We start from the raw sequence: 72,089 nt of genomic DNA on the forward strand, positions 1-72,089 counted from the left end.
TCAGTCCTGTAGTTCCGGGAAAGCCTTGCATGGTTACCTTTCCTTAACTAATTTTCCAGATTGTGTGGAATACTAGACTGAAGTGGTGAGCTGGGGAAACTGAAAAGATCTCTCAGAGCTTAGAAAACAGATATTTACCAGTATCTTATCCAAAGGCTCAGGAGGACTACACCCAAGGTACTGGGTAAAACAAAGGTTTATTAAGTCTTTCTTAAACTGAAACTCAACCTGACTAAGCTGAATCCCTAAGTACAATGAAGTGATCAGCCTCTTAACTGATCTTCCTGATGGAAAAAGTGTAATGATATTTTATTTGTGCAGAAATGTGGTGGTATTTTATTTGTATGTTAATAAATGAAGTTTGCCTGGAGATAAGTGGAAATAGCAAGCACATTTTAAGTAAACATAAAAGTCAGGCAGTGATAATACAAGCCCTTAATCTGATCACTTGGCAGGCAGGGTCTCTGTGTGTTCTAGGCCATACTAGGGAACAGAGTTAAATGTGGTGACATATGCCTTTAAACCCAGTACCAACCACAGAGACCTGGAGGTCTACAGACAGACAATGACAAGGAAGTGAGGTAGCTGGGCTAAGAGCCAATGAGAGGGCAGAAATGCAAGGCAATAAAGGTGTTGGTAGATAAAAGTACCTCTCTTTGAAAGCTGCAGCATGGTGAGGTAAGGTTAGGTGGCTATTCTTATTTCCTTGATCTCTAAGGCTACCCCTATATTTGGCTCCATGCTTTTTATTTAATAAGATTGCTTAGAAATTCATCTACAAAAAAGGAAGTAGATTGTCTGATAGAACATAACATAACTGGAAGCCTTGACTTCCTGTATATACAATGCATTAAGTGTAAAACTACCATGCAGATTAAATATAATTGGTCAGAATGACTGTTTAATGCCTGGTCATAAAGGAAGCATCTGGGTCACTTCCTCCAAGGATGAGGAAACATCACAGAAGAAGGGGTGGAAAGAATGTAAGAACTGGAAGGAGGGAGAGGAGAAGGATGGCAGGGCTGTTGCATATTTGTATTTACTGCAACTGTGGTTACCTGCATGACATTTGTTTTATTTTTAGCTGATCAAGTATGTGGTACAGAACACTCATTTTCATTTTCATTATCTCGGAACCCTGGTGGCAGGGAGGGAGATGGTGAGTGCTCTCAATTTGCATTCTGTTTTCCACTTCAATACCTGTTAATTTGCTGTCACAGAAGCAGGAAGGGTTCCTGGGGCTCCAGCTTTCCCTGAAGACTTATATGCAGATCATGGCTGAGTGTGGAGGGAGAGATATTTTCTTTAGTGGTGTAGACACTGGTATGGTGCATATATTACTAGAAACAAATTCCCATCCGTGGTCCTGGACACCTTAATTAAACTCTTAGGACCACACGTAAAAAAGATATGAAAGTAGAAGTGGGGTTCAGCTGGGGACAAGAAGTGAGATACGAAAGAGTAACTAGGTGTGAACATGATCAAAATACATCAGGTACATAATGTCATAATAATGTCATAATACGAAATGTCATAATAAAACCCATTAGATGGATAATTAATATTTGCTAATAAAACACCTTAAATATTACTGATAACCAAGAGGAGAAAGAGATAAAGCAAAGGCTTGGGAAGCAGATGAGTGGTAGAGCACATGTCTAGCATACATGAGACCCTGGAATCAATTCACAGCCCTCATCCTCAATGAGAGAGACAGAGAATCAGATGATGATGTAGAAGAATACCTTAACAATCTTGTAATGAGGAAAAAAATTCTAAAAAGATATACAAGCATAAATAATAATCTATAATGGATATCTAAATCAAATTTGGCTTCTGCTTAGTGAATGACAGTACAATGTTGGAAGTGGTGTCACAGCTGACGAATATCACAAAAGGAGGGTAAAAGCCTATGCAACCTCAAGAACAGAAAAGGTTATCTGGTAGGAGAATCAGTTAACAGTATGTATAAATAATTCATAGAAGTAGAAAATAGAATGCAAATAAGCATTGAGAGCATTCACCATCTCCTTCCCTGCCAACAGGGACCAGAGATACGAAAATGAAAACATACTTGATCAGCTAAAAATAAAACAAAACTCCCAACCCCCAGATACTGTAGTACCAAGTGCTGGAGAGGAAAAGAGGAATCTGAATGTACTGAGACTGGGAGTATGCATTTTGCATAATAACTACATATACTACAGCAATTAATTTGCATAATTTTCCATAGAGTAATTCCACTTGGTGACTACTCAGAACACTTATATAGATACAAAGACATGAAAAATCGAGTGAGAGAGTGTTCACAATAGATATTCCCAATAACCAGGAGTTAGTGAAACCTGAATATCAACAACAAAATAAACCATAGAATATGACATGTCCATAGAATACAATACTATTAAAAACATACAGCTAAACCCACATTTGCAACTTGAAAAGATCTGAAGAGTATAATATTGAACAACAGACAAAAGGCCTGAGAAACATAATGACTTATTTATTTATGTAACTTGAAACCAATTTCAGATATGCACATATATATTGCACACACAAATATATAAATGTATAAAAATGAACTAAAAGGCACAAATTATGAAACAGTCAGGGACTATCATGGTTTGCATCTGATTATTCCCTATAGGTTCATCCTAATGGTTTCTTTCCCAGATGGTAGTGTTGTTTTGGGAGGCTCCTGAACTTTAGGAAGTGAGGTCAACCTGGTGGAAATAGGTAGGAGTGAGCCCTTAAAGAGTATACTTGGCCCCTTGTTCCTGCCTCACTCTTTGCTTTGGGTTCACTGTGATGCAAACAATCTCCATCACATGTTCCTGCTTCCATGATCTGAGTTATTTTACCTTTCTTTCTTGCCGTGATGGACTGAAACCCTCTGAAACTCTGCACCAAAATAAATATTTCTTCTCTTACATTGCTTTTGGCAAGAATCATGGTACATGATACAGAAATAATGACTATAAAGATGGCTATAGGGACAGAGAGTGAACAAGCTCTCTGGCTTTAACTCAACCTGTTACCTATTGCATCATGAAATCTACAGGCAAATGGATGGAACTTGAAACTATCATCCTGAGTGAGGTAACCCAGATTCAGAAGGACAAACATGGTATGTCCTCACTCATAAGTGGATATAGATATAAAGCAAAGGATAATCAGGCAACAACCCACAACTCCAGAGACACTACCTAACAGGGAAGACCCAAAGAGGGGGTGCAAGGACCACGCTGGGAAGGGGAAATAGATGAGATCTCCATGAGTAAACTGGGGCTGAGGGGTGGGCAATGGAGAGTAGGGGATAGGGGATGAGAACATAAGGGAACGGAATGGTTGAGCTGGAACAGGGATGGAGTGGGAAAGCAATGAAAGAGACACCATGATAGAGAGAGATATCACAGGGATAGAGAGAAACCCAGTGCTAGGGAAGTTGCCAGGAATCCCCAAGAATGACCCCAGCCTGGACTACTAGTAATAGTGGAGAGGGTGCCTGAACTGAACTGGCTTGCCCCAGAGATCAGACAGGTCATCACACCCTAACTGTCATCACAGAGCTTTTCCTTCAGTGACTGATGGAAGCAGATGCAGAGATACATGGCCAATCACCAAGCAAAGCTCCAGGAGTCCACTCAAAAAGAGAGAAGAGGGACTCTATGAGCAAGTGCATGAGGATCATGATGGGGAAACATGCAGGGACGACCAAACCAAACTAGAGGGAACTCATGAAAGTTGGATCGATGGCTGTGGAGCCTACATGGGACTGGTCTAGGCCCTCTGCATGGCGAGACAGTTGTGTAGTTTGATCTGCTTGGGGGTCCCCCTGGCAGTAGAATCAGAATCCATCTCCGGTACATGAAGGGGCTTTGTGGAGCCCACTACCTATGATGAGGCACCTCGTGCAGCCTTGAAGCAGAGGGAAGGGCTTGGACTTGCCTCTACTGGATGTGCCTCCCTATGGGAGGCCTTGCCTGTGTCCCCTAGTGGGGACATTTCACACTTGAATCATGATATTCTGTTCTGCACCCCCCCCCCACAACTTATGGTCTTCTCATAGTCCAAAATATATTCAGCCCAATTTCAAAGGCCAGTTCCAACACTGTTCAAAAGTCCAAGGTCCCAAGTCTTTTCTGGAACTCAAGGCAGTCTCTTAACTGTGAGCCCTTGTAAAATAATTTTAAAAACCCATCACATTGCATAATTCCAACTTATAATGGCAAAGTAAACATTTCCATTCCAAAAGGAGAATAGAATGGAAACACCAGACAAACACAGTACTGAAACACAACAGAACAAACACTAAATCCTGTAGCTCCATGTCCAGCATCTGGAAATCCTGGTGGCAATACCTGGGCTCCAACAGGCTTGGGTAGCCCCAGCTTTATAGCTCTACTGCCTGTAGTACACGTGACCTCTCTCTTGGGCTGGCTACACTATATGCCTGCAACTTTCCTCAAGTGTGAGTCTCATATTCCTGGCATCTACAAGTGGAGATCTATTGGAATTCATTCATGGTTCCCTTCACAGCTTCATGTACAGCCTAGTCAGGAGCTCCACATAAATCAAACCCTGTTACACACTGGTCTCAGCAATTTTCTTGAATCTTGGTATAAGCTTAATGATCCAATAGCTCTTACATTTTTCATGTTAGCCAGACCTATCACTAAGTGGTGACCACTGTCAAGTTCTACATGTGGTCTAGTTCCCTTTTCATCATAGCTGTAGTGACCTCTGAGTGCCTGTGAGGCCAAACCTGGGTAATCATTTCCTTAGGTGGCCCTAAGGGAGTGGAACATTACTATCATGGCACTTTCTTTTTAAATTCAAGTTTTTCACGGGAGCTCTCACTGTTAAACTATGGCGCTTTCCATGGGTGGAGTCTTGTCTAGTGCAGAGATCCAGGCTTCTCTTTATTTGTGTTCATTTGTTTAACAATTACTGCTGCTTTGTCAGTAACTTTGAATTTGCTTATGCTTCTTTCTTCATCAAATTGCAAATTTTCCACATCTTTTCTGCCATATGTTCTCCTCTTTCACACTATAATTCGGCCTAAGAGCTGAATTATAAACAGTAATAATGCCACCATTCAAATGCTACACCGTTTTGAAAATCCCTTTGCCAAACCAACTAGTTTAACCTTTTACTTTAGCCTTGCTTAGATTTTCAGGACATTGGCAGAATGTAGTTATATTCTTTGTCAGAATATAATATTAATGGCACCTAGCTCAGTTCCTAATAGACTCCTTGTTTCTCTTCTGAAATTTAATGAGTTAGACTTCTCTATCTCTCTAGGTAAACCCAGTGGCAGTGCTGTAACTGGTACCGTTGAGTTAGGAGCGGGGAAGGGGGTAGTACCTGCAAGTTTGTGAAGCACTGGGTTCCCAGGAGGGGCAGGAATTTGTCTCATGTGGGCACCAGATAAAGCGGCAATTAATGAGGAAATTCCACATACTTTATCTGGTAGTTAAAAGAGTTTTATTTTGGGGTAACTTACAACCAGTAAAGGGGTTGGTTACAGGATCCAAGAGAGGTGAGGTGCAGTCCAGCATGATTCTCTAGAGAACTCTGACTTGGTCTGCAATCCACCATCCAGCATTCAGGATCACCAAGAGAGTTAGCATGTACGCATCTCAGCCTTAACGGGTCCCATCTCAGCCATGTCCCAGGGGCAGGTCATAGACACAGTTACCTGCTGCCTCACTAGGGGCAGTGCTTCAAAGCCAAGGCTGGAACAGCTACCCACTATAATTAGCCTCGTAGTCTTTTGATCTTCTACCAGTTTTACTCATTAGGCTTATCACAGCAACAACCCCACTCTTCATACCAATTTATGCTATTATTCTCCTTTCCCATTTCAGTCACAGAATATCACAGCAACAATTTGAGATGGCAGAATCTATTTTGGCTCATAGTTTTAGAAAGTACAGTCCATCATGGAGGGAAAATCATGGCAGGGTTTATGGTAACAAAACACATGACTGTAGTGTCTCATTTTTTTTTTTTTTCCTGATGGATTTATTGGTCTTAGGTTAGAAGCAAAGGATGGCTTATATTTCCTGATGCCTGCCTCTAATGGCCCACTTTATCTAGCTAGTCTGTACTTCCTAAAGATTCCATGACCTCCTAAAACTGAGCACATCTTACATTTGAAATACAATCCAGTCTCAAACAGTACATTTTGAGAGACATTGGCAAGCAGAACGTGTTTATAAAATAAGGGATTATGAAAAGACATGTAGGAGATCTGTACATGTATTGGATAGTTAAACAGAGATACAATAGAATTTTAAAGGAGAAGAAAGCCGTAGGAGTTATCTGGTTAGCTCTCTCACAAGTGCATTTTAAGAAGGGAAGACATGAAATTTGAGATGCTCATAATTATTCATGATATTGAGTCACATAGCAATGACAATTATTGTCAAATATTTGAAACTTTTCATGTGGAAGAGGAATTAGATTATTATTAATAACTAGGAAAGAATAAGCAAACTCTAGGAAACGTTATTATAACATGCGGAACACAAGAAACTGTTGTTGGGAGGAAGCCCTAGGAAAGGGTGGATAATGTTTGGATAGGAGCCTTAGCGTTCATAGCTTTGCTGTTGCTCTAAGGTTAAGTTCTAAGCACCACCTCAGCTAACACCCTCAAGAAATGAGCTTCTATAGGAAATGTAAACAAATTTAAACAATTGATGAGTGACCACCAGAGTAATTGCTAATCCTGCGGTGTCTACGTCTTCAGTGTTCATGCTAATGTTATCTGAAGATCATCAGAATTTTTGGTTCTATACATTTAAAGAAATACCATGAATTAGGAGTTCTTAAGGACAATTTTCTTATTCCATTGTCCTGGAACAACAGTGATTATCTTAAGAATTTGAATAAGACTTTTCTTAAGAATTTAGAGTACCTGGCAAAGAGAAAGAAAATAAATACCATATTTGTAAAGGACGAGTAAACCTATTAGGCAGTACCAGTTTCAGGGAAGGAACATTAACTGATGCCTTCCTTACTCTTCCTAAGTTTGGAATTTACTTTGAATTAGAAGAATCACATAGGTAGAAAAAAGTTTCAACTCCATTATTATTAAATATGTTTGTCAAATAAGACTTTAGGTGAAGGCATATGTGGTTGGCACTCAGCACCATGCCTAGCATTTGGAAACTTCTAGGTCAGTGGTTATCAACTTATTGGTCATGACCCCTTTGGTCAAACAACCCTTCCTCAGGGGTGGCTTATCAGATATCCTGCATACCAGCTATTTATTTTATTATGATTCATAACAGTAGCAAAATTACAGTTATGAAGTAGCAACAAAAATAATTTTGTGGTTGCGGTCACCACAACACGAGGAACTATATTAAAGGGTTGCAACATTAGGAAGGTTGAGAACTACTGCTCTGGGTAAACGTTGACAATCTTTATCATTATAATGAAGAAGACAAGGTGGGGAAAGGGACTCTAGGAGAGGAAGGAATAGTTCATAAAGGCACAACCTTGAGACTCCCAGCCTGAGTATAATCTGTCCTTGTAAGCTGTAGTAAGTAGACAAAAATTTATGCAGGTGGCTCTAAGACAGCCAGCACACAAGGACTGAGTGGAGCCTGCTCAGTTGTCTTTGCAAACACATAAGGGTTCTTACCCTGAATTGGAGTAAGTGAGGGGTGCAGTGGGAAAGAAACCAAAGAAGTCAATACAGATGAAATGACTCTACCTCATAAAAGATGCCTACACAGAGTCAGGGCTAGGCTCTAAAGATGCTAAGACTTCCACTGCTTATTTAAGTGATTGAGATGATCTGTCCTTGTGTGTGTGTGTGTGTGTGTGTGTGTGTGTGTGTACACACACGCGTGCCTTCCTTGATTTCTGACCACTTTATTTACCGAGGCCAGGCCTCTCACTAAACCTATAACTTACCACCAGTTCAGCTCATACAGCTAGTTGGCTTGCCCTGAGGATCCTGTCGGTCTCCCCAGTGTTGGGATTACAGGGAGGCTACCATGCCTACCCAGCTTTTTCATGTGAGTGTTGGCGGACAGAACTCTGATTCTCATGCTTGTGCAGCAAGTGTGCTTTATCCACTAAGCCAATTCTCTTGAACAGATAGTTCTTAAGATATTCTCAAGCCAGATACGGTGGTACATGCCTATAATCTAATACTCAGGAGCCTGTTCAAGGATAGCCTGGACTGCTGGACTACATTGTCTCTCCTGCTCGCCCTCCTTCCCCCCCCTCTCCCACACACACACACATTCATAGTTTCTGTTTTAGTCTACCCTTCTCCATTGACTTTGACACTTTGCAAATACCTTTCTTTTTTATTTTCTGAGACAAAAAGAGTCTCACTGTTTAATCCTGGCTGTCTTGGAACTTGCTAATTAGACCAAGTTGGTCTTGAACTCACAGAGATCTGCCTGCCTCTTCCTCCAGAGTGCTAGGATTAAAGGGGTGAGCTTTTACATCCAACTATTAAGACCTTCTTGATACCCCCCCACCCCAATTGGTGTAAACTTCTTCTAGACTAAAAGTAACTCCAAGACCAGCTTATTCCTGAGTTTTTCTCTCCCAAGGTTGGCAGTAAAGTGTTGTTCTGCTACTATGCCAGCCAGCAGGTAAGCCTAGAAGCCTTTGGGGCACATTAAGTCAAATTCTCAAGCAGGTTGCCAATAGGTTTTATGCAGAGATGGAAGAGCACACCAAGAAACACCAGAATTTTAAAATCACATCGCCTCTCTCCTGACCTCTCTGGGAGGCTGTTGCAGGATCCTCTTACCCCGAGTCACACACACATTGGCAAATTTTCTAGAAGGAGAAATGTGTTAAGTATAAATAAAAATGGAATAATTAAAGAAATGCTGGGAATAGGAACAATGAAAAGTGTTTTTAAATATTCAAAGAATTTAAAGATGGAAGAAGGATTGGTTTTATTTTATTCCACTCCAAGCAGAAGAATGGGGTAGATGCAGGTTAGCAGGTTGCGGATGTGATTATATACAGCAGCAGCTTTCCACCCATGTTTCCTGGCTTATTTCTCCCATTGCCCTCAGTGTTTCCAAAGTGACTAGGATACTGTCAGGGTGTTGTAGCCCCAGAAGCAGGCCTAGTTCTACGACCTTCTGCCCTATACTCATCAGTTCCTCTCTCTCTGTGGAGAGCAGTCTGCATGCTCTGCCCTGACAGCAGTTTTCCCTGAGCTAAGGCAGAATGACTAGGGAGCAGCTGACCACCGTCCCGAGATACTGAGCTGACCACAAAGAACAACTACCACCTTCAGGGACTAATAAGCGACTTATCCATTCTAGTAAAAAAACAAAACACACAACCAAACACTCCCGTAAACATTACATGTTATAATACTGAATTCTCTGCCCAGAGACATTTATATTTACCATTAAAAAACATTTTGATCTCTGACCACACACTGAATATGCTCAGAAGTACGCCCACCTCTACATGTGACAATGAGTCTTTCCTATATGAAACACATATAAGTTCCCCAACTTTCTTTGTTCCAGAAGACCGTTGATTTGGGAACATCTCTATTGTTCTTCTTATTTGTTAAACCTGTCTCCATTCTTTTTAAAAATGATCTGTTTATTTTGCAAACATTGGTGTTTTGCCTATATATATGTCTGTGTGATGGTGTTCAACCCTCTGGAACTGGAGTTACAGATAGTTGTTGACTGCCATATGGGTGTTGGAAATTGAACCTGGGTCCTCTGGACGAGCAGCCAGTGAGTGCTCTTAACTGCTGAGCCATCTATCCAGCTCTATCTGTACTTTTTTTTTTTTTTTTTTAATCTTCTACTTGTGCTCATTAGCTTTGCCCTCACCATTAGCTGAGCCCATCGAATTAGGTACACATCAGCCATGAATTCAGGAGTGTGAATGTCTCCTCTCCTCAAGAAGCAATGGTGTTGGAGCTGTTGTGAAGAAGACTGAGGAATTTGGCTGGGCATAGACTGACACTGACTGCCCCAATGATCACTTCAAACCCTGACTATGTGCACTTGTGTAAAGCAAAATGTTTGGTTTATGAGCCTCAAAGGTATTTGAAGCAAAAATAAGCAAATAAAGGTAAGAAATTTGAAAATGTGCTGCTATTCATTTGACCCAACAATCTCTACTGATTTTTAAGTCTCCTGTTTCATTTCCTCATCTTCTAAATCATGTCACGCAATCCCAATCTCTTTATGATCTGTGACCACAACAGTGTCCTTTGGCAGTTTCCATTACAGGTGACTATTTTATCTTCTTTAGAGTTTTCCTTATTTTCTGTGATTCCAACTGATTTTATAATGAAGGGAATATAACAGAGTGGTTCTATTTCTTATTCTATAAGTCGCAGGATCTCATCTTTGGTATTTCATTAATTTTCTCTGCATTTCTGTAGTCAGACCAAACTTGCCACATAAAATAATCTTACCCTCTTGACTTCTGAAGTCTCAGTTGGGCATACCTCCTATCTGCTTAGCTAGGATCCCATATTTCCTCTAGTATTAAAGTGACTGCACATTGTAGCTATGGTCTTTGTGTGAACATTATCAATATCCGCGTTTATTTTACTATGGGTCCCAGTAGACAACATGTTGAACTCCTTGCAATGACCCAATTAACATATTTCATAACAAGGTTTTTATCAAGCAACTGCATAAACAACAGTAGCCCCATAGGATTACAAAAAGCCTGAAAAATTCCTATCACACCCATAAATAGTAGCACAGTACATTACTTACACATTTACAGTGATCTTGGTGCAATCAAACTTACCACGTTGTCAGTCCTACAGGACATATACACATGAAGCACACAATAGTTGATGAGTTTGATGCTAACTAATGTATTTATTATATGCTATAATTTTTGTTCATTGTTCTAATGTTTTTGTCTTACACTTGTTAAGCAGTTTCGCTATCAATAGTCCAGCAGCATGTAGAGCACAGCAACAGACACTCGTCTATCCTGGGTTTAGAGTGCATAGCTTTTCTCTTGTGTGTGATCTAATCTATAATTTTGTTGAGTATGGACTGAGGAACAATAAGCTAATACATATATATTATACATACATAGACCATAGACATGTAGTCAACTATACCATTTAGGCTTGTGGAAGCATATTTTAAGATGGTTGAACAATAGTGAAATGAACTAATTATGCATTTCTAAGAAATTATCCTCATTGTTAAGTGCCATATGACTGTTTTACTTTCTGGGGCTCAAATTCAGAGCCTCACACCATAGGTGCGGCCCTACCTTTGAACAGTATCTTCACTCATAGAGCTACTGACACCTAGTGGACAGAGCACAAGGATGCTGTTAACAGAGCAGAACAATCCATTGGGACAAGCTCTAACCAGTAGGAGGAACTCAGAAACTCTGGGTTAGTGAGTGAATTATTGAATACAACTAGGATTCTTCAGTGAATAACTTACTGCAGCTAACCATGCTTAAACCTGTCACTAACCCATACTAGGCCTTCTCATCTGCTATGGAGGGGGCAGCTCCTTCTAGCTTGTGTTTTGAGCCAAGGTGAACCTAGTTACACTGTGGGCAAGTACATGAATGAGTCCACATCCTTTAGATGCAGAGGAGAAACAATGTTGGAGCCATTGAGGTGGGTTAGATGGTTTTTGTCACACTACCCTCTTGTGGACAATGTGTAAAACTTGTTTTGAGCATTGGTTTTTCTTTCTTTTTTCCCTTTTCTTTTCTTTCTTTCTTCTTCTTTTTTAAGGTATCTGGATACTTTTAGTACTTTGAGAACCCTGGTAAGAGTGAAAGTGTGTATGACAGCTATTCTTGGTGTCAACTTGACTAGAGATGGAGGGCACACTTGTGAGGAAATTTTTGCTTAATTTAAGTAGGAACATCTAATCTGGATTTTTGAGTCAGGAACACACACACACACACACACACACACACACACACACACACACACACACCTTTAATTCACATCTTTCAAGCTAGGGAAAGACATGCCGTTAATCCAGATCTTGAGGAAGGAAGACACACCTTTAATCTTGGCCGTACCTTCTAGAAACCATGAAGGACGTGGAAGCTCTTGCTCTTTGTCTGCTTGCTTTCACCTTGCCAGCAAGTTCTTTCCTTCACTGGCATTAGACTCAACTTCTTTGGAATTCCAGCATCTACTCCTGAGACATCTGACCTTGTGGACTGAGAAACTACTGGATTCTTAGACTTCCTGTTCACACCCATCCATTGTTGGGTTAGCTGGACCACAGCCTGTAAGTCATTCTAATAAATCATACTGAAAACCCATGATGTGAAATATATTACAAACTTAAGGAGATAAATGCACTTGATAGCCTGATTTCACCAATTGTGAGTGGCAATGAATTTGGTGACCCTGTATTCCAAGCTTTTGACAGTTTGTGGGAAAATAAGGGAAGTGATGTCTCTGGTTGGTTGTTCTTAGCATCTCTGGATAAGGTGACAAAAAATAGGGATGAGTTCTGTGATGAAATTAATCAGCTTCTAGCATCTCAGAATATGGTGAAAGACAAAAATAGTGGTAAAAATTGACCAGCTCTAGATGCATATAAACAATCTAAAGCAGTGTTTCTTAACCTTCCTAATGATGAGACCCTTTAATACATTTCCTCATACTGTGGTGACCCTCTAACTATAAAATTATTTTCATTGCTACTTCCTAACTGCAATTTTGCTATTGTTGTGAATTGTAATGTAAATACCTGTGTTTTACAATGGTCTTTGGGGGGCTTGGCCCACAGACTGAGAACCTTTCTAAATATGCCCTGGAAGAGAATATTCTATCCAGCAGTCACAGAGCTCAAGTTGCAGAAAATCAAACCTTAGCTCTCATGATAAGACTGGCTGAATGACAGTGAAAATTCAAGTCCCAGCCTGGGAGTGTATCATCGGGTAAAGCAAGGGCACTAATTGCTACAGAATGAGATCCTGTAACACGGGATGGGGATGTGTGGGAGGGTCCTATTGAGACTGAGAACTTGGCACCTTTAGATTCTCAAGGGTTTATCTCACCTAAGGAGGTAGTACCATCACTCCCATCCCTTGAAATATTGCCCTTCTCACTTCTGACTGAGGAAATGAACCCTTCATTATCTACTAAGCCAGTGGTGGCTTTCTCTGAAGGAAAGTCCAGGAAGACAATACTGATGTCCTTCAAGGCTCAACAATAGTTGCCTTTAGACCTTCAACCAGACTTAAGGCACAGCAGGCTCCTAAAAGGGAGGTAGAAAGTAGACTCATGAGGAGGTGCAGTATGCTACTAAAGAGCTTAATAGGTTTACTAATTCATTCAAGCAGAAGTCTGAGGAACTGAGTGGGAATGGATTTTAAGGGTGTAGGGTAATTGTGGAAAGAACATAAAACTAGATCAGGCTGAGTTTATTGATATGGGACCTCTGAGTAGAGTTTCTAGGTTTAATATGGGAGCTCCCACAGTTAAAAAAATAAATGCCAAACAGCCAAACAATGTGTTTGAATGATTGACTGAAGTATTTGTCAAAAGATGGCCTACTGAAAAGGAGTTGGAGATGCCTGCTTCCCTTGGTTTAGTATTGATGAAGGGATTTTAAGGCTCTGGAAAATTGCAATGCTAGAGTGGATATGCTGTATAAAACCTAATCCTACACAATGGGAAGGTCCAGAAGACATGGCCTTCACTAATCCTTTAAGATACAAAAGCAGCACAGTTGAACAGTTTTGTTGTGGCTCTTTCTCTTGTGCCAGCCCTTAGGAGATGCTGTTGCTCAGTTGCATGAGTTAAATGCAATGGGGTTCACTGGACCCTGAGGTAGCAGGGGCCAGATGGCAGCACTGAATTGACAAGGACAGGGTGATTGTAGTCATCACCATAGGTAGCATAGACAAAGCCATGTTCATAATGGCCTAACCAGTAATGGTCAGCATAGGCAAAGTGAACTTTATGGTGGCATGACTTAACTGGACCTTTGGTACCCACTAATCGATCACAGTGCTTCCAAGCATCAAATAGTTAAGAAGCCTACTGATTTTTGTTTAATCTGCATAAGTGGAAAAATTCTCAAACAAATGAAAGAAAGGCTACATTGGATCATGGCAAAAGAGAATCTTGCCCCATGAATCAATTTCCAGACTTGAGCCAGTTTGCAGATTCAGAACCTTTTGAATGTGAGACAGATAGGTTCTCCTGAGGAAGGACCTTGGTAAACACCTAAAAGTTTTACAGTTACCTTTTCTTCAGTCCTTCCCCAGAGGCTATTTACAAGGGTAACTGTACAATGGGGGAAAGGAAACAATCAGACTTTATGAGGTCTGTTGGATACTGGTTCTAAATTGATACTGATTCCAGGAGATCCCAAGAAACACTGTGGCCCTTCAGTTAAAGTAGGGCTTATCAAGGTCAGGTGATTAATTGGCTTTTGGATGAAGTCTGATTTATGGTAGGTCCAGTATGTCCCAGACTCATCCTGTGGTTATTTCCCCAGTACCAGAATGTATAATTTGGATAGATATACTTAGAAGTTGGCAGAATTCCCTAGTCTCTTTCCTGACCTGTGGAGTGAGGGCTATTATGGTTGGAAAAGGCTAAATGGAAGCCTTTAAAGTTATTTCTTCCAAGAAAAATAGTGAACCCAAACCAGGATGGCATCCCCGGGGAGAACTGCAGAAACGAGTGCCATCATCAAGGACTTGAAGGATGAAAGTGGGTGGTGGCTGCCACCACATCTCCCTTTAACTCTCCTATCTGGCCAGTGCAAAAGACAGTTGACTGTCGAAAACTCAATCAGGTAGTGACTCTGAGCAGCTGCTGTAGCAGATGGGGTGTCCTTACTTGAGCAAATTAACACATCTCCTGGAACATGGTATGCAGCTACTGATCTAGCAAACGCCTTTTTTTCTCAGTACCTGTCCATAAGGTCCACCAGAAACAATTTGTTTTCAGTTGGCAAGGCCAGCATTATACCTTTATTGTTTTGACTCAGAGATATATTAATTCTCCATCCTTGTGTCATAACTTAGGGATCTCAATCATCTGTCTCTTCCATAAAATATCACATTGGTGCACTGTACTGATAACAATATGCAGATTAGACCAAGTGAGCAGGAGGTAACTAGCACTTTGACCTCATCAGTAACCAATTTGTGAATCAGAAGATGGGAAACAAATCCAACCAAAATTCAAGGGTCTTCTACCTCAGTGAAATTATTTGAAGTCCAGTGGCGTGGGGTATGAAAGAATATTCCTTTTGAGGTAAAGGATAAGTTATTGCACCTGGACCCATCCACTACCAAGAAAGAAGCACAATGTTTAGTATCCTAATTGGATTCTGGAGAAAGCACATTCCTCACTAGGGTGTGTTTCTCTAGCCCATATACCAAATGACTCAGTAAGCTGCTAGCTTTGTGTGGGCCTGGGACAGGAGAAGGCTCTTCAACAGATCCAGGCTGTGGTGCAGGCTGCTCCATCATTTGGACCATATAATCCAGCAGACACAATGTTATTTGAGGTGTCAGTGGCAGATAGGGATGCTGTTTGAAGCCTTTGGCAGGCCCCTATAGGTCAATTACAGAAGAAACCTTAGGATTTTGGAGCAAGGTTCTACCATCATCTGTAGACAATCCTTCTTCCTTTGAAAGACAGGTCTTGGTCTATTAATAGGCCTTAGAGGAAACTGAATATTTGATAATGGGACACGAAGATACCCTGCAACCAGAGCTGTCCATCATCATCTGGGTGTTATGTGACCCACTATAATAGCTATTCTTGGCTGTCAACTTGACTATATCTGCAATAAATTACAATCCAGGAATGGACAGCACACTTGTGAGAAATTTTCTGCTTTGTTTGGAGTGGGTGAATCCACTTCTAGTCCAGATCTTTGAGGAAGGAAGACATGCACCTTTAATCCAAATTGTGAGTCAGGAAGATAAACCTTTAATATGGGACATTCCTTCTGCTGGTAGTCTATATAAGGACATAGAAAGAAGCTTTTGTTCTTTGCCTGCTTGTCCTCACCTTGCTAGCACATCCATTCCTTCACTAACATTGGAGCCTACTTCTTCAGGATTCCTACATATACAGAAGACCAGCTGAGACATCAAGCCTTGTGGAGCTGACAGCTACTAGATTCTTGGACTGTCTGTTCATAGCTAGCCATTATTGATTAGCTGGACTGCAGCCTGTAAGTCATTCCAGTACCCCCCATATATAATATATAGTAAATCTATATATCTATATCTATCTATCTATCTACACACACACACACACACACACACACACATATATATGTATATATATGAATCTTTCTATATCTGTCTATCTATCTATCTACCTATCTATCATCTATCTCATCCATATATACATCTATAGCCTCACAGGGTGTTCTCTATGATCACTTGACTGAGGAGGAGAAGACTAGAGCCTAGTTTACTAATGGTTCTGTGTGTTGTGCAGGCACCACCCAGAAGTGGACAGCTGCAGCATTACAAACTCTTTCTGGAACAACTCTGAGAGACACTGGTGAAGGAAAATCGTTACAGTGGGCAGCACTTTGGGCAGTAAAAACAGTCCTACATTTTATTTTGAAAAATAAATGGCCAGATGTGAAACTGCTCAATGATTTATGGGCTATAGCTAATGGATTGGCTGCATGGCTAGGGACCTAGAAAGAGCATAATTAGAAAATTGGTGAGAAAGACATTTGGGAAGAAGCATGCGGATCTCTCCAAATGTTTGAAAGTTGTGATGATACATGTATCCCATGTAAATGCTCATAAAAAAGTGACTCCAGTTGAGGAGAAGTTCAACAATCAAGTAGGTAGGATGATCCTTTCTGTGGGGAGTCAGTCTCTTTCCCCAGCCACTCCAATGGGCCCATGAACCAGGGGCCATGGTAACAGAGATGAGGTTATGCCTGGACTCAACAACATGGACTTCCATTCACCAAGACTGACCTGGCTACAGCTGATGCTGAGTTCTAAACTACCAACAGCAGAGACCAACACTCAGACTCAGATATGGTACCATTACCTGGTGTGACCAGCCAGTGACCTGGTTGTTGCAGGCTGATAACATTGGACCACTCACTTCATGGAAAAAAAATAACACTTTGTCCTTACTGGAGTAGATACTTATTCTGGTTATGTATTTGCCTTTTCTGAACATAATAGTTCTGCCAAAACCATCATCTGTGGACTTACAGAATTCCTTATCCACCATCATGGTATTCCACATTGTATTGCTTCTGACCAGGCAACTCACTTCACAGCCAGAGAAGTGTGACAGTGGGCCAATGATCATAGACTCTACTGGCCTTACCATATTCTCCACCATCCTCAAGCAGCTGGCCTGATAGAAGCATGGAATGGCCTTTTAAAGACACAGTTATGATGTCAGTTAGGTGGCAGAAACATGGAGGGTTGGGGCAGGGTTCTCCAGAAGGAGGTATACTGCTTTGTATCAGTGTCCAATATAGTTTCTCCCAAAGCCAGGATCCACAGGTCCAGAGATCACAGGGTGGAAAAGGGAACAGTTCCACTATCAATCCTAGTGAGCTACTAGGAAAATTTTTGCTTTCTGTTCCTGTGACCTTAAGTTCTGCTGGCCTAGAAGTTGTTGTTCTAGAGGGAGGAACACTTCTGCCAGGAGCCACAACAAACATTCCACTGAACTGGAAGCTCAGGCTGGGCACTTAGGGCTTCTAATGTCCTTAAACCAATAGGCTAAGAAAGGAATAACAATATTAGGAGGGGTGATTGATCCAGATTTCCATGGGTAAAACTGGATTGCTTCTCCACACTGGAGGTAAGAAAGATTATGTGTGGAGTGCAGGAGACCCTTTAGGGTGTCTCTTGGTGCTACTGTGTCCTGTGATCAAAGTCAGTTTTAAATTACAACAGCCTAATTCAGGCAGGATGTCAAAGAACACAGACCCATCAGAAATGAAGGATGGGTCACTCTTCCAGGAAAAGTCAAAGCCTGCTGAGGCTCTTGCTAAGGGTGGAGGAAATACAGAATGGGTAGTGGAGGAAGGTAGCTATAAATACCAGCTAAGGCCTGACCAGTTGGGGAAATGAGGCTTATAGTTGACATGAGTGTTTCTGTTGTATTTTGTTACAGATATTTGTGTTTTATTTCCTCAATTTCTTTATCATGCGATGTAACATAATTTAAGAGAATATTAATAGTTATCATATTTAAGTTTGAGATACTAAAAGAATGTCCATCAAGGGACATTGCCGCCTGCTCTAGATTTATAATTTATCTGTAGTTGTATGAAGAATAATTATATCATGTTAGTCATAATTATGACCTGGTTAATATATAGTGTATTTGGGATTGTGCATGTTATATCATGTTTAGGCACTTTAATGACCTGGTTATTGTTTTAATTTGAAAATTAGTCAGAAAAAGTAGATATAATTGTGTGTCAAATTAACAAGGGGTGGACTTGTGATGTCTGTTCTTGGTTTTCAAGAATATTCTTAGACCTTTCTATTCACAGCCAGCCATTGTCAGATTAGCTGGACCACAGCCTGTAAGTCATTTTAACAAACCCCCCTTCTATATGTATAGAGAGATTCAGTCTATAAATTCGGTTACTCTAGAGAACCCTGACTAATACAGTGTGTTTAGTTTATTACAAGCTAAGGAAAGGTCTAGGGGTCAGTGGTTCTCAACTGGATATTTTGCCCATTTGGCAAAATCTAGTAATATCTGGGGTCACTGATTTTTTTTCATTGCTGGGGTTCAGATTCCGGGCCTGAGACCATAGGCAGTGCCCTACTTTGAATAATATCTTCACTTGTAGAGAAGGGGGGAATAGAGGAGATGCTACTGGCAGTTAGTGGGTAAAGCACAAGGATGCTGTTAAATGAGCAGCACAGTCCATAGTGACAAAAATTTGCCCAGCCCCAAATGTCAGTCGAGAAATCTGGCTCCAGATTTCTCTACAAGGGGAATTTAGGATGGGAGTGTGTGTGTGTGGGGGGGGGGGGAATTCACAGAAGGGGATTACTGTGGCAGTGACAAAATCAAGCGCTCTTTAGACAGAGTTCTGTCCTCTCTAAGGAGGTGGATCCTGGGTTTTAGCAGAGGGAGGGGCCCTGGGCTCACTCTTGGGGAAGAAAAAGCCTCACAACTCATGCTACCAAAGCAGCCACTTTAGGTGTTCACCGACAAAGCTACGGAGACACGGGCTGTGAAACATGTCCAGACACACTGCCATACTAAGACAGGTAATACTAAAGTGAGCATCTCTTGGTGGATTAACTATATTTTATTAATCTTCCAAAAGTAGAACTAGAAACACACACCTGTAATCCTAGCAATGGGAAGGCAGAATCAGGGGACTGGGATTTCAAATCTGACATGGGATGCATAGAAAGATTTTTTTTTTTAAAGTGGGAGAACCATAAATTTTAGGGGGGGTTATGAGCACCAGTGTCTCCCCAGCCAACCTGTAACCATCACACGCAGGCTGTGCCACTCCAAAAGAAGCTGAGGACTCCACCCAGGCATCTGAGCACTAGCCTCTTCAAACCGAGAATGGGTCTGTTCCTTCTGGCTTCTGCAGAATTCAGATGTGCTTGGTCAAAAGGAAACAACCTTGGAAGAGAAACACGGGGAATTCTGTCACTGTAGCCTCTGCTTTACTACTGTCTGCCTGAGGGAAAGGTGAGCTTGACTCACTCAGGGCCATTCTGGGAAGATTGAAGCACACAAGTATAGTACTGGAAAGGGTTCTCTTCCTTTTCCCCTGCAAGCCAGGTGTGGGATTTCTGGGGGTGGGGGAGGAGGCCAAGCACTGTTGGATGGGTGGCCAAAAAGAATGCCTCTAAGACATAGCCTCCATCCTCAGCGAGGTCTGGAGTCTAGGGGTTCAGGAAAGTTTGGGAATGGAATCTCCTTCTCAGTGTCTGCATCTCCATCAGGTAAAACTCAGCCACAGGAAAAACCCAACTGTTAGGAGCTGATCTTCTAGAGCCATCTGAATTGCAGTAAATGAACGAGAGCTCATAATTATAGACTTTATGCACCCCCATTCTGAGTAGCTCCATGGTTTTTCAGAACAGACAGCTAGTCTTCCAGATATAATATGGTTGATGCACACATTGGCTCACAAGCAGCTGTGGTTGTCTGCATAAGACCTGCATAAGATCAAACCAGTCAAAATTCCACCATGGAGAGAGGGATCTCCCAAAGCTCCACCCTTAGCTGATGAGTTATTGACAGTTGATGGCTACTGAAGGAGCAACTACTCTTCCTTAGAGCATGTGTCTGCTGATAGGTTGCCCAGGCCTCAGTGGATGACTCCACACCCATTCTCACATGGTAAGCACTAACTGGATTCAGTAATAAAAAAGGGGACATTGAGTCAGAAGGAAAATGGGTTCCTAGGGGAATTGTAGAAAGGCAGTTGAGATGGATACAATCAAAATATGTTGTACAAATATGACATTTTCAACAAATTAATGAAATTCTTTGGTCTAAGATTATACAAGGGGCATATAGTGAATATGAAGGGCATATTTTTTGGTCTGCCTGGCATCTAATCCTCCCTTCTGTTTGGGGAACTTTCTAATTCATAAAAGGTAGAGTTTTCCAGCCACTACAAAAGTAGAAGCTTCCAGATAGCAAATTTTGTAAGATGAGGACATGTGAGCTAGGGTTGGCCACTCTGGAGTTTCAAACTTGGAATTAGAAGCTAGAGATGAAAAGATGAAGGAGGGAGCAGTCATTTTGGTGGTGGACAATGCAGCAAGAACAACCACTATTATCATGTCGTTAGTGCAGCAGAAGCAAAAGGCAGTGAGTGGTCTATGCCCAATGTTGTAGACAATGGTTATAAAATAGTGGCACCCAGTGTAGCTTTGTAATCCCTAGTAGAGTAGCTTTGCAATTTTACCTATGGCCCTAACCACAGCCTATTCTTCCTTTACCCTCTTTACTTTCAAAGGAGTGTGATAGCTATTCTGGTTGTTAACTTGACTAAATTTGGATTGAACTACAATCCAGACATGGAGGGCACACCTATCAGAGATTATTTTTGCTTGAGTGAATCCACTTCTGGTCTGGACCTTTGAGGTAAGAAGAGAGACACCTCTGATGCAGATCTGAAGTGGGAAGACACATGCCTTTGATCCAGATCTTGAGGTGGGAAGACATGGCAGAAGGACACTTTTGCTCTTTGCCTGCTTACCCTCTCCTTGCTAGCGTATCCATTCTTCCACTGGCATTAGAGCCTACTTCTTCAGGATTCCAACATCTACTGAGGACCAGCTGACACATCTAACCTTGTGGGCTGAGCAACTGCTGGATTCTTGGACTTTCTGTTCACAGGCAACTACTGTTTTATTATCTGGACAGCAATCATTCTAATAAATCATATATATATATATATATATATGTATGTATATATATACATATATATTCATTTTATAAGTTCTGTTACTCTAGAGAACCCTAACTAATAAAGAAGGTTTTTCAGAAAATCCTAGTAGTTATTTGAACCAACTGACACATTTTTAATAGGTTTTTTTCTTACATAAAAAATCCAAAGTTAGCTTTTGTTGATTATAATTAGAAACACTTTTATAGAAGTTGGTACCACCAAATAGGATACATGGAGCAACATGACTTACACTGTAAATTTTCTAAATACAGAAAGGTACAGGGCAATGGGACATCAGAGTTTTGAGCTGGGCAGTTGGTGTTCTTTGTTATGCAATGATACAATAGGTTTTCTTTCTTTTTTTTTTTTTAAAACACATGTGCAGGTATATGTAGTGTGTATGTGTATGTGTGTGTATGTGTGTGTGTGTGTGTGTGTGTGTGTGTGTGTGTGTGTGTGTGTGTTGCATGCATGTGAGTGTATAGGTGGGTGTGCTTGAAAACATCACAGGAGGATGTTAGTGTCTTCCTCTGTCACTCTCAGGGGACTTGACCTTTATGACAGGTTGGGCCCCCTAACCAGTGAGGTCTTAGGACCTGTCTGCCTCTGTGTTACAGGCACATTCAGTCATGCCTGTCATTTTACATGGATGCTAGGAGTTTGAACCCAGATCCTGCTGATGTCAAAGCAAGTACTGCTATCCACTGAGACCCCTCCCTAGCTCCACAATAGATATTTCTTAAAGTATTTGCCAAAGTTGTGCAAGAAGGACAATAAGTTGAAAGATGGCCTCTCTGAGGGCAGATAACATGAAGAAAATAGGATTTTATATAGAAAGACCTTTTCTGCCTACAACTTGTTATCTAAGTGATTGTACATACAATCATTTGAAACTGTTCAATCAAAATAATTTAATTTTCTATTTGAAGATAAATTTAGTATGGAGAGGTATACAGTGAATAGGAAGTACCTGGTAGACCTACAGTTCCACAAGAGGCCTGGGTTGTAAAATGGGCTTAGAACAAATAGAGGGAGAATCTTGAGGATCCAGGGTTTTTTTTCTCAAGGGAGTAAACAGAGAACTTAGGTTCAAAAGTCCTTTGAAGAAGTGAAAACCCTCCGTGGGACAAGTTCCTCTGAATATCCCAGGTTACTTTATCACAGCATTACCAAACATTTGCTACTTTGATGCAAACAGAAGGCTGTCTGCCGAGAACTACACTCAGAAGAACTACACTCTGAAGAACCTCGGATGGTTTCCATCCTGTTGTTCAAAGCTTTCGACTCCAAAGTCGTCTTTAGTCTATTGACTTACTAGCTTGAGTTTTGCAAATAAGATACTGGTTCTTTTATAAAATGACCCCAGGCAACAAAGAATTCATTCTTCTTCCCACTTGGTTTCACTCCCTCTTCATCCAAAGGTGAGAGAGAAACCGAGTCACAGAGGCTTGATCAGGTCTTGAGGTAATCAAGATCAGCTTCTAGAGTAAAGTACAGAGAGCCAAAAATGAAAACATCTCCAGACTTTGTGCCTTGTGCTTAGCCATCTGAGACAGATGTTTCATGTCCTGGCTTTTTGTCTTTGGGTTTTGTTATCCAACCCAGCATAGAGTGAGATGTCTGAACTCGCATGATCTATTTATCTGCTACAGCAAAGATAGAACGCTGTTATCAAGGGATCTCTGTTCCATGTTGGTGTCAGCTGCAGAGCAGGCTGACTACTTGGGAAGCCTCACTTCCTTGTCTACTTCACAGGTGCGCCTGTGCAGATCTATCACCAGGGAATTGTTTGGAGAAGGGTACAGATGTGCGGTGTCTGTCACGGAGAACTTGGAACTGAGGGCCAAGTTCAGTGTGTACTTTGATCCTTTCTTCTTCCTTCAACAAGTCCTTTCACTGGGTCTCTGGGGGTCAGCTCTCTGGTAGTGTCACACTGGCATAAACTGTGGTGGGGTTTGGTTCCTGTGGGCAAAGAAGAAGTTCATGAGTGAAGGAATGGATAGGAGAGGTTCACAGGCAATGAACGAAGCAGCATTCCCTGAGAAAAGGAAAGGCGTAGGGTTCACAGCTTTGGGCTTAGAGTCTATCACAGTCTGGCATTGCTAAAGCCAGCACTCAGCTCTCCAAGTGCCTGCCTGCAAATGGGGCTATATCTCTCTTCCAAGCATACATGTGCTGTCAGGGAAATGAGAGATTTGTCCCCAGTTACCTGAAGACTGGCCTTGACCTGCCCTCCCTTCTCTTCCCTCTTCTTCTCCTTTGGAAGAAACTCCATTAAATCAGGACATCCGCCATATCATTCTCTGCCACATTTTCCCCACAGGATAGACCAAATCTTCTGAAACTGGAAGCCGAAAATAATTTCCCTTCAAGTTGTTCACTCAGGTATTTTGGTCACAGGAATATAACAGACCTCTCTTAGGGCAAGGAGAATCAGAGGGGAAAAAAAGACAAGAGAGCTCACATCATGGCAGATAGGAAACAGTAGAGAAGGATACCAAAAGAGACCAGAGAAACATATATCTTCTTTCAAGGACACAATGGGTAAACTCCTCTCTCCAGCTAGGCCTTACTGCTTCCTCACAGTATGATTGTATTATGAGTACATCATGGATCAAGAACCTGTTAATCAGGTAAGAACCCTTACCATCTATTGACCCTGGAAATGTCCTCACAGACACACCCAAAGGTGTGCTTTACCAATTTCTTAGGTACCTCTTAATCTAATCAAGCTGACAATCAAATAACTTAAATGTTCTAATTCAATAGGGAAAATTTACAAAGAAGATTGTACTAAAAATCACCTGTACTAAAACATCACTAAAAAATACCCATTATTGAATATTCTTCAGCAGTTCTTTTCTCTCTCTCCATCTTCCTCTTCTTCTACTTGCTGTCATTCGTGGGGTACAGTTTGGGGAAGCCAAAAGAGGTCTAAATTATTGAGTTCTTATAGGGGCTAGTGAGATCCAAATGTGGATGAGAGAAGTGGTACCTGTTCATTGTTTTTTAACAAGCATGCCAGATGTTTTAGATATAGTCCTTTGATGACTCTCAGAGAAACACTAGTCAGTGGATAGTGGCTCACAGCCTGTGAGCCTGAATGAAGAATTTTTGTACAAGTCCAAACTAACCATGACTCCAAGCCATTCCTTGCTGCTTGTGTGGTCTAGACTACATTCCTAGTCCACAGCTCACCAATATGATTCACTTCAACTCTACCCTAAAATAAATAAACAACAACAAAAACCTTCATCCCCTTCTTCTCTGCCTCTCACCAGACATTCAGTGAAGAGGAGCAGAGATGCTCACCTGGACAGACTCTGGGGCAGGCTCTGTGGCAGCCACATAAATGGTTGTACAGGGGTCCTGATCTGTCAGGGCATCATCAAGTTTCTTCTCTGGAGGCTACAAGAGAAGCAAAGGAAACAGATTAGTTGAGCAGAAATATGGGTCCCATCCAACTTTCCCCATCCAGCTGGGAAAGCAGTTCAAGTTCAGAAGCTCCTTAGCTGACTGTTGTGACTTCCTCCCTGAAAGTTGGGATTCTCCCAAACTTCCCCAGAGTTCACTTTGCTAGCCACTCCCAGAATGACATCTTGGGGCTTACAATCTTCCAAGGCAACTTCATCCCTTGTTAGCATCTCAGAAAAGAGATGTTCATCTCAATCGCTGTACATTTTCAGATACCACAGTTTGTAGAAAAATGTAATTTAATGAAAGAATTTGGATTGGGGGATGAGACAGGTGAAGAGCAGATGGAAACAGTTTATTAATCAACTTTTATTCACAGATGCACCCTTTGCTTCTCCTCTTGGTTGGGAGAATTTTAGGGTGACCAGACATAAATGTAGGGATGAAAGGTGGGGTAAATAACCTAAATGTTCTAATTCAATTAGGAAATTTTACAAAGAAGATTGTACTAAAAATCACCTGTACTAAAACATCACAAAAAAATGCTGTTGAATTTCCCTTTACAATTTTTATCTAGGTATAAGGAATTACTTTAAACACAATTTTAACATTGTAGCACATTTTTGTTTCTCATGTCTTCAGTTAGAGGCACTGATTTTCACATTTTCAGGGATAGCATATTGGAGCTACATTAGGTATATAACTTATTTTTGCTACTCTTTGTGAATGGAAACCATTGAAATAACAGTGTAAGGTAGGAGCCATGGTAAGTCCTGAAGTGGTTCCTGCCAGATAACCAACAGTTTAATTTTCTGTGTTATTATGTTCTGTTTTTGCTTTTTGAGACATGGTCTCACTGTGTAGCCTTGGCTGGACTGGAACTCTCAATGTAGATAAAGTTGGCCTCAAACTCATAGAGATCCACCTGCCTCTGCCTCTGAATGCTGGAATTAAAAATGAAGGAAATTGTAAGGATGTGGGTAAGTCTGTACATATTGATATGTAAAGCAATAATGTCTTATATATTTAAAAGACATACAAATTTTAAAAAACAATAAAATAGAACATAAATCAAGATGAAAAATTATAGTGTAGTTAAAGTCTTGTACTGGAGTCTAAAGAATAAAAGGAGCAAATGTATGTTAGTAAGTCAGGGATGTGCTGGACAGTGGTGGTGTATACCTCTTTGGGAGACAGAGGCAAGTGGATTCCTTTAAGTTTGAGGCCAGTCTAATCTACATAGCTAGTTCTAGGACAGACAAGGCTAGAAACCCTGTCTCAAAAAACAAAACAACATCAATAAAAAAACCACAAAACCACAAAACCAAAAAACAAAAACTAGAAAGGAAGAAGTCAAGTATGTATTTTATAATATCTAGGATAGCCACTAAAAATAGAGAAAATAGTTATTTAAATACTAGTACAATACAGAATAAAGTTGAATGATAAAAATATAATTAAAAAATCCTCCATCAAAGATACTCCAATCTCAGAGATTTTCACCAAAAAGCTCTGCCAAATATATAAGGGGAGAAATATGATCAATCCCACCCAAACATTTCCAGAGAATCACAGAAAGAAAACACATCCGTTGGTGAGCTGAACTGCAGCCACCAAAAGATACATGCCACCAGAGTCAGGGTGTGCCACTGTTTGGCCTTCAGGCCTAGGCAGAGGTGTAGATAAGATATATAAGGTCAGAATGTCAAGGTGAGGTGACTGAGTCAGAGTGGGCCCACATTCAGAGTAGGAAGGCTGTCCGTCCTAAGTGATGGAAAGGAGAAGGCAGAGGCCCAGACAGGAAAGTTGCGTGAAGATGGAGGCAGAAATTGTGGTGCAACCACAAACCAACAGCTGCTCAAGTTTGGAGTCGCCAGATCACACTGAGGTAAAGGCTTATCCCAAGAGATCTCAGAGGGTTTGGGGGCCTGCCAGTATGTCACCTTCATTTTGGATTTGTGATCTTCAGGACTGAAGTAAACTAAATTCTTGTTGTTTAAACCACCTCGTTTGTAATGATTTGCTATGGAAGTCTAACCTAAAGAGCTCAGCCTCATCTGTTGGTAAGGTTAGCATAATCATGGCATCAAAACCTCATGGAGTCATTATGAGGAAGAAGGATGACAGGCCAGTTTCACTCAGAAACTAAGTGAGTGAGTGTGTGTGTGTGTATAAGGCACACTTTGAACAAAATGTTAGGGAGACAAAATCCAGCAATATTTTAAAGGACTAACTAAATTTGTTCTACTCCAGGAGTGAAAATAGGTTTGACTCCTACAGAGGCAGATAAATGAGGGAAAACTAATCAGAAGGTTGTCTCAACATCTCTACAGGTGCAAGGAGTGTGTTGATAATACAGGACATCAGCTTGTGATAAACTGACCAAGAATAGAAGACAATTGTGCCTCACCCGTCTCTTCCAGCACTGGAACTGCCAGCAAGCACTTTAGCACTGAGTTATACCTCTAGCCCCAGACAATACAATATTCTCTCTCTCTCTCTCTCTCTCTCTCTCTCTCTCTCTCTCTCTCTCTCTCTCTGTCCCTCCCTCCCTCCCTCTCTCTCCATTTAATTTTTGAGGCAGGTAGGTAGCCCATGTTGATTTGAAACTTTTTACATAGACCAGGCTAGCCTTGAATTTGCTATCCTCTTGCGACTGCCTCCTAACTGCTAAGATTATAGGCATGGACTTCCATGCCTAGCCTGATAATATTATTTTCAATTTATCTTATTTTTAATTATATGTGTGTGGCAAGGAATGCTGACTTGTGTGGAGGTTCACATACATGAGAGCAAGTGCCTGCAGAGGCCAAAAGAGGGCATCACATCCCTGGAGCTGGTGTGGCAGGTGGATGTAAGCTACCAGACTGGGGCCTGAACCCAAGTGCTCTACAAAAACAGTATATACTTCTAGCTCTTGAGTAACCTCTAGGCCCTGACAATATGTCCAAAGCAGTAAAAAAGCTCACTAAGAAAACTTCAGCAACTATATGCTTAATGATGGCGTAGTAAAGTCTTTCCTTTCAAATCTGGAGTTTTACAGGAATGTCTGTGTCATTACTTCTGTTTACCATCATGTGTGAAAGCCCAGCCAGGGCAAAGGAAATCGGGTAGGGCTATGTGGTTTATAAACAAAAAAAAAAAAAAAGAAAAAAAGAAAAACCAACTCTTTAGAGATGATACAGTGGTATAGGAAAAAAACAAAGTCATCTGCAAAAAATGCAAGAACTCATGAATCAATTCAACAGTGTTTCAAATACAAAGTCAATATTTTTTAAAAAAGTATGTCAATAGTAAATAACTAGAAACTAAAATTTTTGAAAAAGGTAATGTTGACAATATACCAAGGTATAAAACTCCAATCAATAAATTAGAATGATACAGTCTTATTTGGAAAACTATAAAACATCATTTAGAGAAATAAGACTTATAGAAAGGATAGAGAAAGATTCAAAATAACAAAGATATTTCCTCTCCTTAATGGTCTATTTGGTGCTAATTTCCATTCTAGCAAGATTTGGTGAGAGGAGGTTTAACAAACTGATTTTGAACTATATATCAAAGCACTAGAATTGGTCAAGAGCTCTGGAAGAAAAAGAACAATTGGGAAGACTCGTTTTTATCAGTTATCACAATTTATATCTTTAATCAAGACAGTTGAGCCAGTGGACAATGGAGCAGAACACAGAACATCAAATAGAACTGTGCATACATGTACCCTCAAATTAAAATGAATAGGACATACAGTCAGGGAATATTCTGTGCAACTATATCCATGAGGAAAAAAAATGAAACTTGGCTCTTCTTACATCAAACTCAAAATATTTCCCAAGTATAAAATAAATATAATAAATAAATGTGAAAGAGGATGCCAGAAGAATATTTTTATTACCTAGGACTGAGAAAAAATTCTCAAACAGGTTATAAGAAGTCATAACTGTAAAGGAAGAGGTTAACAAATTGCTCTAGCATGACATTAAGAAATGTTCTTTAGCAGTAGGTCTTGCTGAGAAATTACAAAGGAAATCCACACATGATATGGATCTAACCTCTAAAGGGCTTACCTCTAAAATGGCTTTTTGGTTTATACTAATTTGTTAAAAAGGTCTAAAACTAAAAGGTAAATGAGTATGAGATTTGAAAGTTGGGTGATTTTAATATAACATATGAAAAATTGTTACCAGAAAAACAAAGCCATAATAAGACCCTCTATTAGTATGGATAAAAGGTCTGGCCAGGCGGTGGTGGCGCACACCTTTAATCCCAGCACTTGGGAGGCAGAGCAAGGCAGATCTCTGTGAGTTTGAGGCCAGCCTGGGCTACCAAGTGAGTTCCAGGAAAGGCGCAAAGCTACACAGAGAAACCTTGTCTCCAAAATAATAATAATAATAATAATAATAATAATAATAATAATAATAAATAAAAGGGGGGGGGCTGATAGTAAAAAATTTTGGCTAGCATGTACAACTATTAAAACTCATTTATGGGCTGGAGAGATGGCTCAGCCGTTAAAGGCTAGGCTCACAACCAAAACTCATTTACTAGGAAAGTAAATTGACACCCACTTTGAAGAACAATTTGGTCTTAAACAGTCAGTTGGAGAATCCATATACTTCTCAGTATGTGCCCAATAAAAACATGTAGACATATTCACCAGAAGACATTCATATGAATTTCAGTACTGTAATTTTCACAATGACCTTAAACTGGAAATAGCCAGATGCTTATTAATAATCAACTGGAATAAATATATTACAAAACAGCATATTTACACATTTGATAAGCCAATGAGAATGTACGCATCCTGAGTTCAAAGACATGCATGAATTTATGACCAGATGCCAGAAAAAATACTGACAGACTCTATTTTTATGAGACTCAAGAAAAGAAATATATCATTTGTATTTCTAGAAGCCAGGATAGTGGTTATCTCTGGGGAGGAGACAGGGAGTTGTGGTACAGAGGTTTTCTGGAGGAACTGGCCATATTTTGTTGCTTCATGTAGGTGGCATTTTATGGTGGAAGACTCAAATTGAAAGACGCAATTCCTTCTCAAGTAGGTCGATAGGTTTGATGCAATCCTAACTTTTTTCATTTTGTAATTCTTGAGAAGCAAATTCTAAAAGACACACTCCGTCTCAGCTAAGCAAACATTTAGGTGAGAGGGTGCCATTGGGGGTTCTCACGTCTTTAAATGGAGGTATGTTCTTAATAGGAGTCTATGATGATTGTGGTGATTTGAAAGAAAATAGCCCCCATATGGAGCGGCACTATTCGGAGGTGTGGCCTTGCTGGAGAAAGTGTGTCATTGCGGAGGCAGGCTTTGAGGTCTCATATATGCTCAAGCCATGCCCAGTGAGACAGACCACTCCTGTTGCCTGCATATCAAGATGTAGATCTTTTCCTGCTTCATGTCACCTGCATGCCGCCATGTACCACTATGATGATAATGGACTAAACCTCTGAACTATAAGCTAGACTCAATGAAATGTTTTCTTTTATAAGAGTTGCTGAGGTCATGGTGTCTCTTCACAGTAAGAAAACCCTAAGTAAGACAATGATGTAATAAACCCATCAGACCATCACAGTCAGCAAAAAGAGATCTGCCCAGGACTGCCTTCTGGTCCTCAGAAATGAATTTATGAATGAATTATTATGCAATTATCTTTACTCAAGGTTATGTTTCCCCCACCATCCCAAATAGCCCAATTATGAGCTTAAAACCCCTTAAAATTAACTATATCTAGAAGATAGCAGTACTGAATGAGGATCCTATAGACTCCCAATCTCTTACTGCTAACACATCTGTTCCCTGACTCCGTCATGTCTCATGTTCTCCCATCACTCCCTTCTTAGTTCAGTGGTCATGCTACTTCAGTTTTGTTTCTCTCTCTGCTCCATTCACTACGTCACCTTTTGTTTGAACCACACACTGAGTGGAATCCTCAAGAGCCTTCCTTCTCCTTCTGATTGTACTATGCAGATACCTTCATTTGGATCAGGCCAGCATGCCACACAATAGCCTTTTCACATCTCCCCCTCTTTTCCCAAGTCTGCACCCTTCAGGAAGGGAGTCTGAGGATATACAGTACAGACTCCTAGAATGCCAGAGCTGCAAAGAGTCCACGGTCATGTTTTTACAAACTTCATCTCATTATTAGGAAGAAGCACATGACCCAGATTGCCCAGTGTTTTCCATTATTTCAAGCAATATAGAGTTCTAGTGATACAGGTTCAATAACTTTTCGGGGAGCTCTTATTCTTGACTTCTGCTTCCCTAATTCCATCTACTCTAGAACCCCTGCAGAACCATGGATGTGTTCAAGGTGGCCCATCAAGACACACCTCAAGAAGAGTGTAGAACTTACCCCTGATTTCTGTACTTGGGCATAAATAGTTAGGCTCTTTTCTTCTGCTGGAGGCTGGCAGTGGTTTTTTTTACCTGTAAAGAAGCACAGTGGTTACCTTCCACTAGTCCTCAGTGTGAGCCCCCAGCTCAGTCCTGTCTGGCCTTTACTCTCCCCTTTCTACTTACTTCCCCCAGCACTGCCACAAGAAGGATGCACTAGCTCCCAGCCTCTATGCACTTGTGTATAGCATTGGATTGGTTACTTCATCTGACTAAAACTGTGTCCCTACCATCAAAAGGCATTAGAAATGCCTTTCTCATAAGACTATTGTAGACATTAAATGAGATAATATCTGCAAAGCGTTTATACCAGTTACACTAGCAGAGAACAAATGTCCAGGATGTGCTGCAACTCCCGGCTTTGGATGCTATTTAATTGCGGTATAATTCAGTTACTTTAATCTCTATTTTTGTGTGTTTCTGCTCCCCTAACAGGGTTCTAGGTTTTCTGAGGCCACCGCTAGCTTTTTATAGTGCTTCTCTTATTCTCCATCTGGTAACATGTTGCTTCACTCACAGCTCTCTCATCTCCCTATTTCTGGAGGGCTTGCTAGTGTGTGTGGGATGGTGCTGTAGGGGGGTTGATCCACTTGGAAATGTCTGGAAAACAGTTGAGTGGTACCATTCTTCTGCTCACAGTCTAGAAAACCAGCCTAGAGCCTGGGTTCTCTGCAAATTGATGAGTTGTGAAGCAGTTTAGTTCTTAGCTGACATTTCAGTTTTCCTTTTTAAATGATAAAGAAACTCCTCATCATAAAAAGTCAGGTTGGATAGAAATACATTAGGCTATAACATATAACTTCTTCTCCCTCATTTACCAACTCCATTTCATTCCCAGAAGTAACCAATTAAAAAAGTTTTCCATATGTCCATCTCTGGGCAATCGAGTACTTTCTGTGAAGACATAAATGTTCCCTCTGCATAGACTAATAGCCACAAGTGGCGAGCTCTTGAACTGTGTGACAAGTGAAATCGAGAAATGGCTACTTAATAGTAGTTCAATTAAATATTGGATGGCGCAGTTTTAGATACAGGATTTAAGTTATAGGTTTTCCTCTTTTTTACTCAAATGGTGCCATTCTACTCACATGTCGCTATAACTTGACCTTGTAACTTCAAATGTATTCAGAAGGCTCTCCATGATGCCACAGTGGCCCTCTCCACCTTTGCTAACACTGAAACACTTTCCTTGCATGCATCACACCCAGGTGAGGATAGGGAAAAGAAGGGACTGACCTGCACAGGACTTTCAAGGGACTGTTGCAAGATCTAGGCCGAGACCATGGAAGCTCAGCCCAGAAGAAACCATAGACTTTAGGACAAACTTGCTTAACTTCATTTCTCCTTTTCAAAAGCTGGGAAGCACACCACTGAGAGAATAACTCTAAGAAGTACACTTCGGTTTGGAGGAGAAATACCTAGTCTTGTAATGTGAGTGTGGTGGAGGTGCCAGTTGAGGGTGTGGTTCTTGGTGAGGAAATGATGGACCGTTCCTGGGGAAGTTCAAGGAATTATAATGAAATCAGTGTGATTTTCCTCGGTGGGTATGGCATGCCTGATGGTTCTAATCTCACTAGTGTGTGTGTGTGTGTGTGTGTGTGTGTGTGTGTGTGAGAGAGAGAGAGAGAGAGAGAGAGAGAGAGAGAGAGAGAGAGAGAGAGAGAGAGAGACAGACAGAGACAGAGAGAAAGAGAAAAAGAAAAAGAAAAATTGGAGGGTAGGGCTCTCAGGTTCTCAGAAGCAGCTGGGGTAGTAGAAGGGTGCGAAGTATTTCTATGAGATACTGTTCTTTGATTTCAGATCCACCTAGTGTTCAAAGTGAGACCTGCTTACCCAGCCCCCTCCTAGGTGCAACCTGGGATACAAATTGAGACTAGACTCCCAGATCAGGCCAGATCAGGGTGGAGTTTAGAATGGGTAGGACTGTCCCAATAATAAAAAAGACCACTGAATCAAGATAGTTTAGATTCCTTCTCTCTCTCTCTCTCCCTCCCTCTCTCCCCCTCTCTTTCTCTTTCTCTCCCTGCTTCCCCCCTCCCTCTCTTTCTCCTCTTTTTCAGTACAGAAACAGATTTTGAGGAGCCAGCTCAACTTGACTCTAAGTCAGCCAAGTCTTTGGATATAATGAAAAAGATCTGAGCCCTATATCTTAGCCTTAGAAATAGCATTAGCATTTGCTGTGTTGCATTGAGCAGGTTAAATCATCTCAGTGGGGTTCTTTACATACTGTAGTTGTAAAACCAGAGCATAAACCATTTCTTTTCTTTCTTTTCTTTTTTTTTTTTTTTTTTTTCGAGGCAGGGTTTCTCTGTAGCTTTGGAGCCTGACCTGGACTATCTCTGTAGACCAGGCTGGCCTCGAACTCACAGAGATCCACCTGTCTCTGCCTCCCGAGTGCTGGGATTACAGGTGTGCACCATCACTGCCCGGCCCATTTTTTTTTTTTTTTTTTTTTTAGCTCTCACATGAAGCAACAAATTGTCTAACATGACATTAACTTCAAGTACTTTAAACCTGCTGTAAGTACTGTTTCTAGAATCTCCTGGGGTAGTCCTCTGTGGGGCTTAAGACTTAAACATTGACCCACTGACATCAAGAGATTTATTTGTCTAAAGACGTATGTGTGTACATATGTGTCATCCAGGAAAACCGCTGTGTGTTTTCTGCAATACCACCAAAGGCATAATATCCTCACTTTGCAGTTGGTGGAAAGTTTGCTTGGTTACACAAATCATTGGTGGCAAAAATCTGCATTTGGATGTTGTCTAAGTCCCACGTGTTCATTTGTTTATTTTGGGATGGGGTCTTACTATGTTGCTCAGGGGTTGTGTAGAATCCACAGGCTGGAGTGATCATCCTGCCTCAGACTTGCAAACAGCTGTTGGTATAGTATAGACTTGTCTCATTGCACACTGCCCAATGTCCACACTTGTGACTAGTGTATTCTCCGGGAGATGAACTTGCCAGAACCACCTGAAAGCTCTTCAGAGTCAGGCAGCATTCTGGAGAAGACACCACCACACGTTGCCAACAGAATCTCATGAGCAATGTTTTGTGGTGGGCGCAGCAACTAAATGTAGATTTTGGCATAGGTTTGCATGGCACTGGGTTACAAGGTGTAAATGGTGCCTGGAAACGTTGGGGATGTGTTTTGAGGGTGGGGGAAGTGGGCTTTGGTGGGGAGGGAAGTACTGCTCCCTCAGAGCTCAGCCATGCGCTGAGCAGAATGCAGTGCGGAATGTGTGTGGCATGATAGCATACCTTCGCTCGCTAGGCTAACGTGGGAAACTTCATCTGTTTTCTCAGCCTCATTTCTCACTGTTTTCTCATAAAGAAAACTAAGTGGACCCACTCTCAGACCCTAAGCTCTCAGCAGAAGTTTTATCTGAATAACACACCCCTCCCCCGCTGTCTCGGTGAACTCTTCGATGGAGGAAATGAGATAGAGGTTGGCTTCTGTGCTGTGCTCCACATCTTATATAAGCAAAACCAACCTCACTGTGCTGAGGTAAGGGCTTTTCTGAGAAGACTGTGTGGATCACACTGATCTGCTTGAGAATGGCATGAGCTGTCTGTCAGCTTGGTGATGAGACAAGCGGAGTGTTCTGTGCCCCCCCCCCCCCCCCCAAGGGAAGGCCAACCAGGGTGTTTGAGTCAGGATGCTCTCTCTGATCCAGATGGGTGAGTGGGAGTCAGTATGGCTGAGGGTGCGCATGGCCCCAAAATAGTGAATCATAGGACAATTTGGAAGAAAGATCAAGCATTTAAACTTGGAACCACAGCCTTACCGCTTTTAGTCCACCCTGGGACATGTTTCATGGATCCAAGAGTTCTCTGAATCCTCTTCTCTAGTAAGTATCAGTAGAGTGTGCCTCCTGTTTCGATTCCATTAGACTTCTGTATAAGTCAAACCTCAGTGCTGAATTTAAATTATCTGCATAATGTCTTATACATTAGACACTTGTGGCTCTTTCCTCTACTGATTCCCTTAACCTGGTATAGGGGCTCAACAGACTGGAACTGGGTAGAATTGAGCGAGGATGTGTTGAGTCAGTAGTTTTAACAGGGGCCCAGGCAGAAAGCTATAGTGACGTTGAGTCTGGGCTTAGAGTGAGAGCGACCTGTGCTTGTCTGTTCTGCTCACCACTGGGAGCCCAGTAAGAACCCCTTTTTGCCAAACCTACCTTGTTTTTTCAGCATTATTACTGCCGTGGAAATCAGGATGATGATCATAATGACCACTAACAGGATAGCAGTGTGTAGCATCCATGAGCTTGATTCTGAGAGAAAAGTCAAAGGACAATCTCAGATGCACTGTGGGTTTAAAAATACCCCACCCAGAAGTGAGAAGACTGGGCCTCGTGCTCTGTTTCCGTATCTGCCTCCCCAGGGAGACATTTGTTTACATGGCTCTAGAGACTGGCTTTAGACCATTAAGATTACCCTCACCTCACTTACCCTGACTTTCACATTTCTAATTTCATAAAGATGTTTCTAAATAAAATGCTTTATTTTTCTCCTTAACAACCACTTGTCTAAAATTAACTTGCCTTCTCTCTCCTAAATCAACCTTTTGCCCTGCTTCTCCATTTTTAAACTTCTGAAGTCTTATGTATCCATTTTTGGTAAAAAAAAAAAGGATGTGGTGGTCCCGTGTGCTTGTCCCCATGCCCCCAAACTATTCCCATGGGACAACTGGGAGGAAGAGACCTGCTTTTCTTCTTAAAAAATAAATACAACAGTGCTATTATTGCCTTCGAATGCAAATGACTGTGTCGAACCCACCAGACCTGGACTAAAAGCAAAGCATATGGCCTTTCCTGTCTGTTGTTGTCATCTTTTAAACTGGCGAAGCTAACTGAGGCTTGAAACCACAGAGCCAAATTCTGTAGCTTTCTCTCCTCTGGCCACTATGCCCAGTCCTTTTAAATCAAGAACACAACTTTGGAAAAGAGTGAATAAGGCCTTTGTCTCAATCACCAAGATATATGGCTCATGCACATAGTAGGGGCCAGTTGCCAAGTTCTTACAGTCAGATGCTTTAGATAGTGAATTCTGTACAGTAATGTATTTAATCAGAACAATGCGAAGGGATGGGCACTTTTATTATTTCCATTTTATAAGCAAGGAAACGGCATGAAGAATATGAGGAACTAGAGCCAGGAATAGGAGAGGAAGCATGGCTGACTACTGAAGATAAGCTGCCTGGGAGTCAGAGAGACTCCTGGTCTTGGAGCGAGCAGTGAGGTCCCATTTGAAGCACCAGGTTTCTAAGTAGTGACACCAAGTTCTAGTGTCACCAAAGAAACAAATGCAATAACAGGTCTCAACACAAATACGTAGGGACACTTTATAAAAGTGAGTGTGAAAGAAAAGCAGGTTTGAAAATACCCTCCCCAGAAGTGTAAATACATACAAATAAACAAACGTCCTGGTTGTTGAAACTTTGAGGGATACGTCAGAAGTTGAAAGGAAGGACTAAGTGGGTTGGGAAGGAACAGAGTGATTGCAGACACAATGTTTATAGAACTGTCAAGAATACAGACAGAAATCCCCCAGAACTGATAAAAGGCTCCAGCCCGGCAGCTACTTAGTAGTTTCTTTCTGGTCTTGAAAGAATTCTTTTCTTCCTAGACTCTCCATACTAATCACAAGGAATCTCATAGCAATGACAGATTCTCTTCGTCAAGTAAACTCTGTTTTAACCCTGCCAAATACCAACTTCAACAGCCTTGAGCCAAAAAGGAGAGAACCTAGGTGTGGTGGTCCATGCCTCTTGTCCCACCACTTAGAAGGCTGAAATAGCAGGACTGGAAGTTCAAGGGCAGGCCGGGCTGTGGAGTGAGACCCTGCCTTGAAAATGAATAAATGAGTGAATGAGGAAACATGGGTAAGCAGAGAGTTGGCTTTGGATAACATGTGGAGTGTGAAGGCAGCTATGAGCCGCTCACTCTGCATGACACCCTGGATGGTACATGATGGCTGAGAACCCTCTTGTGTATGCATGTGCATGTATGTATGTATGTATGTATGTATGTGTGTGTGTGCGCATGTGTGTCTGACTGGAAGTCTGATTGGCTCAGATGCTTTGCTGTCAGTACTAGGGACACACAGAGAAAACTCCCCAGTCCAAGGAGAAAAGCAGGGGCAGCAGCCTGAGCTGCTTTCAAAAACCATGGTGCTGGTCCAGCAAATCGTGATAGTAGCACTTCCTATTTTGAGAGAGTTCCTCTTTCTTCTTCTAACATATGTATCTTGAGGAAGTCTATAACAAAAGCTGACTTAAGACCAAACACCTCAACCATTTATATCATTTCCAAAGATAATGTTTCTTCTAAATTTCCTATGAGATTTACAGAAAGACCAAAAACCAAGGTGATGCCTCTGAAACTGGAGAATAACAGATGACAGACTTTCCTGGGGACTTGCTTGCCAAATCCACCTTTCTTACCTCCCCAGGCCTTCTGCTGGCAGCCTTGCTGCCCACCTACTCACATAAGCCAACAACTGCAGGCACATGACTGAGGCCCCCAGTGTGCTAACACCAGGCCTGTGTCTTCCCAGGATCTCAGGAGGATGAAATCAACCTGCTGCCTGTATCTTGTGATGTAAATGACCAGCTTCTGTCAGATATGAGAGGCAATCTGGCCATCATCCTGAAAGATATTTTTAACAATTCTAATTTTTCCCTTTGCCTTTTAAAATATGTATGAGTATATTGGTGAATTTAAAAAAATAAGACTATTGGCTTAAAAAGAAACTTAAAGGAACTGTACAGAATGCTTAGTTTGCCCAACCCACTCATTTCACACTGAGGAAACAAGTATACAAAGCGTTCCAGAAGATGTCAGTGGCACAGCTTGGAAGGTGAGAACTGTAGATTTTGAGGTTTGTGACAGCCCTGGAGTTGGGAGTCCCACGAGGCAAGTAGCTACAGACTCTGATGCCTGGGAGAGCTAAGGCCAGCCTGTCTCTGCACCATCTTCTGATGCCTGGGAGAGCTAAGGCCAGCCTGTCTCTGCGCCATCTTCCTTCTACACTCTACTCCCCTTCCTGACGAGGCTTCAGCGGTCCACCACACCTGCTCAGGACCTATGCTCAGGCCACTCTTCCTTCCTCAATGTCACCTTTCCTGAACATTCCAGCCTCATTCTGTCCTCTCCTCAAGACTTCAGCATCACGTGTAGTTTATGTAGAGCCTGTGTTTTTCCACCATTATCTTTGCAGTGCAAACCATTTTAACTGATGGTATTAGAAACCAGACAGATGGGTTCAACTCCATGTGTACTAATTAATAACTGTGTGTCTCAGAGAGTCCTTCATACCCCCCAGGCCTGTTTCATCATCAATAACATGAGCATAAAAGTATTTAGTTCACAGGGCTGTTCTGATGAACGAGCACAATAATGTAAATAAAGTGTTCAGAGCAATGTCTAGAATCCATCACATGATCCATCAGTAAGTTCTTAAGGAAAAATGAATTTGCTCTCAAGTGCAAAAGCATTCTCCTCATTGAAGCCCAGAGGTGCTGAGTCCCATCCTATCATTTGGTTATGGCTTGGTCTTTCCACCTGAGTAGCAGGCCCCAAGGTGCTTATACTTCATGTTCACCTGCTTGGTGGTATTTGCTAATCATGATATTTATATAGAAACTATCAAGGACTTGAAGCCCTGAGGAGTTCAGACAAATATGGACACAATGCTGCTTATCTAGCTCATGGGGGTCAGGTTGTCCACAGTTTGCAGTTTCTGCAAATGTTTTCCTTGTGGTCCTCTGAGGCCTTGTTTCTATTGCTCTACTTGTCTTTCTCTGTGCTGTTCTCATGGGAGGACTGATCCCTCCCTCAGTTTCTACATCAAGCAAAGGCAAGAACTACCCCAAGAACTCTACGTGTTCCAGTCTTCTGTGGAGGATCTGAAGGGACTGAAGGAGCAGCCTCTCCTGTGAAATGGGGAGCTTCTACCATCACCTGATAAGCTCAGACCTTTCTCCTTTCCTCTTTTTTATTTGGTTTGTTTGTTTTGTTTTGTTGAGAGGCTAGGCTGGCCTAGAACATGCGGTGTACCCTTGTGGTCCTCCGGTCTCAGCTTCCCCAGTGTTAGGATTAGAGGCCTGCGCCGGCTCCCTCAGCTGCTCTGTTTCTGCATGAGCAATATCTTCCCCTTCTTCAGAGCATCCCAGCTACACCAGTGTTCCTTGGGGGAGGGGCTCATTGTCTGTCTTCTAGCATTGCTATTAAAGCATGTTTTAAGCACTGTGTATCCTCCAAAGAGAAATTTTAGTAGTAGTCTCTTTAAAATGGTGTTTTGTTTTTCGTCTAGTAAATTACAGAAGTCCTGCTTAGGTTGACAATTTCTAATGGTAGTCCTCTTGCCTATTCTTTTTCTAACATCCCCCCTTCCCCCACATCCCATCAGATATAGGGCATGAAGTCACTCCATATACATTTGAGGAACTTAAATTATTGAATATGAATGGATCTTAGAGAGCTGGCATGTATACTTTTGTTAAAAATTATCAGAGTGCTAAATATACGAAGGCCTCAGAAAGCATGCTGGGTCACTTTCTGAACACCCTGAGACAGGAGTCAAAAGAAGTACCAATGACCTACTTGATATAGCTTTGTGATGAAGCTGGAAAGAGTGTGTTTGCCCAAAACACGCCACCTGTGCTCCTATCTCCAAACCGAAAGATCCCACTCTCTCTCCTTTTGTTCATTCATGTAGTGAGGCCTCTCAGGATGGTGGTTCTCAGAAACCAGATAAAACTTGTCCTTGGCTACACAAGCAACATTACCTCAACTTTTTTTCCTCTTTCTTGTTTCCCTTCTCTTTTCTTTTCTTTTCTTTTCTTTTCTTTTCTTTTCTTTTCTTCTTCTTCTTCTTCTTCTTCTTCTTCTTCTTCTTTTCTCTCTCTCTCTCTCTCTCTCTCTCTCTCTCTCTCTCTCTCTCTCCCCCTCCCTCTCACTTTCTTTCTTTGAACCAGAGTTATGATGCTTTTCCCCCTGCAGAAACCCCTTAGAAGCAGCTAAATGGGCTGACTGAAAACACCTGTACCATATAGAGGAGCCAGTGCTTGGCATGAGTCTCCACCCTGTAGCCCTCCACTATTAGCTGTGAGTTAACTGTACAGAAACTATTAGCGGTAAGAAACCCTGCACAGAACCACAACTCCAAGGAAAATACTGGCCGTCTTCTTTCCCTTTTTGTCTCTGAAAAATCTGTCGTCACAGCAACGCAAAAGCTTCTCTCCCTTCAAGTCCTCAAATCATGTTATTTAAAGAAGATAAAAAGAAAACAAAACAGAACCCAAGAAATAACTGTAGCTCATCCAGGAGCCTCTGAGATGCTCACATAACGGTCTGAGGGTACCGGATCTCTTTCCTGCCTTTCATGTGGTTTTGTCAGCAAGGTTACTGGCATGGAGCAGGGCTCCTTGAAGAAGTCGGCAATCTTCAAGAGATGCCTTTTTAGTAGTAGTTTCCAATGAGAATTGAGGCTGGGGAGAGGATACTAACTTAACATCTGGGAGCCTCCAAGAAAAAGTTTTTATGGAACCCACACCTTCTGGAAACACCCCTCACACCAGCCTGTTCCACCCAGATAGTGTTGCAGAGGGAACTAGCCATCTACCCTCCCATTCTTTCTTGGCTCTACAAGCTGGCTCTGGACACACAGCTGCCCACCTGATAACTGTATTTCCTAGCTTTCCTTGTAACATGTTTGGCCAATGAGAAGTATCCAACCTCTATTCTTTCACTCCGGCTGTCAGGTTTTCGAGATGGGGATGACAGTGGAGAGGACCATAGACATGGAACATCTAGGTGACTATGAAAATGAGGCTTTGCTAGACCATGGTGGGAGACACTCTGGATCTCAAGTGTCAGCCCTTTGTTCCACTGAGCCAGCATTTTACTAATTTCTTGAGAAAGTTTTTCCTCTTAGTGTGGGCTTCCAGGGGCATTCCCTTCTAGCTGAATTTTTAAGATTTTGAATCAATCATCCTCGCACAGACATAATACTTTCAAAACATAGTGATTAAGGACAGCAGCAAGTCCCACACAGGAACTACTGTCAAACCAGATTAATGTGCTTCACATGACCCAGATAAAGGATGTTGTAAGGCCCAAAAATTTAGGCCTTTCCATAAGAAACTTCATTATGATGGACAATGAAGGTGTATGAAATTCTTAAATGGCAATTGGAACATGGATGATTATATGACTGGGAGCCTAGACAAATGTCACTGAAACTTCTTTTCAAGGAACAAATGTGTTCACGCACGTATTTTCATTAATCAAAGTGGAAAAAATGTCTTCAAAGAAACTCTTCTGACTTACTGATGGCAACATCTGATGAACCCTCGGCCTACCATACAGTTTCATTCCAGGGCTGAGGTTTCCCTTGGTGCACATATGTAAGAAGTCTTTGTTACACTAACAGTGGCTGCCTTGACCTAGGCCTCAGCACACTGGATGGATTACTGCCATCGTGTCCTCCTATACCTGGTTTCTTTCTCTTCTGCCCCTTGCTGACCCTGGTCTATTCTCTACACCACTGCACTTCCTCTTTGAAATGCAAAGACAACGGAGTCCTTTCCCATCTAAAACTGTCAGTTCCCATCATCCTATTACCTGCAAGATGGGGTTGAATGTGGCACATTCTTGCTTTTCCCTCTTCTTAGGGTGTCTGTTGTCAGTGAGTTTGAGTAACTTCTGCTCTTTCCTCAAATCCGCATGTTTGACGAGCCAATGCTCTTTATTCCTTCTCTTTACTATCTTGCACATATTTTGGTTTTATAACCTCACACACATACCACACAGTCTAGGATAATTGTCTATTTACAGAGTTATCTTCTTAAGGACAAAGATTACATCTCTCTCTTTCCATCTTTGTATGCTCAGTACCTTGCATGATGCTGGAACATGGTAAAAACCTCAATAGATATTTTGTCAAAGCAAACACAGCAAATTAAAAATTAGCAATTTCCATTTGCAAACACAAAGTGATAGACCACAGGTTCTCAAGCTGTGACCCCCATTCACAGGGGTCACCTAAAACCATTGGAAAACACAGATATTTACAGTATAATTCATAACAGTAGCAAAACTACAGTTATGAAGTAGCAACAAAGATAATTTTATGGTTGGGGGTCACCACAACATGAGGAACTGTATTAAAGGGTCACAGCATTAGGAAAGTTGAGAACCGCTGTGATAGACCAATGAAAGTGGGTTTTCAGTAATTTAGGTAGTTTCCTCTACAGCCCTGTGTAGAAGAAAAGTCATGCTGCAAAGTGCCTATGTGTCTGGCTTGGATTTGATGATAACCTCCTCCATCTTTGGAGGTGGAGGAACTTTTATTTGAACCATGAGTTAAATTGTGTTCTTTTAAAATCTATATTTGGAAGTCCTTAGGATGTAGCTTTAATTAGATATGGGAGCCTTACAAAGAGAATCAAGTTAAAAGAAGGGTGCTATGGCTTAATTACTACACCCACCAACTCATACATTGAAGCTCTAAGCCTCATTGGATGATATGTGAGAACAAGTTGTTATGAAGGTATTTAAGTTCAAATGAGGTCACAAGTATGGTCCTCATCTAACTTGACTGGTGTCCGTACCAAAAGAGGGATGGGAGAGAGGCACCAGGGATGCACAGACAGAGGAGAAAAGCCATCTGCAAGTCAAGGAGAGGTCCAGGAGGAATCAAAACTGACAACACCTCATTCTTGAACTTCTAGACTTCAGAACATTCAGACAATAATTTCCAGTAGCTTAAAGCATCCAGTTTATGCCATCAATACCTCCAGCAAACCAAGACTCCCTAGCAGCTCTTGTTGACACACTCATGAACTGAATCATAAATGTCATCTCTGGAAGGAGCAGCAGTAATTTACCCTTTGTTTTGCAGATGGTGAACAGAGGCCCAAGGGAAGAAAGTGTCTGCCTCATGTCTAATAGCTGTACTGATTGAATGAGGTCTTGGTAGTAGCAGTCATGGCGGGCTACTCAGGGCACCATGTTTTGCCACTTTCTGTCCCTCCATATCTCACAGAAGCCTGCTTCATACTCAGCCACAGTGGTCATACTTCATCCTTGTAGGTGTAAGTTTTATGTCTTACCAAGATTTTATTATGCAGTAGTTAGATGCTTGCCAAGCTATCTTGAAGCGTGAAAGGAGTTCCCATCCCCACACCCCATTTCTGAGCTAGGTCAAGGTAAAAATTGGCTGCCCTGTCCCTAAACAGGTTTTTACAACCAAAGAGAGCTGGGCTGGCACAATGAGTATTTCTCCCTCTTCTCCAAGGAAAAACAGCCAGTTTTTCACTGTGATTTCTAAGGCATTTTCAGCGGATTTGCTCTTCCATGAATACCTATGAGGATTTCAGCACCAGACAGCTCAGTTCTCTCACTGGCTCTGTGTTTGATCTTAAATATTTCATAGGGTTTTTTCCTCACTTCATCCATAATGTGAAGATGTTAACACTATCTACATCATTTGATTGCTGTGAGGGCAATGATGGGCCATGTAGCCAGTACATAGTGAACAATCAAAGCTGTCAGTTATAGATGAAGAGCAAAGTCTCAGAGAAAGCTGAGCTTTTTACTCCACTAATTAGAAAGAGCCCCCCGGGGCCCCATTCTGGGAGCTTCCTACTATACAGCACTGTTTTCTTGTTTTGTTTTGTAGTTGTTTTTTTTCCAGGATGCCCTGAATGACTATGGGCAGGGAGAGACAGAGAACAGCCTACACATGGTTTGTGGGCCACATTTAGAAAGTAGAGATGGTTGACTCTTTCTATGACATGACTACATTAGGTTCATAAAAAAGAACTCAAAGGAATATGCTGGGGTACAGCAGAGGTATTTCCTATCTGAGAATCCTCTGGGGGTGGAGAATCTCTGTTACAGGAAGTGCTATGCGGAAGGTATAACGTATATACAGTCCCCTTTCCTTTGTTCCTGCCCATCCGGTGTGTCAACAGACACCAAGTCTGTGTGAGTGGGAGTCTCCTTGGAATGACTCTTGATCCCCAGCTAGGAGAATGTCAGGGAGAAAGCAGTGCCTTTCACGGCTCTCCCCAAACCTTCCTGTGACAGAGACACAGTCTGGCACAAGAGGGCAGTGATCTATTGTTTCTTGATTAGAGGGACTTACTTAATCAGCACCCTCTTCCAACAGAACAAGCATGCCTTCTATCTAGGAAAAGAGAAGACCTACTCAAAACATCTAGGTTTAGGCATTAACTTCACTATTTGAAGTTGAAGAAACTTGAGGAAGATACTTAAATTCTGTGAACTTCAAGTTCCTCCTATGTACAATGAAGCTGGTAATAGCACCCATGTGGAAAATGTATGGTGAACCAAAGAGACGATACAGTGAAACGTGCCTTGCTGATAGTGTGCTCCCACTTCATTACCGTTCCCCGGCTTCATACTCCAGGGCTTAGCTTACCTCTCACTCTGATCCCTCTGGTCCTCTAATTGGCTAGAAGATTCACAATCCATTCACAACACAAGCCCCTCCCTTACAGCCTGTATAACACAAGTGAATGTCTCATGTCTTATATTTACAACGCATTGCTGAGGTGCAGAGATCACACATCATATCTTCTCCCTTCTCTTGCAGCCTAAGTACTTACTGATGGCATAGAACCATCTTACCATAATGGAGCATGGATCTGGAGCTTAGGACCTGTAACCTGCATTCCCTTTCCCAGACATCATTGTAGGATGGCTCTAGGGCAGACAGCATGGAGAAGGGTTTTCCCTTGAAGACCTGAGTTCTGATTCTGCTTTGGTTTTTTTCCCTTTCTTATTTGTTCTTCAACTGCAAACCAAATGTACTATAACGCCACTGGGGCCAACATGAAAGCACCTTTGTTGAATGTGCCTGGAGGCTTTGACAAGATAAAGAAAACAAGTATCATTGACAAGGGCTGGCTATGGAAGCAGAGTTTTGGGGCCAGTGGGTATTGGATTTGTCGTCGATGAGGCGCCCTAGCTGCCACCAGAGTACTCACCTGAGGACGCTAGCCTGCACTCCTGCCGCACGTCGAAGGTCTGAGAGCGACTGCTGACAGGGTTGCTGGCGGTGCAGCTGTAGATGCTGTTCTGATGCTGGTTGCTGAGAGTGATGCTCAGGAGGTGGGAGTGGTTGGCTTGGCTCAGCAGATGGGCGCCTGCCTCGTCACTCCAGTTGTAGGCCACATGGTCCCCTTTCTTCACCGTGCAGGCTAATATCAAGCTGCAGGTCCCATTCTCGTTCTCCTGGGTTTTGTTTAGCACTTTAATCTCTGGGGTGGAGACCTGCTCTGTCAGGAGGAGGAGCAAGGGAGCCATCACTGAAACAAAACTCCCAGAACTATTAACTGGTTTATTCATCAAAACAAAGTCTAGACAAATGACATTTCCCCTCACTGAGAAGTCTTAAGTATGGGTTGTCTCTTGGGGAAAACTGTCGTTCACATCATCTCTCACCCCTCTCTGCTCTTTCCAGGACCCTCTTGAGATAGAACAGACAGAGAGGCATTTGGTTTTTAGTTCCTTTCTGCTGATACCGTTAGGGTCCTATGAGTCTCTCCTGATGTTTACCATCTAGACTGTTCTGCCATATCCTATCAGGAATAAGATAGGTTTTGATTGGCTTAAAGTACAATCTCCTAGAGATAGAAGCATGAGTTTTCAGTGGTAGGATTTCATCGTGCCTCTGTGTGAGTGTGAGTGAGTGAGTGTGTGTGTGTGTATGTGTGTGTGTGTGTGTGTGTGTGTGTGTGTGTGTGTAGCAAGGGCTTTGTGGGTCTAAGGCAGTAGCAGGTTTTCAATCATAGCCACAGGCCCTATCAATCCATACAATTCTAAAGTCATGAAATAGGCAAGGTTAAAAAAAGGAGGTCATGCTTATTATAGCTACTATAGGACCAGCACATTGCTGGCATTTCATATCCATCTTCTTTAATTCTGTCAATAATTATAACTAAAAATAATCATTCCCATTTTGTGGATGAGAAAACTTCTAAGTGGCCAAGCTGAGTTAAGTACCTTAGTCAGATTCTAAAATCAGCCTGCCTCTTTTTCTCAGCAAAGAAAGTCATGGTTGCAGAGACCATACTTCCCAAAGTACCCAACTGAGTATATAAGGTGTGACAAAGTCAATAAACTTATAAGAACAAAGAGACAATTATATGACATACATATGTTATTAAACACACACACACACACACACACACACACACATACACACTCACAATGTGTGGCTTCAATGCACACTCAGCAGAGGGCTATGGGAATTCTGCATTCTCTGTTTGCAGGAGGGAAACTCTGGGGCAGGAGAGAGTCGAGATGTTTCTGTTTCTCTCCGAGGTAACTGAAGGTTTCAATGAAATGCTGACTGGGAAGCCAGCACAGCTGTCAGGAAGTCTTGGAAAGCAGGAGAGCCTCTGGGCCTAAGGGGTAGGAATCCTAGGTGTCTCAAGGACAGAAGCAGAGGTTAAAGGGCCCAGGAAAGTGCTGGGCTCAGGTAGATGTAGCTTCTACTGTCCCACAACTAAGCAGCCACATCACCAGATCCTAGTTCAAATGAGAAAAAAAAAAGGCATTTCTTTCAGCACGGAGGTGGAAGCCTCCCCCAGCGCTGTGGGTGGAAGGTCAGCTCTTTCACTCAGAGCCTCTACTTCAGCAAACATCCTACACAAGTATGGGCAAGCATGTGCAAAACCACTTGCCTCTGGAGTCAGGGTCCCTGGTGATGAAAGAGAAGTTAGGTTTGCTCAGTTTGTATTCAAACTTTGTACTTTTGGGCTTGATAGGGAAAAAAAAATGCTGTTTAAAAAATTGATATGCAAACTAAGTCTGTTAGAGGTGAAAGCCTGCTCTTCAGCCCCCACATAGTGGGCTCTCTTCCTTTCAAAACAGGAATCAAATCAGCCTCCACCAATGTGCAGTTTGGAAGATAAATATAAATAAACAAATAAACAAACAAATAGTATCAGCCTGTCAAAATGCTTCCCTTAAGCTTAAATACTCATTGGACCAGATCTTTCAAGTTGCTTCCAATTCCAGACACCCTACTTCTGAGAAAGGCCTAAGTCTTCTAGGCCCCCCTGTGTGAAGTGTGAAAACTCCCATTTTTACCATAAAGCTTCAGCTGCATGCAGAATTGCTGAACTGCCACATTCTCCTCCAAATTCACAAAATACCATCCTTCACTCTCAGTTCGGTTTCCCAGGATCCTCAGGCTCAGGTTTTCTGGTTGAAACTGGTAGCCATCCTCCAGATGATCTGGATAGCCTCCTTTAGCGAGATCAAAAGACACTATTTTCTTATTGGTTTTGCTTCCTAAAGACGTTCCCTTCGTGACAAGGATGCGGATGCTTTTGTTCACGCTTTTATGTATCTGTTCATTTGTCAGGGACATCCAAGTGTGGTTTCCTAGCTGCCTGTTAATCACCTGGCAGTTCATCACGTCTCCACCTGTGGGAGGGAAGGGACGATAATTCCTTATGATGAAAGACCTGGAGAATACATTGTGTAGAGGACAGAGACTGACAGGCTTGAGTCTCGTCTCTCTTGTTGAACTATCTCAAATTACCAGGTGGTGGTCTACAAGGACCACCACCAGGATCCTAACCTTGACTTCAGTATTTCAAAGCATCCAGTGGAAATCCCAGAATTACTTACACCAGGGTTCTGTCAGCTCAGACTTAACAGTGAAGGCGCAGAAGTAAGGTAAATGACTTCTTTAAAGTCGCATTAGTAAGTGGCGGAGCCAGGACTAGAACCTCAATCTATAATTTCTCTACCAAGGTTCTTGCTAGCACTCAGTATGCACAGTGCAGAGTGGATAACAGTGAAGAGGAGCCCAGGGGACCATGGTTCCAGAAGCATCAAGTCAGGTGATAAGAAACAGAGACAGGGCTGAGGACCATGAAAATGAGGAAGGTGGCTTGCTTCGTCTCCAAACTGGAATCCTAGTTCTCACCAAATATCTGAGATAACTAGTAACGGTGAGGGCAAGAGATGATTTTATTTCCCTTAAAAAAAAAAAAAAAAAGCTGAACCAACAGGAACAAAGGAGGGGGTTGAATAAAAAAACCACGAAAACCCAAAAGCCTTTCAAACCACTGTAAGGGATTCTAGTGCTGACTATTTAATACCTCGGCTTTGCTCAAACCCACAGCCCGCCTTTCTGTCCCTCTCTGGGGGAGGGGGGGGCGACCTTTTTGTTTCACTGAAAAAAACATAGAAGAAATTTTTAGCAAATTTCAATCTATGGAAATCCCAATGGATCCATCTACCTGGAGGAACAGCCCGTGTTTCTTATCCCAGGCTAGCCTCTCCCCTCAAGGAACAATGCCATGCTTTCAGGTTTTGCCTCTGTAATCCAACCCCCTGCATTATCAGCTGCTTTCTGGATTTCTTTCACCAACACATACATACAAACACTTAACTGCCCTCATTTTAAAAAAAAAAAAATCTCTCCTCTGATCTCAGGTCAATCCTCCTCCATTTGGCCATTTTCATTTTCTTTTCAGAAGCTTCTTGCATGTCTGTTTATGTTTGCTGCTTTTACTTCTTGACACAATTTCCCCTGTGCCCACTCCAAATATTCTTCCCAAATTCTTATTGGATCACACCTGCTAAGATCAGTCTGTTATACAAAGCCAAGTCAATTACTTCTCCATCATTGCCTTGAGTGTTTCTCAGGAACATCTCTCCTTTAGACACTGTCTGTATTGGGTCCCCGAGATCCTGCACTTCCATGAATTGCTATTTTTTTTCTTTTTTATCGTTCTTAGTTTCCTGGGAGGAAACTTCTGTTTTTTTCAGATATCTCAATATCAGACTATGCCTAGGCTCAGGCTTCCTTCTCTTCCTTATTTACACCTATTCAATTTCTCATTCAGCTGAACAGTTTGACACATCTCTGCAGTAGTTACAGTTACATATTACGGCCAGTCTTCTCCTGCCTCCATAGACGAGCACTTGGAGGTTTACATGGCTTCTGACTTTAGCAATGAACTTTCTGTTCAGACATGACCATTTGTCCAGTTTCTCAGGCCACAACATGGGAGCATCCTTGAGTCTGTCCTTTCTCACACTCCACATTTGGTTGACAGGAAATCCTGCTGGCTCTAATTTCCATGTGGGTCTGACACAGAATCACTTCCTATGCCATCCCTTCCTTCCACCCCCACCACTGCTACCGCTGTCTCCCAACTAATCTCCCGGCGTTTGCACCATGGACAGAGAGATCCTTTAAAACCACGTCTAATTTATTGTTGTTTTTTCTATCACTTGTAGTCTTCCAGAGCTTTCTAGCTCTCACAAAGTTCACAGTCCTTGACTCTGCTCACTGAAAACCTGGCTTTGCTCCAAATCCATTCCCTGCCCACTCTTGGACTTTCACAGAACTATGGTCAGATGGCTTCCTGTTCCTTAACCTCATCAAGAACTCTCCTACCTCTGGGCTTTTGCATGTGCTGCTCCTCTCTGGAAATCTCTTCCCTTACATCCTTTTTTTTTGTTTGTTTGTTTGTTTTTTTTTGTTTTGGGGTTTTTTTTTTTGTTTTTTGTTTTTTGTTTTTTTGTTTTTTGAGACAGGGTTTCTGTGTAGCTTTGCGCCTTTCTTGGATCTCGCTCTGTAGACCAGGCTGGCCTCGAACACATGGAGATCCACCTGGCTCTGCCTCCCGAGTGCTGGGATTAAAGGCGTTCGCCACCACAGCCCAGCTTCTTCCCTTATATCCTTAACAGCCCAGTTCCTCACTTTATTTTAGGCGCCTGCTCAGAGAACTCTTTCCTCTGAGAGGCCTCCTCTGACAGAGTATCTAGGACAACCCCTCTGCCCATTGCTCTTGCTGTCACTGCCTGGTGGCGTAGTGCACATTTATTCATTTTATTGCTGTCTGCCCCACTTGAAGACTGTCTTTTCCAGAGAAAGAACCTTACACCTCTATTTTATGTCTGACAGCCTGAAACAGTGTTTGGCACAGAGAGACTCTGAAATAAATACCTGTTCAGTTGACCAGTGCTGAAAGCCATATGACCTTGATAAACCTTTTATTTAGCTTAGCCTAACTTGTCCATAACTGAATTTAACCCTAAGTTAATGTTCATGGTAGGAGCACATGACTCAGTGAGCATAGATGGTTCTATCTGATAAGAGATTCAAAAGAGTAAAATGAGAACACCTGCTTCTGTGATGGGCCTGTCTAGAAGAGACCCCTTCTCCATTGTGGTAAAGCTGAGCCACTGGGAAACTGGGTAAACTGCCCAAAATAGTCTTGACATCAGTGTGCCCCCAAATCCCTACACTATCTACTAAATGACCCAGGCCAAATTAATTAAAGACTAACAATGTTGGGGGAAAAAAGAAAATGCAGTCTCCATGGGCTAAAGTCAGGATGAGTGTGTTTGAGACATGGTTGTTACAGGAAAGTGGGGTAGGTGACAAGGAAGTTGGTCTTTTGGGCATTGCTAATATTGTTTCCTCTTAAAACAGAGTGCTCACCCTGTTGCTCAGTTGGAAGAAGACTCTTAATTTTACTGTGGTAGTTTAGTACTATTTTTTACATGGGTACATTGGGAAGCACATTGGACTTTCTTCCAGACACACTCATGAATGCCTGACAATTCCAGATGACACAGTTCCTCTGATGGCTTCACACCTCATTTGTAAAAATGTACCCAAGATAGTGACCTCTTGAATTCTAAATATACGGAAATGAAGGAAGGAAGACTGAGAGCCGTACATGGACCTTTGAATGTATGTACATTTTGGGGAACACCTCTCTAAATGCCATTTCTGAAAGAGATATGAGATTTTCGAAACCGAATTGCTACTGTTGACATTTTAAACTAATTTTGATATGGAGAAGGGGAAAATGGGGAAATTTACCCACTCCAAGACTGTTAACGCCTCACTCTCCAAAGGCCTCCCATACAACCTTTCCTACCACATGACCTGGTAGGCTGTTTTGTACTTTCAGAGTACAGAATTGGTAGAAGGAAGAGCAGAGCAGGGTAAGGCCATCGTAGGAAGTAGCCAAATAAACAAATCAATCAATGATAGCTGGTAAGAGGAGAAGGGTGAACAGATAGAAATGGGGCAGACGAAGACAGACTTCACTGTTTGCATGCACAAGGAATGGACCAGAACTTCACCAGGAGGAGACCCTAACACCCAAACACACAAAGGATGATGATGTAATTGCTCCCATGACTGCTGAGTCTGGAGGGGTGCTTGAGGTCATCTCCACCCAAGCACAGATGGAAACACAAGTGGGGCTGAGCCCTTCAAGTAGACTCTCTGTTCCTGAAACATCCTACTGCCCGATGAGGGTTTCCAGCGAGCCTGTGATTCAGTCAGCCCTGTTTACTAGAAGAGGCTGGGAGGAAACATTTATGCTCTTCACACCGACTCACTTTCCTTCACGGGTAACTCTACTTTGAAGGTGGAGTGATTCATATAGGCAAGTGAACAAATTTGCAGGATTTAGTTAACCTTTTCACAAGGTGGGATTCTACCCCAGAACTTTATTTTTGGCTTTATTCTGTAGATGCTTTTAGCATATTGCTTCATCTCTTCTTTCTTTCTTTCTTTCTTTCTTTCTTTCTTTCTTTCTTTCTTTCTTTCTTTCTTTCTTTCTTTCTTTCTTTCTTTCCTTCTCTCTCTCTCTCTCTCTCTCTCTCTCTCTCTCTCTCTCTCTCTCCCTCCCTTCCTTCCTTTTTTTCTTTTTTGGTAGAAAAGAGACAGGTTTCACAGGATTCAAAGTTCTAGTTGTAAACATAGACTCAGGAAGGAAAAATAGCTTGTCTAAGGTTTATTTTTTTTTAACCTAAATATCAGTTAAATCCCTATTCCACAGTGCTGAGAGTGCTGGGTCTTTGCTGCTCAGTCCGTTTGCACCCAGCATTCCTCAGCCTGAAAGCCTGGACTACCCTTTGTTTGGCCAATTCCTTCCCCACCCTTCAGGTCTTCCTCACCTTGACTTGTTTTTATGCGGGAAGACTTCCTGGACTCCAGTTGGCTCCAGTTGGCTTTCCGGCTGCATGCTTCCATCTTATTTTGCATCACTCCATTACACCACTCATCACAGTTTCAACTAGTTTAGTACTTGTTGTTCTCACACAGTTATAAGCTTTCAAGAAGAGGGATTGTATCTTTTACTCACTGTAGTATTCTAACAGGTCCCTGGGACACAATGGGAGCCCAGGAAATCCTTGTCGTCAAAGCAAATGAGTGAAATGAAATGGGCTGAATGAATGAATGAGTGAATGAATGATGAGATAAGTCTGGGTTCTTCTCTTTCCACAATCGAAATGAATTTCATTGTATGTCTGTAGCATTCCTACGTGGGATTCGAGACAGTATTTGTCCCCACTTTTCAGGTGAGTATTTAGAAGTTCTTCAGTCACAAACCCTTGGTTTTTGGCTACAAGTGACCTTTGCCATTCCACTCAAGCACTTACATCTCTTTAGGTCTATATTTGTATCTCCATCTAAAATACTCTTTCCCAGCCCTAGCAGAATCCAACCTATGTTTTTGAAAGACACACAACAGGCAGCAATGTTGTCTACAACAAGGGTTATAGAAAGAAGCTTAATGTTCTTTGTTCTGTTGAAGTTTCAGAGGCACACATGCAACTGCACCTCTTCTCTACTAAACAAAAAGGTTGAAACAAAACCTGTACACTAAATAAAGTTTCTATCTACTTTCTAAATTTCATTCTTTGTGTACTTTCTACATTCTCCTATAATTTATCAATTCCTCTCACCTTTTGAAATAGTCTATACTTCAATTAGTTCCAATTCAACTCAACATACACATTTTAATTATAGATATTGTATTCTAGTTTTCCTCATGGGACCTAGATACCCTGTATCAGTCTTTCCATTTCTCAAACAGAAGCTTATCCAGTTTCATTCACTGACATGTCTAGAGTGTAGGGAGACTGTTAATCTATTCTACTTATCTTTCCTCATTTATAAAGTTGTAATAGTACTAATGATGGTGACAATAATGTCATAGGGTTTGTGTGATAATTAAATGATAAAACACTTAACATAATGTCTTGTATAAAGCAAATATATAGTTTTCTACTATTATTTATTCAAAAATAATTTTTAAATGGCTTTCACTCACCAGACATTATGTCAGGTGCTTTTCAAAGGCTATGATTTCTCATTTTGCTCCCCACCCCTACATCTTGCCTGGCCATGTCAGATACACTCAGTAAATCAGTACTGAATAGAATCTTTGAACGGCAGTGTATAAATAATCAGATCCCTGATGCTTTGAACTCTATTCTAATGCTGCAGATAAAGAAAGGTGAGGTTTTAGATCATGAGGTTAAATTTTTTTTTTTTGAAGAAGTATCTGGATCAATATATTGGCATAGAATGGGCCAATCGCTGCATTAGGTTGGCTCAAGCCTAGAACCCAGGCTTTGTCTCTTATCTCTTACTCAACATGTATGGAGGAGGTGGAAAGGACCTACATGGAAGAATAAAGCACCTCATTTTTGGAGAGTCATCCATCATAACACATATATCCTTGTAGCACCAATATTAATAATGAGGCTATGCAAATGTAGGGTCAGGAGATGTGATCAATCTCTATTCACATATGGCCCCCAAATTGTTCTACGAATAAAGTCTAATTTAAAAGATTATTGACACATTGAATGATCTGAACCAATTGATTTCTAGATGTAATGTAACAATATATTTGGTCTTTGGTGTGTATTCTTCAGAACGTGAACTTGGCATTTTACATCTAACTCAAGCACTCATGGAAACATCAGGAACTTGTTATGAAAATATTTGTGAATTGGAGTTAATGGTCTATGCAGATGAGGATCATAATGTTCTGGCAGAAATGATGAGGGGAAGAGCAGTATCAGAGACCAACAAAATGACATTGTTGCACAAATTAATATACACAATAACCACAGCAGAAACAGCAGCCTAGGTTGTATCCATTGTAAAGAATATGAAGCTTCCTGAGAGTCTAATAAATATTAACATTGGGACATAAGCACAATATGTCTGCCTTCTTTAAGGGCAAGAAATTAAAGATGACTCCCAGTAAAACAGAGGAGAAAAAGGCATAAAGTTTACCTTGCAGTTATTTACCCAAAGATAGTAACTCTTCACTATGGCTCTTGAGTTTAAGCCAAGATGTTATATAGAAGTTGAATAAAACAAGCATGTAATGTTCAAGGTAAATAAATAAATCAACTGTCATTTAGGAGAATTTGTTTTAGTTGGGAAGGGACATGTGGACCTTTTTTTTTTTTTTTTTTTTTTTGCTTTTCACAGTTCTGACTGGGAACTGAAAATTGAGCTGAAATGGGAAGGTGCTGATTTTTACAAGAATCAAGCTTCTTTGTTGAGTCGCTCTGACACGACTGATCTGTCTCATTTGCAAAGCACTTCTATTTGGGTTTTATTGGGGTTTCACAAAAGAGTACACAATTAAAAATAGAACACTGACAAAAATTGAACCAATATTAGAAGATGGAATGCAAGGAAAGAATAATTGACATGTAAGTGTTCTGGGGCTGGGCTGTCTTTAACTAACAAACGACCTCTCACCCTTAAGCAGAACATTTGCTAGCTACACCTGAGCTGCTACAGGCAAGGCTAGCCAGGAAGAGAATCAGAAATTCATCTCATAGTTATTAGTCACCAAGAAGCCCAGCAATGGTGGGGTTCAGACAGGATTCAGTGAGGAAGGCCAAGCTCTACCTACGAAGATGCTTGATTTGGTGATCTAAGCTCTAAAAGTGGGGCAAAGCAAGGGCCTCCTCATCTGAGACTTGAGCAAGAGATTCCATTCACAGCATCCTCACATCCCTGGCACATTCCAGGACTTTTCTTAGAAGAGTCCATAATGGATTTGCAGTTATGGAAACTCCAAGACTAAAATGCTCTAGCCCTTACAATTTCCCCATCCTCCTTTCAAGCCTTCCCCACGCCAGGCTGTCTCCCACAATCTAATCAAATCTTAAGGTGGAGTTGCCCATTACTTTCATGGTCAGCCCAGTATCACCACTTAGTGCTGTTGCTCTCAAATTTCTTTCCCTATAGTTCTGACCCACTAAGCAGAAAGCAATAGCTTGCTTTGGAAAGAAGAAGAACCAGCCAGATGGGAGAGAGGTCGGGCTCCTTTAATTTTGTTACAGTCGGCCCCCACTGTAGCTGCTTCTTTGACCTTAAGTTTTTCGATTTGCATTTTCCACATTCTATAACCAGCCCTGGGCTCCAAAACTCCCAACCTCTCCCCTTCTTGCTGCTTTGGGATCATCTCTTATAAGAAAGCGTGACCTCACTTCAGCCACCATCTGTTGTTGGCCAAAGGTCTGAGGTTTCTCACTTCTACCTGTTTCCCTCTGATACCTCTGCTCTACACTGGACCATGTTCTTCTTTGTCTGCTGGTGTATGGGTGAAAGTCACTTTCAATAGCAGGAATGCAGGACAAGTCTCCTGGAGCTCTGTTCCATAGCCTGGGTTTTTGCCAGAGGGTGCCCACCCCAAACCAACCATTCAGAACTTCAGCCTGAGTCCCTTACACCAAGAGGCTGATTATGAATGTAGCAGGTGGATTTGGCTTCTGGTTTCCTTAGAAACTAGTGTTGATGGGGCGAATCCCTGGAACGCAAGGCTCAAGGAATACGTAAGTTTCTTCCCCTTTGAAAGACACTGTAGAAACCCAGAGGCACTCCTTAAGGAAGAGGTAACTGAACCACAAGTCCCAGTCCACCCATGTCTTCACTATCCCCGAGGCTCTGCTGATTCCAAACTTCTAAACACTGGACTCAAACCCTTAAACAAATGGACACTCACTTGTTCCGTAGCTCAATCCCGAAATCAGAGAAAGGAACAGAAGCATGCCCAAGGAAAGGGACCTGTTGGGATCCATCAGCCAGAGAAGGCAGGGACACGGTGCCTGGCTGGAAGCCTGGCAGCTGCTCACGCTTGTCCCCGGAGAGGCTCTGATCAGATACTGCTGCCGCTGCCGTCAAGTTTACACATCAGGAACCACTGAGTTCCTGAACCAGCTTCCTGTCTCAACAGGGTTTTTTTTCTCTGCTTGAGTCTCAAGGATTGCTCATATCTGATCAGGCTTTAATCACTTCGTTGTTCTTGAGAAGCTTAAGTCAGGTGTTTGGACCCATGGGAGCCAGGAAAGGATCTGTGTAGTCACTTCTGTTAAACTTTGGTTTGGGGCAGAAATGTGACCCCTCCCCAACCCTCCTTTTTCTAAACTGTTTCCAGGAAATGGGTGTCACAAGTTGTCTGAGTAGATCTGTCTGGTAACTCTTCTTGGGCTTTCAGAAACCATGGACCTTGGACAGACCACCTACAAATGAGGTCATTCAGAGCTCAAGTTCTATAACTTTCAATAAGATGATAGGATGTCTACTTTTTATCTGTTCCATGATCTCATTGAACACCTTTGCAAGTCAGATCCAGAGCTACAGCCACAGACTGATGGGACGAGCAAGAATGGACCACTGACCAACAACAGCCCATTTCCCTGATGGGCACAGTGTGGCAGAATCAAGCTAGTTCTGTGCTGCCTTCAATTTAGGGCTTGTGTTTAAGTTTTCGCTAAGGAAAGACCTTACTGTATGAACAGAACACGAAAAAATGCTATCTCTGATCTGGGCTCACAAGGCGATTTTAAAAGATGAGGCTAGGTGAGTGTGTGTGTGTGTGTGTGTGTGTGTGTGTGTGTGTGCCACAGTTGTGCATGTGGAGGTCAAAGAACAACCCTTTGGAATCACTTCTCTCTTTCCATTATGTGGGCTCCAGTTGTTAAACTGAATTTGCCAGGCCTGTACAGCAAGTACCCTTATCCACCGAGCCATCTTGCCGGGCCCCAGGCTAATACTTTTAGAATCCATTGTTGTAATCACAGGTACTCTTTCTTCTCTTGGTCTCCCCAAAGGCCTTAGGGTACAAAGAGCTGATGATGGAGGAAAACTGGTCCTTTGCCCTCTTTGTTTGCTTTCCTCCTTCCTCCAGAATCCACCTTCATAGAGGTGACTTAGGTATGGTATGTTCCCAGCTCTACACTGGGTGTCATCACCATGGGAGCTAGAAATCGGCCACATCTGGAGTTAATAGCATAGAAATTGGCAAGTGATGTAAATTAGAGTCTCTTCCTCCATCCCCTTTGTTCTCCCCCTGCCTTTTTTTTTTTTTTTGAGGTAGATACCTGGTACTCACTACATAGACCAGGCTGATCTCAAACTCACCTGGTTCTGCTTCCCAAGGGCTGAGATTAAAGGTGTGTGCACCACCACATCTGGCCATGAAATTGGAGTTTTCAAAAATGTGGAATATCTTTGAGTTACACAGCTACTGGAACGTGTGCTCCGTCCCCGCCCTTTCTTCCAAATGCTTACTTCATCCTTCCAGAACGAACCCTCTTCTCATTAAAAATTTTAATTTTTTTTTTTTATCATATCGATGTTCCCCACGTCTTCCAAGAACATTTACCCAACTCTGTGTCCTTTCTTTTTCAACCCATCAAAACCATTTTGTGCTGCCCAAATATTCTTGGATGTGTGGTCTTCCCTGGAGCACAGTTGACTTACCAAGGACTCAGAGAAAAGTGTCCTTCCCTCTGCCAGAAGCTGACAACTTCTGTGCCCAGGGGTGGCATTTTGTGCCCTACTCTAATCTCCAAGCTGAGATTCGGTTTCGTTTGAGCTTGTCCAGGTTCTATGGATGGCGTTACAATTCCTATGAGTTCACATAGGTGCAGCTGCTCTGCTGTGTCTTGAAGAGAGTTACCACCTCTTTCCTGTTGTTTGTAACAAAATCTCAATTGTTCAATTTTACCAGTAAATACTCGGGAGCCAGGTGCTGGGTCAAAGCTCAGAAAGGCAGATAAATACCCAGCTGACCTTTCTCCTCAACCTATGGCCCCAGAAGCCCTCCTCCTTCTACCTGACATCTTAAAACAGACTCTTAAACTGAATGTTCCTCCTTTCTACTTCCTGTGCACCTCTCTTTCCATCCTCCTGACTCGCCTTACTATCTATGCTCTTTTTCTTAATAATCCTATGTTCACTTCCTGTCAGCTGGTTGCCTGCCCTGCCTCTTGACCTATATTTGACTTTTATTTAATCCTGTTTACAGTATTCAAGCAGAAAGCTCTTGTGTTAAAGGTGAATGCTGGGGCTGAGCCACACCACAGCTAGTAAATAACACATCTTGGGATTCACAGTGAGACCAAATATCCTGCAACCACCCCCACTTTGGGAAGAGGGAGTGTAGTATAGATGTTCCATTTACAGATAAGCATTTTACAAACTCTTACCCTCTGGACCTTGGCCAGTTGTGGGATCTCTTTGTTAGTCATCCACTACATATAAGGGTTTCTCTGATAATAGTTGAGGTTAAATAAGAATGCCTCCATAGGCTTGTAAGTTTGAATGCTTAGTCATCAAGTGGTGGCACTACTTTAGAGGGATTAGGAGGTGTGGTCTTATTGGAGAAGGCATGTCACTGTTGGTGAGCTTTGAGGTTTCAAAAGCCCAAGCCAGGCCCAGTAGCTTTCTCTTCCTTCTGCCTGTGGATCCAGATGTTGAATTCTCAGCTCCTTCTCCATCATCATGTCTGCCAGCATGTTGCTATGCTTCCTGCCATGTTGATAATGAACTAAACCTCTAAAACTATAAGCAAGCCCAAATGCTTTCCTATGAGAGCTGTCATGGTCATGGTGTCTTTTCATAGCAATATAACATAGACTAAGACAAGGGTTGAGAGACACATTAATCTATGGGTACAATAAGTTTAGAAATTAACCCTTCCCTAGCCTCACCTTGAGACATTTCTACTTTATACTGTTGTATGTATTCACCAAAAAAGACTGCTCAGACATGGGTTAAAGTCAATAAAAAGCCTTTATTAGCCAGCTGGTGACTGTACTATGTGTTCAGGATCCCAGGATAACACTGAGCCTTTCTCATGGTGAGCTTCTGAGCACAAAAACCATGTTCTGGGTTAACATACTTAAAACAGTTAGCCAGAATTGAATCTACAGAAGCAAAAAAAGCAAGGTTAGCACATTTAGTGACTTTTCCAGAATAGGACTGTGGTGGATTTTTGTTTTCGTTTTTTGGCAGGTGGTGCTGTCTACATGCTGAGTTTTATGGCCTGACTGGTACTTCCATCATGGAGTCAGTTGTACTAAAGTCTGGGGGCCTACTATGGTCTGGAGTCCTGTTATAGCCCCATGATTCTCTCTTTAGACAGATATCAAGGTAATTCAGGGTTTTAGTACAAAGGGGTTGATTATTCAGGGCCATCTTTAAAGTCCATCAATGTACACTGAGTCACAGATGGTTTAGATGTAAGTGAAATGAATAGTGTCCCAAGTGAAATATCAGAATATGGTATTACTTGGAATAGGGATTTTCAGTGTAAATATAAAATCCCAATAACTCTACTAGAGTGGTCCCTAAATTTAATGAGAGTATCTTCAGAAGAGAGAAAAAATACAAGACCAAGACATAGCAGATATTGGATTTATGCAGTTACACCCAAGGAACACACAGGAACCCCAGAAGCTGGGAGAGATGAGGCAGGCTCTCTTGGAGAACTTTTAAGCGGGGGGGGGGGGGTGGTGGTGTTTTTCTTGGTGCCTTATTTTCATACTTTTTTGTCCTCCATAACTGTAATGGGATGGACTTCTGTTGTTTTAACTTATGATCTTGTGATAAGTTACAACAGCCTCAGGAAGGTAATAAGGCCTTGGATGATGTGGTAGTAGAAATGGCCCCCATAGACTCATAGGGAGTGACATTATTTGAAGGGATTAAGACATGTGGCCTTGTTGGAGGAAGTATGTCACTGGGGGTGGGTTTTGAGGTTTTAGAAGCTCTGTCTTCCTGCTACCCGCTAATCTGGAAGAGCTCTCAGCTCCTTCTCCACCACCATATCTGCCTACATGCCACCATGCTTTCTGCCATGGACTATTTCTATGATAATAAATTAAACCTCTTAACCTATAAGCCAGCCCCAATTAAATGTTTTTCCTTTATAAGGGTTGCCGTGGTCATGGTGTCTCTTCATAGCAATAGAAATCCTAATTAAGGTAGGCAACGTGGCTAATTCAAAGTTTTCAGAATTTATGCAGCTCTGCACAGAGCTGCTCCCTTCAGTGGTAGAGAGCTCATGCTGGCAGATCAGACAAATGTGGAAAGACACACAGTTGAGGACACCTTGTATTCACAAAGTCATTTTTCTGAAGCCAAAACATTTGCTGCTATTTTATCTTCACAGCAGTCCTGGGAGCAGACGGCCAGTTGGTGTATAAAGTTGGACCTAGGCCAAACCCAAGTATCCAGACTCTAGGTAAAGAAAGGATGTTTTTTCCTTTTCTAGAATACACTTAATATTCCTTGAAGACTCCAGAAGTCAGAAAGGAAGGGAATGCCATTAACTGAAGTCCCTGTAGGACCAGGGCCTCCATATATGTTATTCCATAAACCTTTGAGATAGTAAGAAGCATATATGATTTTTCTATTTTATAGATGGAGGTATAAGAGTTTCTACACATACACACACACACACACACACACACACACACACACACGCAGATAGATAGATAGATAGATAGATAGATAGATAGATAGATAGATAGAGAATGAGAGTATCCTGGATAGTCTAACTCTACAACTATGCTTTCTCTATTCACCATACCATTTCCAGTAGAGTATGCTAGGCAAGAGTGCTCATTAATCCTTGGGCTCATGATGGTCAATAACTTATTATCTAATAGGTTTTGTAGTTGAGCAGTGGGAGAATCTTGGATAGGTATGGTTTCCCACTCCTAGCTTTTATCTCATCTGTGGCACGGCATCCCTTCCTTTCCTTTGGCTACATAATGCCTCACCCTGAGAGCAATCAGGATTGTGCAGAAAACAGCTTTTCCCACACTTCAAATGGGTTCTGCAATGAGGTCATCTCCAATTATTTATTTTTAATTAGTTGTGTGTGTGTGTTGTACATGTATGTGTGTGAAAGTGCACTCACACATGTATATACAAGTGGAGTCCAGAGATCAATGTCAGGTGTATATTCCTCTAAAGCTGTTCGCTTTATATTTTTAGATAGGGTCTCTCACTGGACCAGGAGTTAATTGTTTCAGTTAGACTGGCAGGTTGGCAAGGCCCTGGGATCTGCCTGTCTCTGTTCCCCTGCTCCCTGTACTGAGGTTACTGGCACACTGCACCTCACTTTAATATGGGTGTCAGAGATCCAAGTTCGGGCTCTCAAGCTTGCATGACAAGCCCCTTATTGTCTGAGCCATCTTTCCAATCTCCATCTTTTGAATGCAAAGATAGACTGTCTTCTAAGACTTGTTACCCCCTCTCTCTTTCTCTTGAGACTTCATGGCTACCAGTGGCAAAGTTGCCTGCCTGCCAGTATCTGAGGCCAATGGTTTCCCAGTCAATGACCATCTTCAACATGACCTCTAACTAAAAGTCCTCTATTACACAAGCTATCCTGGTAGAAAAGAGTCACTGAGGGGCGGGTCAGATCACCAAGCCAAATGGGGCTTATGATGAGCACATTTATTTGGATAAGAAAAAAACCCACAAAAACAAAATGAAAGTACAAAATTTCCCCAAATTCTGAGCATCTCCTGGGAGACGTAATTGCAGAGTCTAAAACTGGGCAGGGGAAAACACTGGGAAAAAATACCCCTGTGCATGCCCTGCTGGGTAAGATGAGGAAGCCCTCGAGTGATGGAAGTAGAGGGGGCAGGTATTTGACACAGGGACTGAGCAGATCAGTCAACCAGAAAGCCTTCTTGTTGGTGTGTGTGTGTGTGTGTGTGTGTGTGTGTGTGTGTGTGTGTGTGTGTGTTTGGTGGCGCCCAGGGGGTAGTAATAAAGAGAGAGCTGGTAAGAAACTGGATGAGAAGAGATCTGGCTCGGATCCAGGCCCAGGCTTACCCAGACCTTAAATCATCCATGAGGGCTGAGCTGACCCACTCCAAGCTCCTTACCACAGAGTCTTTCACACCAGTGCCTCCCTCAGAGCTCCAGCATCAGTTCAGAACAATAACATCTGGGGATCGAGAGACACTGTGGGCTTCCTCTCCAAGCATCTTTCTTTTTCACTGATACTCCTGCCATCAGAGCCAATGTGGTGTGGACATCCTCTCCTCTGGGGGCCAGCTGGCCTGACTGACCTCTCCCTGTTCATCCAAGAGTACTTGACTGGCAGACTCCCCACACGGCACTTTTGGAATCCTTCTTGTTAGGGCTATGGTGCTTCCTAGTGCTCCTTACCACATAGTTTTCTGGCCTGCTTGTTACTGGCAACAGTCCTTAGAGAAAGGGAAATGCCTATGTCATGCTACACCTTCTAGGAAAGAACGGAATTCAGGAACTAGGGACAGTGGATGCTGAGTCACCAGCCTCAGATCATTTCTGAACACCCCAAACTGCCTCCTACAACCATCCCCCACCCTTTTAGACCAAATGGTGGACATGGTGATATTTGCAAAGTAGTCTAGAAACCTGGATAACTACTGCCAGCCTTGTTCTTCCCTCTACGCAGAGTTCAAACTTCTGTTTCCTTTTCTTGAACAAACCCACTGAGTGTTCTTCCAGCAAATGCTAGTGAGGAGCAGAACACATTCTTTTGTCTCTGAAAAGTTCAGGTCTTAACTCGCCTGTTACTTCCTGAGAGAGACAGCAAGGAAAGTGGTGGTTGCAATGTGAGGTCATTCAGTGGCCCCCCGAGATGCTTGTAGGTCATTTATATAATCCAAAGTAGGGACTACTGCATGCTGATAAGGTGGTCTGACCTGAAGCGAGTCCAAGCAAGAAGTAAAAGTTTGGACACCCCAGTAGTTTGGCAAGCTCAGCTGTAGTCTACAAAGTTTCAATGAGGAATTCTAAGTGGGGTTTCTCTGCACAGAGCAAGACGAACTGTGGGAAGTAACCACAGATAAAGCGTAATGGTAGAAATCCAATAACCTCCTCCCTTCCATCCATTGGCATGCTCCAGCATTAACTGTGGGGTAAGGGAGCTTAAAATTGATTTAAAATGCAATGCTTTATCTATAAAACGTTTTAAATATAGCACTCTGAAGTAATTTATCATCAGCTTGGATGACTATCAGAGAACATTTCCAGTTAAAAGAAAATATTCAGGAGTTGAAGTTTTAGGGGTGTGTCTGTGTGTGTGTGTGTGTGTGTGTGTGTGTGTGTGTGTGTGTGTGTGTGTTGGTTCTCTCCATCTACAAATGTGAGTTCCAGGAACTGAATTCAGATAGTCAGCCTTGATGTTGGGTACCCTTACATGCTGACCCATCTCAGCAGGTAAGATTTTAGGGGTTTGAAAGATTAGAGTTCCATCCTAGGATGTTTCATTTTATCTCAGTTTGATGGCATGGGGAGCATGGATTAATGTGTTGTGAGGGTTCCTGGATGAGATCAGCATTGGAGTCTGTGGAGTCAGCAAAGTGCATGACACCCCACAGAGTGACTGCCATCATCCTTTGAAGGCTTATAGAGGACTAAAGGATTTAGCCCTGTAGCTCCCCGACTGACTGCTTGCGTTGGGACACCCATTCTCCTTGCAAGCTCTCAGACTGGATTTCTACCACCAGATTCTTTGATTTTCAGGTTGGAACTGAACTACTGGCTTTGCTAGGTCACCACCTTATTGACGGAGACCACAGCAGTTCTCAGCTTCCAAAACCACAAAAGTCAGTGTATACTTCTATTATAAATATTTCTATAGAATTTTGTTGGCACTGGAGAGCCCTGATGGATACTATCATACAATTTAGCTTAGAAGAACTATTTTTTAAAAGAAAATATCATGAAAGCAGAATGAAAATATGAACTTAATTTTGGCCGTACTTGGTTCAATTTCACAAAATTCACATGGGGAGGGATTTGGAGTCAACGCCAGAATCGCAGGGGTATGAACTGCCGGATAGTCTAACTGTAAACCACCTGTACGAGGTGTGTTCGCTTCCATTTATCCTCTTGCAGCGCCATGAACTTTCAATCAACGACTCTGCACATGTAGGAGGTGAAGTGAGGAACAGAAATGGCTGCTCCATCAAACGGGCTTTATTGTAGTTAAAGAGAAAACATCCAGAGCAAAGGTTTTTCTTAAATGTTGATTGGACATGGCCAGGGCTATCTGTGGGAAAGGGGGGAATAGCCAGAGAATATGGGATAGCAAGAGAGCAAGAGTGAGGGGAGAGAGGGAGAGAGAGAGAGAGAGAGAGAGAGAGAGAGAGAGAGAGAGAGAAATCAGTGAGAATAGCAGTGGGAGGGGAAAAAAAAACCCTTGACATCATGAAGAGAACAGATAGGTGGGAACAGATGGGTATCTGGGATGAGGGAAGCCTGAGGAAACTAGCATGAGCTTTGAAGCATGTAACAAGTACTTGTAGGTCGGAACTGAGGGACCCTGGAGACCACCATGGGCTTTGGTATGTAGCCACAGGTATATATCAATGGAGCCGTACATCCTTTCTGCCAGAGGTAAGGGAGATGACTCCTTTTGGTGGATGAGAACCAGTTCCACAAGTTCCTGAGGAATGCTGGCTTTTATCTAACCTCCAGCCATCTTCCTATAGTCCAGGTTGAGCTGGGCCTTCCCTTTTTGAGGGGGGATGGGGTACCTATTGGATGTGACATGTATCATCACAATTAGATGTCTGGTAGTTATTCTATCATTAAATAATATTTATAGTCAAGATACCAGTGCTAGGGTAAAAGAAGTACCCCTTGCTGGCGAGCACTTGAGGGGATGGAGACCTCACTCACTGTACTACTCATTCCAGAAACAGAGCTGAGTTAGGGCCAATGGAAATTCCAATTCCCCAAACTCCAAAAGGAAGTCCAACCTCCCCTACCCTAAACTTCCTCCAGCTCGCAGGCTGCCCTCTTCATTGCTACTCATTCTCCTTATAACCCTGCTATTCTCACTATGTTCTCTCTCTGCTCTGCTTCTCTTAGTATGTTTGCTCTCTATTGTCCATGTCCTGCTACTCCCCCTTCTCTCACAGACAGCCCTGGCCATATCCGGTCTTCTCTCTCTTTCCTGGACTCTCCTAGATACTCCTGGCTGCTCTCTCTCTCATATCTACAATAAAAACCTTTCCCTTAAACATACCATGGAGTGGTCACATTGTCAGTTTATACAATTTGTAACTTGTGCACACACACACACACACACACTTTTATGTTCATTTTATTTAGTAGAACACACACAAAAATGCATTACATGCTATTGCTTAGTTTTATGAAAAAAATCTCAAAGAGGGTTATGTGCAGGATTGGAGATGTAGCTAGTTGGCAAGTGCTTGTCAAGTATTCACAAAACTCTGGGTTTGATCCTCAGCACCCCACAAACTTGAGGTGGTGGAGCACACCCACACCTGTAACCCAGCACTCTGGAGGTAGAGGCAGGAGAATCAGAAGTGCAAGGTCATTCTTGGATATGTAAATAAAGGCCATCATGAGTTTATGAGATCCTGCCTCAATAAGGAAAAACATAATATTATGTTCATTATCCTTTTGGAAAAAGGATTAAATGAAGACCATGAGATTATGTAAATATGAAGTGATAGAAGACATTCACTATAGCTTTTTTTTTAAACAAAGATCACACTCAAACACTTTCCTAAGCCTTGTCTTACTGAGAAAAATAATAAAAGCAAAGTAACCAGAAATAGGTCTTATCTCAAAAAATGTTTCTAGGAGTGAATCAGTTAAGAAGCTTGGAATGGTAACATATGCCTGTATAATCCCAGCACTTGGGGTGGGAGTCAGGGCAGAGGTAGGAGAATAACTTCAAGTTCTAGATTAGGCTGGTCTACATAGAGAGTACCCAGACAGTTAGAGCTTCATAGTGTGAACTGTTTCAACCATTACCTCCCTTCCAGGTGAAAAACAAAATCTCTTCTGTTTTATTGTTGTTAAGAAGGATGTCTCATTGCCCTGAAGTTTCATGACAGAACATGGATAAAGTCTACTAGAATGTTGAGGCCTCTTACCTAGGCCCTGGTGTCTGGGTTATTAAATACCAAGTGTTCAGGTGGCACCTAGAGATCCAGCTGTCTTTTGGCTTTCCCTCCTGTGGAGATTTCTGCACAGATATTCCTTCTACACCCCAAATCATTGACTTCTCCTGGAAGGCAGTGTCAAACACAAGGAAAGCCATACTCTGGGGCAGGAGGCTGGGAAAAAGACAGGCAATCACATTGGTTCCTATATTATTTATGGAGTCCTGAATAATACAAGAATATTATGAGATCTTGGGTCTTTGCTCACATGGTTGTGCTAGGGTTAAAAGGCTGTGAAAACTCTTCCTTCCTTAGGTCTGTCTTCCCTCTAGCCTTGCTCTGGGTCTAACACTTATTACCTCCAATTCATAGCCGAGCAAACTGAGGCTTACAGCGTTCAATAACTTGCCTGACATCATACAGTAAATAAATATCAGTGTCAGCAGTTTGATACAAACTCTACAACTTCCTATCAAACCGGCCTAGACTACATGCCGCAAGGAGAAGTATCAGGGTCTTCAATGCTTAGGGACAAGAAAGTCAGCTAGGAGCCCTGGGTAAGAGAACAGCTGTGACTATGCTCTCGTTTGAGCACAGCCCTTTCTGGACTCTAGGCCTTGTGTTCTAATCTACTTATCATTGGGGATCTTTTGACTCTCAATTTCTTTTAGTCTTCCCTGTCTTTGTAGGAAGTACATAATACTGACTTTAGGCTGTCTCTCACCTCTTCCTTCTTTGCCTCACCAAGTCCTTTGAAAAACCTCTCAGGCCATGTTTTGTCACAGGCCAAAGACTGAAATTGATGGCTATTTCATTGCACTCTGCCACTCCTGAGACTTAATAATAAAGTTATACCTTGAATCAGAGGGCAGAGCCAGTGACTAGCTGACTGGAATTGGCCATAGAGAAGCCAGCAATTTGGATAGAGAAGATACACAGGAAGGAAAGAGCAGAGACTAGAGTTTGGGCTTCCTCCTGGTTCTAGGACGAGGGAAGAGATGCGTCTCTTGTGATGTCTTTGGTCAAAGCAAGGTCAGCTAGTTGCTACTCAGCCTCTCTGGGCTAGCGGTTTTTATCCCAGTCTTTGACTCCTGAGTCTTACTGATAAATAGAATGATAGAGACTTAATTTAAACCTACATATCATGGCCAGAGTCCTACCAGACCTCAGTCCGAATGGTTGGCAGGGCACAGACTGAGGGACCATAGAGCCACAGATGATAATGAAGATATCAGTAGATTCATGTGCCAACATGAAACAGAAAACCACCAAAGCCAACAGAAAAACACCAAAGTCCCTTCTTGAGATCTTTGATATAGCTTTAATTGTTCCTTGAGTGATCAATGTATGTGAAAATGTACACTGCCACTCAAAGCACCCAAAGGTCTAAGTTTGTGCTCCTTGTAATAAAAAATTTACACTACTAAAGTTTCAATTTTAAAGGTAAGTGTGGCCACCAAAGCGTGCAGATGTCTACAAATTAGGAGCCCAGGGACCTGTGTGAGCTGGGCTAAATCACAGTGCTGGTGTGAGACTGTTTTCTTATCTATGAAATGGTGCACACATCAGCTCAGAATCCCACTCAGGACCAAAGCAAATGCTCCCCAATGCTGCAGTCCTACTGATGGATAGTTCTCATCTGAGTCCTTCTCCAGGGATTCCTTCAAGCAGTTCTTTACTGAGACCACCCCACATCTAGTTGGTAGATAAACACGTCTAGTCCTCTCTGTTTGGAGCAGACATGTGGAAGTGAACAGAAGCCTTTACTGTGACTGAATCCAAAATCCCACTTCTGTTCAGGCCTTCCTTCTTACACCACAGGCAATGGCTAGATTTCCAGTAATCCCTCAATAAACTTCCTACAAACTGTCACGTTGGGACAGATGGTGTTAACATACTAACACTCAGCACTGGCCTCAGGCTCTCTCAGCACAGTAAGTACCTGATACAGTTGTCAAGCTGCTGACGTCTGTCTCCTCTTAGTCCTTCTTATCCACCCACTACCCTAAACCTCCCCAGCCATGGCACTTCCCTTCCCTCAGCTTCTCATTCCTGCACAACCCTGCTATTGCAGCCAAGAGCTCTCTCGGCTCTTGGTTCTCTTTGCTTTCTTGGTCTGCTTGCCCCCATCTCTCCTGCCCCCCTTCCCTCTCTCCTCATGTGGCCTCATGCAGTCTGCCCTCTGTGTTCAGTGTACCACTTTTTCTCCCTGCTCTGGACTCTTCCAGATGCCTCTGGCTGTCCAGATGTCCCTCTTATCTACAATAATAATATTCTCCTACATCACACCTTGGAGCAGTTGTCTTCTTGTATCATTCACGAACAAATCTTCATCCCAGAGTCTATTGTTTGAGAGTCTGGCCCAAGTTTGGGGGTAGAAGTATTAAACCAACAGTGTATAAAATACATCATTTTATTGCTAGTTTCCTTGTCTCTGTTTTTGATAGAGGCCTTATCATGGCAAGCAGTGTCTTTTTTTTCACACCAGATCAAAACTCTCTTTTGTTTACAAATAGCTCAACATACTCTTAATAAAAATCCATTCATTCCTTGGTGGGAGCCGCCAAAAAGGTTAAGCAGGTGAGTGACTTGTTCATATTTTTGTATAAGCTGAAAGTTTCAGCACCAGATGTATAAATTGACAACACGACTACCCCAAGGTATGGTTAAGCAGACTTTTTTTTTTTTTATTGTAAGTATGAGGAAGAGAACAGCCAGAACTATCTGGAAAAGTCCAGAGCAGAGAGAGAAGGTAGTAGACTGTACATGGCCAGCAGATCGGTCTGGCCAAGAGAGGTAAGAGAGAGGGAGAGAATGAGTGAGGAAGACAGAGAGAGAAAAGGACAAGAGAGAGGAGCAAAAGAGAGAGGGTTATTAGAGTTAGCAGGGTTATAAGGAGTAGTCGTGGGGGAGAGGAGCTCCTGAGCTGGAGAAGTTTACAGCTGGAAAGGAGAGGAGAAGAGCTAAGTACTTGTGATACCACAGGGGGCCAGAGGCCAGCAAGAGCTTTGATGTGCTAATAGACACCACAGACAGTCATTTGTCCCTTCTGCCATTGATCAGGGAAGTGGCTCCTTTGTTAGAGCGGAATGAGCTTCATGAGTTCCTGAGCAATGATGGCTTTTGTCTAACCACCAGAATTTGGGAGAGTAGAGTTTCCTTTGGCTCTGACTTTGCTTTAGGGAAATTACTTTGGCCACAGTGATAGAGATTTACATAGAACTAAAATCTGGGAGAAATAATGGTTTCTTGTTATCTACACTAGAAGAATTAATGACCTAACTCAAAAAGTGGCCATTGGGTGGGAGAAGCTGTCCACAAGAGCGTTATTTAGTATGTAGACTCGGCAGTTGTATGCAAGGGAGCACAGAAAAGAAACTGCAGGCATGGCCACTCCATGGTGTGGTTAAGATGAGAGCTTTTATTGTGTCTAAGAGGGAGAAAATATCCAGAGGTATCTAGAAGAGCCCAGAGCAGAGAGAGAATGAAGTAGAATGAACATGGCCAGCAGACTGGGCATGGCCAGGGCTATCTATGAGAGAGGGAAGAAGAATCGGGTATAGAGAATAGAGAGCATCGTGAGAGAGGCAGGGGCAGAACATAGAGAAACCATAATGAGAACAGCAGGGTTACAAGAAGAATGAGTAGTTGCAGGGAGTGAAAGGCCAGGAGACTGGTGTGGGAGCTTTGAAATGTATGACAAGTACTTGTGAGTAGGGACTTGGGGAGCCTGGAAGCCAGCATGGATCTTGATATTTTAATAGATGCTACAGGTATATGTTAATTGGAGAGCCATATGCCCCTTTTGCCAGAGGTAAGGGAACTGACACCTTTCAGCTGATGGAAACCAGCTTCACCAGTTCCTGAGGAATGCCGGCTTTCATGTAACCACCAGAAATCCCCCTATAGTTCAGGCCGGGCTCATTTCTGGATATTTGAACCACCTCTTAGAGTTTGGGGGGAATTTAAGATTCCTTTGGATGTGGCAACAGGATCTGAAGTCTATTTGGGTGTTGGACATGAAGGATGATAACCTGAACACTATGACCTTTAGATGTGAGGTTTAGTCTCCTGGCAAATGATGATGCCCTTCTCTGAGAAAGGCAACATAGAAGTAGAGAAAAGTTTGGGGCAAAATTGGGAGCAGGGACTACAAGGTCAGTTGTTAGTTTGAGATATGTTTAGTGCAAATATTTACAATTTGTCTAGATGGAAGGCTCCAGAAAGCATTTGCATATATAGACTGACTTTAAGAGGAGAAGAATAATCTAGAAGCAAACTCCAAAAATATAACAATCATAAAATTCACCTTTTTTTAGCTCTCCCATCTCACTCTGAAAAAACTAAGACTTCGATGCTAACACCTTTAAGGGACTTACCACGAGGTCTGTTTTTTGCAAAGATGTGACCAGAAACCAGATCTCTTGGGTTTAAGCCAGTGTACCCAGCTCTTGGTTAAGTTCCCTTTTCTCTATCTCCTTTCTTCTAGTTATCTTTATGCTTGTCAGTGTAACAATGTCGGACACAGAGTATTGCTAAATGTGTTTGTTAAATGGATGCAATAATTATACCTATTCTTTGTGGGTAAGGTTGGTACCTTCTATAAACATCATCACTGGAATTATATTTTAGAAGCATCTTGGAAGTCATCAGACCCAGGGAAATCCAATTTAGCCACCAAATTTGCATCTTACCTCTCTCCACTTCCTCTAAGAGCAATGTCTCTGTTGTTCAGGTCACAACCATGGGCTTTGTGCTAAGTCCTCTGATATGACTGGGAAGATTGATCAAAGCAAAAATATTGAAAGAAATGATTTGGGGTACAGAAATAACGCAATCAATTCTGTCTTATTTTTCACTTGGAGCTTGTCTTGAGTTAGTCACATTGAAGTCCTGAACCAGGAAGAAAGAAAGTAGCTGTCTGGGATAGAAGAAGGCAACATACTATTTAAGCATTTGCTGTAGGCTAGATCTTGCATTGCATGATTTAGTGGGGTCTTCCCACTTAAGATCCATAAAAAGATCACTCACATGTTTTCCACACAAGGGAAGTTTTTTTCCCCTAGAGTTTTACAATTGGTAAATGGCAGATTTGGAGGATAAAGCCTAAACTGACTCCTCTAGGCTTATGAGTCTATGGTATACAACCTCCTAGAGATTTCTAGTGCCATTCCAAGCATTAGGTATAAGCCTGGAGACCAATGTGCCTATTCTGGAGCTTTCTCTAGAAGCCAGTGAACTTGACAATCTTGTCATCCTAGCAAGCTCCATAAAGTTCTAGGATTTAAGAGAATCCAGGATACTCTTGTGATTCAGGGGATGCCCAGTGGGTGTCAGTAAAAGGAGGAATTATCCTTGCCCTCTAGCCTCAGCTCTGCTGGTAACTAGCTTAACGGCCTTGGGCAAGCCATTTCTCTGTCATGGCTTTCCCAGATTGAAGGGAATATAGAGAAATGTAAATTTTGTGGGCTTCCCTATTGATTTCCAAGCATTGTCTTCAATAGTCATCTTTGTCATATAATAGGTATAAAAAGTTGATGTATCGGGGAAAGTGAGTCTCTTTCTCCTAAGAAATGTTTCTCGGTTTTGGAGAATAATTACTTTGAGTCTTAACAAATGAGTAAGAGTTTATCAGATTGGTGATGAGGAGGAGGGGATTCCAGGAAGTGCAAAAGCTTGAACAAAGGCACATGTGAGTTCTAAGGAATTGCGAACACAGGAAAGTTGCAGCATTTGGTGAAAGGGAGGTTCTAAGTTAGAAATGAGAGAGGAGAAACCCACAGAAGCCTAGTCATGCAA

General features: G+C 42.2%; 1 protein-coding gene across 2 annotated transcripts; it reads right to left on the minus strand.

The window, feature by feature from the left end:
- Positions 1 to 23,303: 23,303 nt before the first annotated feature.
- On the minus strand, positions 23,304 to 56,147 carry Slamf1 (signaling lymphocytic activation molecule family member 1). 2 transcript variants are annotated; one of them, XM_036201849.1, is made up of 7 exons: positions 56,072 to 56,147; positions 47,352 to 47,690; positions 45,242 to 45,532; positions 35,400 to 35,495; positions 31,175 to 31,248; positions 24,705 to 24,800; positions 23,304 to 23,354 (listed from the first exon to the last, which is right to left on the minus strand). In XM_036201849.1, the coding sequence occupies exons 1-7, from the start codon at positions 56,145 to 56,147 to the stop codon at positions 23,304 to 23,306; spliced, it is 1,023 nt and encodes a 340-aa protein (XP_036057742.1). The 2 variants fall into 2 exon arrangements, with proteins under 2 accessions (XP_036057742.1, XP_036057741.1); XM_036201848.1 differs by having other exon boundaries at positions 45,230 to 45,532.
- Between the last annotated feature and the right edge of the window lie 15,942 nt (positions 56,148 to 72,089).

Source organism: Onychomys torridus, chromosome 11, assembly GCF_903995425.1.
Source record: "Onychomys torridus chromosome 11, mOncTor1.1, whole genome shotgun sequence".
Taxonomy (NCBI): domain Eukaryota; kingdom Metazoa; phylum Chordata; class Mammalia; order Rodentia; family Cricetidae; genus Onychomys; species Onychomys torridus.

Bases quoted from the DNA above. Each gene is read 5' to 3' on its own strand.
- Slamf1 (XM_036201848.1), bottom strand. From the start codon at position 56,147: ATGGATCCCAACAGGTCCCTTTCCTTGGGCATGCTTCTGTTCCTTTCT. The intron at 47,691-56,071 runs GTGAGTGTCCAT...TCCCTCCCACAG, and splicing joins GGGATTGAGCTACGGAACAA to GTGGAGACGTGATGAACTGC. The intron at 45,533-47,351 runs GTAAAAATGGGA...TCCTCCTGACAG, and splicing joins CATGCAGCTGAAGCTTTATG to AGCAGGTCTCCACCCCAGAG.